This window comes from Heteronotia binoei, chromosome 18, assembly GCF_032191835.1.
Source record: "Heteronotia binoei isolate CCM8104 ecotype False Entrance Well chromosome 18, APGP_CSIRO_Hbin_v1, whole genome shotgun sequence".
NCBI lineage: Eukaryota > Metazoa > Chordata > Lepidosauria > Squamata > Gekkonidae > Heteronotia > Heteronotia binoei.
Window position 1 is genome coordinate 34,878,833 of NC_083240.1, and position 60,948 is coordinate 34,939,780.

General features: G+C 48.3%; 3 protein-coding genes and 2 non-coding genes across 6 annotated transcripts in view; 3 read left to right on the forward strand and 2 right to left on the reverse strand.

Annotated features, from left to right (window-relative positions):
* The window catches only part of RAB34 (RAB34, member RAS oncogene family), a 20,111-nt gene extending 9,476 nt beyond the window's left edge, over positions 1 to 10,635 (reverse strand). Inside the window, exons 1-5 of one of the 2 annotated variants that reach the window (XM_060259546.1) lie at positions 10,558 to 10,635; positions 6,987 to 7,073; positions 5,369 to 5,460; positions 980 to 1,045; positions 1 to 17 (exon numbers count right to left, since the gene is read on the reverse strand). The exon at positions 1 to 17 is cut by the window's left edge and continues 85 nt beyond it. In XM_060259546.1, coding sequence (XP_060115529.1) covers positions 1 to 17; positions 980 to 1,045; positions 5,369 to 5,460; positions 6,987 to 7,067 — 256 coding nt within the window. In that variant the 5' untranslated portion in view covers positions 7,068 to 7,073; positions 10,558 to 10,635. Of the gene's footprint in view, positions 18 to 979; positions 1,046 to 5,368; positions 5,461 to 6,986; positions 7,074 to 10,435 lie in introns of both variants that reach the window. The other variant, XM_060259547.1, reaches the window with a different exon arrangement.
* An 8,576-nt stretch (positions 10,636 to 19,211) lies between these two features.
* Positions 19,212 to 23,607, forward strand: RPL23A (ribosomal protein L23a). The gene is made up of 5 exons (XM_060259549.1): positions 19,212 to 19,338; positions 20,431 to 20,611; positions 21,565 to 21,741; positions 22,411 to 22,480; positions 23,536 to 23,607. Exons 1-5 carry the CDS (start codon positions 19,314 to 19,316, stop codon positions 23,548 to 23,550), a joined length of 468 nt encoding a protein of 155 aa, XP_060115532.1. The 5' UTR covers positions 19,212 to 19,313; the 3' UTR covers positions 23,551 to 23,607.
* On the forward strand, positions 21,394 to 21,466 carry LOC132587426 (small nucleolar RNA Z17). Its single transcript, XR_009556434.1, has one exon. It is a non-coding gene; the product is annotated as a small nucleolar RNA Z17 (small nucleolar RNA).
* LOC132587424 (small nucleolar RNA SNORD42) lies at positions 21,781 to 21,845 on the forward strand. Its single transcript, XR_009556432.1, has one exon. It is a non-coding gene; the product is annotated as a small nucleolar RNA SNORD42 (small nucleolar RNA).
* A 21,012-nt stretch (positions 23,608 to 44,619) lies between the features above and the next one.
* On the reverse strand, positions 44,620 to 59,340 carry TLCD1 (TLC domain containing 1). Its single transcript, XM_060258988.1, has 4 exons — positions 59,140 to 59,340; positions 56,790 to 56,872; positions 48,099 to 48,181; positions 44,620 to 45,352 (listed from the first exon to the last, which is right to left on the reverse strand). The coding sequence occupies exons 1-4, from the start codon at positions 59,331 to 59,333 to the stop codon at positions 44,966 to 44,968; spliced, it is 747 nt and encodes a 248-aa protein (XP_060114971.1). The 5' UTR covers positions 59,334 to 59,340; the 3' UTR covers positions 44,620 to 44,965.
* Positions 59,341 to 60,948: the final 1,608 nt, after the last annotated feature.

Below are 60,948 nucleotides of genomic sequence, written 5' to 3' on the forward strand. Positions count from 1 at the left end.
AGGTGTCTTTGCAAAATCTGGGGAGGCCGAGAGAGAAAATGAGACCCTGGACTCTGGCTTCTGCTCACCCAATGCTTCAGGACTCCCTAAAGGAGCCATGCACCTGCTTCCCTGCCCCAGCCAAGTTTCTAGCTCATACGGCTATGAGGATGGGCAAGAAGTTAACATTGTAGTTTGGTGTAGTGGTTAAGCGTGTGGACTCTTATCTGGGAGAATCGGGTTTGATTCCCCACTTCTCCACTCGCAGCTGCTGGAATGGCTTTGGGTCAGCCATAGCTCTGGCAGAGGTTGTCCTTGAAAGGGACAACCCCACCCACCCACCTCACAGGGTGTCTGTTGTGGGGGAGAAGATATAGGAGATTGTAAGCCGCTCTGAGACTCTGATTCAGGGAGAAGGGCGGGGTATAAACCTGCAATTCTTCTTCTTCAATTTTTGGATTTCTCAAAAACTGGCTTCTTATTCATGAGCTGTAGTTAGTCTCTTTTTTTTACACAGTGGTTTGTGTACGTTGTGTAGCAACAGATTGTTGTTGCCTTTAAAGGTCAGCCTGATGCATTTCAAAAAGCAATTGTTTAAGGGGCATAGGAAGCCAGGCCAAAGAAAGTGAATGCTTCAGCCCTGCAAGCAAGGAAATTCAGGTCCGGTCTCGCCTCTCTGTTCTCTCGCAGTCCGAAGCAATGCTTCCTCTACGCAATGGAGTCTTGGGAGCAAAACTTCTACATCATGAGCTACTGGCATCCAAGCTGTGAGCGAGCAATTTGGCTGCTGCATAAATTAGTTTGCCCTGGGGCCATCCTTCCTGAGCTAAGACAAAAATGTGTGAGCCGGAGGCTAAAAAACTGTGAGCTAGCTCACACTAACTCAGCTTGGAGAGAACACTGATCAGGAGCAATCTTCCAGCTCCCTACACCTCCCCAGCCCACTGGCATTCACAGGTGTCCCTCTGAGTTTCCCGTCCCAAACAGCCCAGGGGGTTACCTGTTGATCAGACAGGTTTTGCCCACCGAGAGGTCGCCCACCACGATGATCTTGGATATTTTAAACCTGCCGAGTGAAAAGCAACAACCCGATTAGCTTCTCTTGGGTGGAAGGAGGAGCCATTCCCAGGAGCAGGAGGTGAAAAGCTGCCATCTGGACTCTGGCTCAGGGGAAGAGACCCTGTTCAGTCTGCAGAAGGTCCCAAGTTCAATCCCTGGCATCTCCAGCTCTCAAAGGATCAGGTCATAGGTGATGTGGAAGACATCCACCTGTGAGCCCGAGGTTGAGTAGACAATGCAGACTCTGAAGGGTGGCCGAACTGTGGCTCGGGAGCCACATATGGTGTTTTCACATATATTGTCTGGCTCTCAAAACCCCCACTGCCTTGTCGGTCAACTTGGAGAAAGCGTTTCTCTTTTTAAATCACTTCTCCAAGCCAAGATAGCTGGCAGCTTGGAGAATGCATTTAAAGTCCAACCTCGTTTAATAATTTTAAAAGGAAGTACTTCTTCACCCAAAGAGTGATTAACACATGAAATGAACTGCCACAGACACAGCCAGCTTCAAGAGGGGACTGGATAAACATATAGAGCAGAGGTCCGTCAGTTGGTATTCGCCACAGCGTATTGTTGGAACTCTCTGTCTGGGGCACAGATGCTCTGTATTCTTGGTACTTGGGAGGGGCCACAGGGGGAGGGCTTGTAGAGTTCTGGCCCCACTGATGGACCTCCTGATGGCACCTGGTTTTTTGGCCACTGGGTGTACAGAGTATTGGACTGGATGGGCCACTGGCCTGATCCAACATGGCTTCTCTTGTGTTCCTAAGTTAAAGTTGCTTTCTTTCCACCTCTTCCTCCCTCCCCCATCTTCTTGCCTTATTTCCCTTCTTCCCACATGCCCTCCCTTCACTCCCTGTCTTGCATCTTTCAAACATCTGACCTTTATGTGACTATGTGGCTCTTATATTAAGTAAGTTTGGCCACCCCGAAGGATCTAATTCCGTATAAGGCCGCTTCAAGTGTGAACAGACTCTGGGGTTTTCCCAGCCAAAAGGACTCTTGCCAATGAAGCTCCTGCAGCTGGTCTTGGACATCGAGTCAAGCAGCCCCTCCCTGAGCAGACTTTAGGGCCTCCCAGAGACAGTGACGGGCAACTGGTTTGGGACCAGGCTCCGTCACTGCCTTAGAGCACTGAGGGCACGGTGGTATATCTTCGCTGGACCCAAGACTACTGAGCATAAGGCGGAAGCTCCAGAGGCAGTCTACTTATCAACACCAAGTGCTCGGGAGGAGTGGCTAAACTTGCTTAACATAAGAGCCACATAAAATAAACATCAGATGGTTGAGAGCTGCAGGGAGGGAGGAAGGAAATACATGGAGGAGAGGTGGAAAGAAAGCAATTTTAACTTTAAATGCATTCTCCGAGCTGCTGTCCAACAAGGCAACGGGGACTTCAAGATCCACGCAATATGTGGGAAAGAGCCACCCCTGATCTAGAGAGCCAGTTTGGTGTGGAGAGCCAGTTTGGTGTAGTGGTTAAGTGCGGGCTCTTATCTGGGAGAACCGGGTTTGATTCCCCACTCCTCCACTTGCACCTGCTGGAATGGCCCTGGGTCAGCCATAGCTCTGGCAGAGGTTGTCCTTGAAAGGGCAGCTGCTGTGAGAGCCCTCTCAGCCCCACCCACCTCACAGGGTGTCTGTTGTGGGGGAGGAAGGGAAAGGAGATTGTGAGCCGCTCTGAGACTCTTCAGAGTGGAGGGCGGGATATAAATCCAATATCTTCTTCTAGAGACTGTGCAGTTGCTTTCATGTTCTGCCAGCGCTTTTCCAGAGGCCCTTCTCAATGGAACATGGCTGGGCTTGTGCCACCTCACCCCTAAAACCCAGCTAGTTGCCAGCCTCAGGATGAGGCTAGAGATCGCCAGGGATCACAAATTTATTTATTTATTTGATTTACGTATATCCTGCCCTCCCCACCAAAGCAGGCTCAGGGCAGCTCAAACATAAAATCATAATAACAATTAAAACAATTATATTATAAAATCACAAATTCTACAGTTTAAAACAATTCAAATAGTTTTGGTGCTGATCTCATCAGATGTTGTGTATTTCTGGTGGCGACGGCATTTCTCCAGATTCCTACGATGTAGGCTGCGCGTCAATTAAAAGCCAGCCAGAAGACAGCAGTCTTGCAGGCCTTGCGGAAATGAGCAAGGTCCCGCAAGGCCTTCACCTCCTCTGGTAATTGGTTCCACCAGTGGGGGGCTGCAACCAAGAAGGCCCTCTCTCTGGTGGTCTTTAGTTTGGACTCTTTCAGCCCAGGGATTACTAATAGATTTTGTGATCCAGATCGAAGTACGGTCTGGGGAACATGTGGGGAGAGATATCCCAAAGGTAGGCAGGTCCTAGGCCATGTAGGGCTTTAAAGGTAATAACCAGCACCTTGTAACGAATCCAGTACACTATTGGCAGCCAGTGCAGTTCCCACAGCCCCGGCTGTATGTGCTCCCACCTGGGAAGCCCCAATAGCAGCCTGGCCGCCACGTTCTGCACTAGCTGTGGTTTCCGGGTTCGGCACAGGGGCAGCCCCAAGTGGAGGGCATTAGAGTAATCCAAACTCGAGGTGACCGTAGCATGGATCACTGTTGCCAGGTCGTCGCACTCCAGGAAGGGGACCAACTGCCCCACCCGCCTTAGATGAAAAAAGGCGGATTTGGCAGTGGCTGCTATCTGGGCCTCCATTGTCAGGGCAGGCTCCAGCAACACCCCCAAGCTCTTGACCTTGTGCGCCATTGTCAGTGGCGCACCGTCAAATGCTGGTAAGGGAATTTCCCTGCTCAGACCACCGCGACTCAGGCAAAGGACCTCTGCCTTCGCTGGGTTCAACTTCAATCGACTCCGCCTGAGCCAACCTGCCACAGCTTGCAGTGCCAGATCTTCTGGGGCACAGTCAGGCCGTCCGTCCATCAGTAGATAGAGCTGAGCTCCAGACGACATGTATTTATTGATGAGTTATTTGTTTAAAACATTCATTCCACTTCTGCTGGAAAAAACGGCTGCACTGGAAGGTGGACTGCATGGCGTGATCTCCTGGCGTGAGAGCCAGTTTGGTATAGTGGTTAAGTGTGCGGACTCTTATCTGGGAGAACCGGGTTTGATTCCCCACTCCTCCACTTGCACCTGCTGAGATGGCCTTGGGTCAGCCATAGCTCTGGCAGAGGTTGTCCTTGAAAGGGCAGCTGCTGTGAGAGCCCTCCCAGCCCCACCCACATCACAGGGTGTCTGTTGTGGGGGAGGAAGGTAAAGGAGATTGTGAGCCGCTCTGAGACTCTTCGGAGTGGAGGGCGGGATATAAATCCAATATCTTCTTCTTCTTCTACCAAGATCCCTCCCCTCCCTAAACACCGCTCTTCCAGGCTCCACCCTCGGATCTCCAAGTATTTCTAAACCTGGAGTTGGAAAACGATAAATCCAACGCTTGGGGGAGGGAGGCTCCTGCCACCATCTCCCTGTCCTCAGGGCCGTAGCCAGGATTTCATGTTTGGTGGGGCCCACGGAAGGATTTGTTGGGGGGGGCACCTGGTTTGTCTGCCCAAGACTCTCGGCATTGTAAGCTGCCTTGAGTTCCGCAAGCTAACCCCACACCCCCTTCGCCTGGGCAGTTACAGCAGCTCTGCTCCCCCTGCCCCTTTCTTATGCACCCGTCTCTCAGAGAGACAGAGACCTCTTGAGTCTCTCCCCCCTCCCTTTGCTCAGCAAGGTGTGTTAGGGAAGGGGAGAGAAAAAAGCGAAAAGACCTGCCGCGATGCTACTACTTGTTCAGAGTGGCGGTGAGCAAAGGGGACAGATTGGGGGGCCCTCCAATGGAGGGGCCATACAGTTGGAAGGGGGGGTTGAAAGGATGGGCCTGACCCCTCCCAGGCCCCACTGTAGCTATAGGCCTGCCTGTCCACTCCCTGGAAATGGGGACTGGATTGGATGTGGGAAGTGCTTTCTGTTAACAGGAGAAGTCCTGAGCCCGCCCTCCAGCTGCATTCTTGCTCTATGACAAGTCCTCAACGTGCTCTGGCACAGCCGGGGAGCCAGGAGGGGGACTCCCACCTTCCCTGAGCGGCTGCAGAAGCAAGCGGGACAGGCAAGGCAGCTGGAGGAAGAGAATCCAGCAAGGCTGGGCGTGCCCAGGAGTTACGCTCTTCTCTTCTTGCTCTCTCTGTGTGTGCATGCATGAGGCCCGCATGACTCCCTCCCTTCCCTCCTCATCCATCTTCCTTCCTTCCTTCCTTCCCTCCCTCCTCATCCATCTTCCTTCCTTCCTTGTCTTGCAGCTCTCCATGCATTGTTTTGTGTCTCTCCCCCACTTTTTCCTCTCTGGTGGGCAAGCGCTACGTACCCCACAGTGCCAGTGCGCTGGGCCTGACACATTCCAACTACTTTGGAGTGGAAGGAGGTCCTGGTATTCAGTGCTGCCTCTTTGGTGAAACACTGAAAAAGAGATCGGGGGGGGGGGGGGAATTAGGACATCCTGAGATCATGCGTTGCAGGCCCCCCGCCAAGCCTTCTCAGAGGTCAGGGGAGGGGGCTAGAGGTACACAGAGAAAAAGATGTCAACCCAAACCAGAAACCCCTGCTGGCCTGTGGAGGAAGAAGCTGCACAACCTTCCTTCATATTGCCCTGCAGTTAAATTCACCCAGACCTGGATGGCCCAGGCTGGCCTGATCTCATCAGATCTCTTGAGGAGCGATGGTGGCTCAGTGGTAGAGCATTTGCTTGGGAAGCAGAAGGTCCCAGGTTCAATCCCCGGCATCTCCAAAAAAAGGGTCCAGGCAAATAGGTGTGAAAAACCTCAGCTGGAGACCCTGGAGAGCCGCTGCCAGTCTGAGAAGACAATACTGACTTTGATGGACCATTCAGTATAAGGCAGCTTCATATGTTCAAGCCACTGTGTGACACAGAGTGTTGGACTCGAGGGACCGTTAGCCTGATCCAACATGGCTTCTCTTATGCTCTTATGTCCCTGCTTCAGAAACCAAAAAAAAGTGCAGGGTCGCTATGCAGAAGCAGGCAATGGTCAACCGCCTCTGAACACCTCTTGCCTTGGAAACCCTACAGGGTCACTGTAAGTCAGCTGTGACTTGATGGCAAAGAATCCAACTGACTTGGTCAAGAAAGGCAAGCTATAATGATAGTGCGTAACAGGATTACAAAGCAGCCAGGAGATGGTTTGCCTTTTGCACACTGCAGTCTGCCAAGTCTGTTATCCCTTCCTCTGGACTGTGGATCTCTGGGCTTTGAAGGCCTACAAGCAAGCTTACAACTCTCCCCAAGACATTGAAACAGCTGAAATGGGAAGTCCCTGGGCAACTGTCTAGCTTGGTCCCAGCTCCAGACACCAAAAAGACATTCCCAAGCCTTCATGCCCCCTGCTAGGGCAACCAGGCTGTCCCTGTCCCATGCCAAAACCACCCTTTGCCTCTCATAAGGAAGATTCTAGCCCAGGGGTGGCCAAATTTGCTTAACATAAGAGCCACATGGAATAAATGTGAGATGTTTTAGAGCTGCAAGACATAAACGTCAGATGTTTCAGAGCTGCAAGGAAAGGAAAGGAAAGGAAAGGAAAGGAAAGGAAAGGAAAGGAAAGGAGAGGAGAGGAGAGGAGAGGAGAGGAGAGGAGAGGAGAGGAGAGGAGAGGAGAGGGGAGGGGAGGGGAGGGGAGGGGAGGGGGGAAAATAGGTGGGAGAGGTGGAAAGAAAGCAACTTCAACTTTAAATGTATTATCGAAGCTGCCAGCTGGTTTGGCTTGGAGAAGTGATTTCAAGAGACAAATGCCTCCTCCAAGCTGGCCAATGGGGCAGTGGGGACTTCAAGAGCCGCACAATATGTGTGAAAGAACCACAAGTGGCTTCCAAGCTGCAGTTTGGCCACCCCTGCTCTAGCCCCACAAGTGTGGCTCTTTTCCTGTTTCCATTCCCATCTTTCCACCCCCCCACAGGAACTGTGGCCTCCTTACCAGGGGCAGCTCAGCAATGACCCGATCCTTCCTGACAGGTGCAAGGAAACTCATGACTGGGACTGCAGACGCCTCAAGCATTCATACCTGGCCAGAAAAAAAGGTTGGCAGAGGTGGCAGGTATTTCAATGCGGGCATTTTATTTTCAAATTATACCCCATTTTTCAAAGAACATCCACATCAGCTGGTATCCATGCCCTGCCCTCCCACGTTCTCGGTTCTCCTATATCTGAAACTGAAAGTCCCTTGTGGCTGGGGACTTGGCGTATCAAAGAGCTGTCCCATATGCGATGTGACAATGTTTCTTGGCTCTTCTGCATCGCTGGTGGCAAAGTCATAGCACTGAAACAAACCAAAATGGGCAACTAGAATGATTCAAGGGTTGGAACACTTTCCCTATGAAGAAAGGTTAAAACGCTTGGGGCTCTTTAGCTTGGAAAGCCAGTTTGGTGTAGTGGTTAAGTGTGCGGACTCTTATCTGGGAGAACCGGGTTTGATTCCCCACTCCTCCACTTGCACCTGCTGGAATGGCCTCGGGTCAGCCATAGCTCTGGCAGAGGTTGTCCTTGAAAGGGCAGCTGCTGTGAGAGCCCTCTCCAGCCCCACCCACCTCACAGGGTGTCTGTTGTGGGGGAGGAAGGGAAAGGAGATTGTGAGCCGCTCTGAGACTCTTCGGAGTGGAGGGCGGGATATAAATCCAATATCATTATCATTATCATTGGAGAAACGTCGGCTGAGGGGTGACATGATCAAGGTTTACAAGATTATGCATGGGATGGAGAAAGTAGAGAAAGAAGTACTTTTCTCCCTTTCTCACAATACGAGAACTCGTGGGCATTCAATGAAATTGCTGAGCAGTCGGGTTAGAATGGATAAAAGGAAGCACTTCTTCACCCAGGGGGTGATTAACACATGGAATTCACTGCCACAGGAAGTGGCGGCTGCAAGCATAGGCAGCTTCAAGAGGGGATTGGATAAACATCTGGAGCAGAGGTCCATCAGTGGCTATTAGCCACAGCATATTGTTGGAACTCTCTGTCTGGGGCAGTGATGCTCTGTATTCTTGGTGCTTGGGAGGGGGCCACAGTGGGAGGGCTTCTAGTGTCCTGGCCCCACTGATAGAGCCGGGTGTGACACAGAGTGTTGGACTGGATGGGACACTGGCCTGATCCAACATGGCTTCTCTTATGTTCTTAATCATGAAGCTTTGCCAATGCAGCCTGAACCTGGCTGGAGTGAGTTTGGAAACCCACCCTAGGGCCCCGCCAACATTTCCAAGAAAATCCTGGTGCTTCTGCCTCAAAACCTTCCCCGAATCTGGAAGCTGGGCTTGGAGTCCAACAGTCTACTTGCCTGGACAAATGGAAGAGCGAGGGATTCAAACGTGAAATTTGCTGCCAGACGATGTAGTGATGGCCACAGGAATAAACAGCTTTAAAAGCAGATGAGGTAGATTCAGGGCGGAGAGGTTGGTCAGTGGTTACTGGCCAATGTGACAGGGGGGAAACTCCACATTCAGAGGCACGAAACCTCTGAATACAAGAGCCAGGCAGCAGCATCTAGGGAAGGCCTCGGCCTCCATGGCCTGTAGAAGGCCCTCCAGAGGAACTGGTTGGCCACTGTGTGAGGCAGGAGGCTGGATTAGATGGAGCCAAGATTTTGGGAGGTACATGCTGCCTGCTTCCCTTTGTCATCCATGTTCAGTCCAGCGAAAGGAAGTTTGTACCCCAAAAATATTGTTGGTCTCTTACCAACACAGCTGCCCTCCAAAGCAATCTAGATCAGGGGCTCCTATCAGGCCCTCGAGCAACTGGCTGTCATCTGCTTCCTTCTCCCTCTCTCTTGCTTCCTTCTGCATCACAGCTTGCTTTGCAAGGCTTGCTCAATCTCACAGGAGCTACAGAGCAAAGCCTCTATTTTTTTCCCATTGGCTGAGGGAGGAAGGTGGGGAGGCAGAGCATGTTTTTCCAGGCTCTCTCAATTGCACAGAGAGCTACTGAGCCAAGCCTCTCTTCCTTCTATTGGCTGAGGCTCTTCCCCTTCCTGGCCTCCAGGGGAAGGAAGGAAACAGCTAGAGCTTCCGTTGCCCAGTTTGCTAGATCCCATGGGAGAGATACAAAGAAAGCATCTTTAACGACAACGAGTGCTAATGTTTTAAGCATGTTTTATTTTAAGGGTTTTTTAAAAACAAAAAACCTTTAATTGTGTTTGTCTGTGTCCTTTATAAAGTTTATAACTCTGCTACCTAATCTTAAATAGATACACACAGCCCGGCCCAACTAGACATGGCCCAGCCCAGCAAGGTCTCATTTATGTCAGATCTGGCCCTCACAACAAATGAGTTTGACGCCCCTGGTCTAAATGATTTGTGCAGAAGGGAAAATATTATATTTTTACGAACTTTCTCTTCCAAAGCTGCCCCACGGTAAAGTCCAAGGGGTGTAACTGCATGAAAAAACTTCCTCCCTGCTCAATCTTTGGGGAGGGGGAGGGAGGGAATAGGGTCTGCTCCAAAAGCAACCGTATTGTACATGGAATTCACTGCCATGGGAGGAGGTGGCAGCGGCTGCAAGCATAGACAGCTTCAAGAGGGGACTGGATGAACAAATGGAGCAGAGGTCCATCACTGGCTATTAGCAACAGTGTATTGATGGAACTCTCTGTCTGGGGCAGTGATGCTCTGTATTTTTGGTGCTTGGGAGGGACAACAGTGGGAGGGCTTCTAGTGTCCTGGCCCCACTGATGGACCTCCTGATGGTGCCTTGGTTTTTGGCCACTGTGTGACACAGAGCGTTGGACTGGATGGCCCACTGACCTGATCCAACAAGGCACATTTGTCATTTTTTTCTCCAAAGCGTTCAAGGCGGCCAACACTGCTTCCCCCCCCCTCTCCCACTTTATCCTCACGACAATCCTGCGAGGTAGGTTATGCTCAGAAAAAACGACTAACCGAAAGCCACCGAGTCATTTTCTTGTCTCCCAGCCGCTACTCTGGTTCCCCCACTCACTCCACCCCTACACCAGAAAGGGCATTTTAGAAGCAGCAGACGGGCCTCAGCCGCTCTCCTGGCTTGCTTGTGGGGGAGCGGCGCGCCTTTCATTCACCGCTAGGAGTGAAAAGAGGGGGCCCCGATCCAGGGGAGCCATCGAGGGGCCTGACGCTGAACGCCGAAAGCCCCCAGATCTCTCCCTCCTTCTCCTCCTCCTCCTCCTCCGGCGGCGCCATCCCGCCCGTCCCGTCTCGCAGGAAGCTCGGAGGAGGGAGGGCGCAGTCGGTAACTCGATCCCCGGAAATTCCAGAGGACTCTCCGACCGGGTGGAAGGCGCAGGGGGCTGCGGGATGCCCGCCTAGCTAAGGCGGGAGAGACGAAGGGGCCTAATCCGTCGCAAGGAAAAGGTGCCGGGGCCCCTTCCCGCTAACCCTACGGGGGGGGGGAGGAGGAGGAGACTTGCAGGCGCTCTGCATGCGCCCAGAGACACTCTCGCCTTCCTGGGCGCAAAGAGGGTTGCGCTCGTCAAGGCGTCGCACTAGTTTCTGCGCACGGGGTCCCCGTCGAGGCTCCCTCCCTACCTTCTCCGGCGGCCAAGCGAGCAGGCAGACGAAGCGGCGGGCCGCGCCGACGACCCACCCGGCGGCATCTGCTCCCAATTAGTGACTCAGAGGCAGGCGGGGGCGGGCAGAGCCCCCCGCTGCGAGGGGAGGGCGGGAGGAGGAGGAGGGGCCCGGGGCCGGCCTGGGAGAGCGCGCCTGCTGCTGAGCCCGGCCACGCCATTCCTGCAGGGCCCGCACTTCGGCACGCGGGAGGGAGCGCGGCCAGTCTGCCGCCCATAAGGGAGCCTCGCCCCCGGGCCCCTCGGAGGTGCTCGGCTGGGTCAGAACAAAGCGGGCCTGCATCTTTCCAACATCTTGTTCCTACCAACAGGGCAGAATCCCTCCCGGCTCCAAGCCACTGGCATTCGGAGGTGCAAAACCTTTGGGTTTTGTTTAGCCAGAGGCGCTGACTTTTCTGCAAGACCCAGGAGATCCGAGTTCAAATTCCTTCTCAGCTACAAAATTTTCCTCATACATTTAAGAAGTTTAAAGACAGGATTTTACTGAGTACAATGTTCCCAAGGTAGGGTTGCCAATCCCCAGGCGGGGGCAGGAGATACCCGGTTTGGAGGCCCCCCCTCGCTTCAGGGTCATCAAAAAAGGGGGGTGGAATGTCTGCTGGGCACTCCATTATTCCCTATGGAGACCGATTCCCATAGGGTATAATGGAGAATTGCTCGGCTGGTATCTGGGGCTCTGTGGGGGATGTCTAGATGTAGAAGCACCAAATTTTCAGCATAGCATCCAGTGCCACTTCCCAGAATACCCTCCAAGTTTCAGAATGATTGGACCAGGGGTTCCAATTCTTTGAGCCCTAAAGTAGGTGTCCCATATCCTCCATTATTTCCAGTGGAGAGAAGGCATTTAAAAGGAGTGCAGTCCCTATAAATGTGATGGCCAGAATTCCCTCTGGAGTTCAATTATGCTTGTCATAACCTTGCTCCTGGCTCCACCCCTGAAGTCCCCTGGCTCCACCCCCAAAGTCCCCAGATATTTCTTGAGTTGGACTTGGCAACCCTACCCCAAGGAAAACCTTACTTGGAATTAGATTCTTAAAAGCTGAGCAAACCAAGGATACTCAGACATTTGAAGAACAAAAAACCCTGCTGAAAGCTTATCTATTTAAGAAGCTTCCTAACTGGGAAAGCCAAAGCCTATCTGTCTTGGTTCTCATTTTCCCCTTAATTTGGCCATGCTGGATCAGGCCCATCCAGTCCAACAGTCTGTGTTACACAGTGACCAAAAAACCCAGATGCCATCAGGAGGTCCACCAGTGGGGCCAGAACTCCAGAAGCGCTCCCACTGTTGCCCCCCCCAAGCACCAAGAATACAGAGCATCACTGCCCCAGACGGAACAATTCCACACTAGACCTTTAATCTTGGTTCAGCCCTGTCCCCAAACTGACATTCTACACTGGAATCATAGAAACCAACTCTGTGAGTCCATGATTCTTTTATTCTAGTATAGAAAATCAGTTTGGCGACAAGGCTGAACCAGGATTAAAGGTCTAGTGCAGAACTGGCCTGAGAGTTCCATCGGTAGGCTTCGCTCCATACGTTTCCCCGGTCTCCTCTTGAATTTGTCTATGCTTGTAGTCACCACCACTTCCTGTGGCCTGAGAGTTCCATCGGTAGGCTTCGCTCCATACGTTTCCCCGGGCTCCTCTTGAATTTGTCTATGCTTGTAGTCACCACCACTTCCTGTGGCAGTGAATTCTACAGGTTAATAATTACTCTTTGGGTGAAGAAGTCCTTCCTTTTATCTGTTCTAAGCCTACTACTGCTCACTAATTTCATTGAGCGGCCATGAGTTCTGGTATGGAGAGAAGGGGAGAAACAGACTTCTTTCTCTACCTTCTCAGTCCCATGCATAATCTTGTAAACTTCTATTATGCCAGTCATCGGTTTCCAAGCTAAAAATCCCTAAGCTCTTTAGCCTTTCTTCATACAGAAAGTGTTCCATCCCTTTAATCAATTTAGTTGCCCCTTTTTCCAGTGCTGTATCTTTCTTGAGGTGCAGTGACAAAGTACTCTAAAGGAGGCTGCACCATAGATTTGTACAGGGGCATTACTATACTGACTGATTTGTTTTAAATCCCCTTCGTAATAATCCCCAGTTTACTGAGGGATTGTCATGGCTCTCCCCAAGCAGCCATCAGGACCGCAGGGTGGGGGCACATGCATCCCTGCTCAGGGAGACAGGTGTAGAGAGGGAGGGGTAGTCTGCAGGCAGGACAGGGCTTCAGTGGGAATAGAAGCCAGTCTGATGTGCTTAGAGTGTCAGATTAAAATCTGGGAGAACCAGATTGAAATCCCCACTCTGCCATGGAAGCTTGCTGGGTAACTTTGGGCCAGTCACAAACCATGAATTATCATATGGCATAGTGTGTATGTAGTATGGCCAGGAGATCCTAAGGCTGTCTGGCAGCCAGCAGTTCTAGCTCTTTAGCGTTATGCACCACTAGGTAGTGAGCTAGACTTGTTTTTTAAGGCAAGAGACGTTTCAGGGGTGGTTTGCTGTTGCCTGCCTCTGTGTCATCATGACCCTGGTATTCCTTAGAAGCTGCCCATGCATTTTTTAGCTGTAGCTGACCCTGCGTAGCTTCCAAGATCTGATGGGATTGGGTTAGCCTGGGCTATCCAGGTCAGGGGTCACACATGCTAAATAATGCTGTCTCAATACACATCAGCAACTATTTGCAAGTGGATTTTGCCGTTTTGCGCTGCACAACCCAGTTTTAAAGGATTGAAAATAGATCGAAAGTGTGTTGTTTAGTGTGTGTGTGTGTGTCGCGTGCAAGCACCATCCTTTCACACAGGATTGTTGTGAGGATAAAATGGAGCAGAGCTTTTTGGAGCAAGAACACACAGGAACGCAGTTCCGGCTGGCTTGGTGTCAGGGGGTGTGGCCTAATATGCAAATGAGTTCCTGCTGGGCTTCCCCCTCATAACACTGGTGATATCAGAGGGTGTGACCTAATATGCAAATGAATTCCTGCTGGGCTTTTCCTGCCAAAAAAGCCCTGCTTGTGAGCAAATATTCTACTTTGTGAGCTACTGACATTTAAGTTGTGAGCTAAATTAGTTTGATCTGGGGCTATTTTTCCTGAGCTAAGACAAAAATCAGTGAGCCGGAGGCCAAAAATCTGTGAGCTGGCTCACACTAACTCAGCTTAAAGGGAACACGGCTCACAGTCAGTGTTCCCTCTAAGCTGAGTTAGCGTGAGCTAGCTCACAGATTTTTAGCCTCCAGTTCACATCTTTTTGTCTTAGCTCAGGAAGGATGACCCCAGAGCACACTAATTTATAATAGCTCACCACTTTAATACCGGCAGCTCACAAAGTAGAATTTTTGCTCACAAAGACACTGCAGCTTAGAGGGAACATTGCTCACAACTCTCCTTGCCTGTCTGTTTGCAGGCAGCCATCTCGAGGTGAGGGCAGGAAGGACCAAATGGCCAGTGAATGCCAACCTTCTGCCATGCCTGCAACAAGCCTGCTAGCTGCCAAGGACCAGTGTAGATCTAGCAGCTCTGCTTTCTGGGACAAAAAGTGCTCAGCTGCAAGTGGGAACTTGAGCCCTCAAACCCGGCTCAGCAGAGCTCCCTGGACTGCAGCCATCTTCACTGCCGGGGCCTGCAGGGGCCTTCCTTCCTGTGGAGGGTGCAGTGGTCCCTTTGTTCCCTCCCTGGGTGTATTCTGCATAGAGACAGGGGGATCCTGTCAAGGACCTGAGCATGTGTACCTCGGCTGCTCTGTCTGTTTTCTGTGGACATGACAGTGCCACTCCACCTGGGGACTGGTAGATGTTATCGAGCAGGGCCTTTTTTTGTAGAAAAAGGCCAGCAGGGGTTCATTTGCATATTAGACCACACCCCCCGACATCACCATTGGTTCACACAGAACTTTCGTAGGAAAAGCCCAGCAGGAACTCATTTGCTTATTTGGCAACACCCCCTGAAATCACCATTGTTCTGCACGGGACTTTATTTTTGTAGAAAAAGCCCAGCAGGAACTCATTTGCATATTAGGCTGCATACCCCGACACCAAGTCAGCCAGAACTGTGTTCCTGTGCGTTCCTGCTCAAAAAAGACTTCATGGCTTAGAGGGAACATTGGTTGTGAGCCACAGTAACAGGTACAGAGCAAGTGGGCTCCACAGGTCAGCACACAGTGTTCTTGCAAGGTCTGCGGACTTCCCCTCTGCGCTGGGGGTTCCCACTCAGTGGGCTGCCCCTGCTGAAGGTATAGTGTGTTCAGTGAGCTAACACTTGCCTGCCGCTTGTAGGTAGATGTGCTGGGATTGGGGGGGGGGACACTTGAGTTTTCCCCTTGTCACTGAGCCAGCTTTGGAGGCTTATGTGGGGTTGGAGAGGCTGAGGACACTCACTAGGTCTCACTCTACTCACACCGTGCCCCTGATGGTGCCCTATTCTACACTGGCAGAAAGGTTACGCTAATACGATATGGTCAAGGCCTGCCACCTGCAGATCCCCGAGAGATGCCGTTGCGGGTATCCATTTCCATTTCCAGACATCAAGATGAAAAGAGCAAGAGCAAGTCTAGGAGCACCTGAGAGACTAGCAAGATCCAGGTGGGCGGCCGTGTTGGTCTGAAGCAGCAGGACGAAGTTTGAGCCCGGTGGCACCTTTAGGGCCAACGAAGTTTTATTCATGGGATAAGCTTTTGCAGGGCTTTTTTGCCCAAAAAGTCCAGCAGGAACTTGTTTGCATATTAGGCCACATCCCCTGACGTCACCACCATTTCACACAAAAGCCCAGCAAGAACTCATTCGCATACTAGTAGGGTTGCCAAGTCCAATTCAAGAAATATCTGGGGACTTTGGGGGTGGAGCCAGGAGACTTTGGGGGTGGAGCCAAGATCAAGGCTGTGACAAGCATAATTGAACTCCAGGGGAGTTCGGGCCATCACATTTAAAGGGACGGCACACCTTTTCAATGTCTTCCTTCCATAGGAAATTATGAAGGATAGGGGCACCTTCTTTTGGGGCTCATAGAATTGGACCCCCTGGTCCAATCTTTTTGAAACTTGGGGGGTATTTTGGGGAGAATCACTAGATGCTATACTGAAAATTTGGTGCCTCTACCCCAAAAGACAGCCCCCCCCAGAGCCCCAGATACCCGCGGATCAATTCTCCGTTATTTTCTATGGGAATAAATCTCCATAGGGAATAACAGAGTTCCCAGCAGACATTTCCCTCCCCTCCCCCCGCTTTCTGATGACCCTGAAGCGGGGGGAGGGCCTCCAAACCGGGGAATCCCCTGCCCCCACCTGCCCCCACCTGGGGATTGGCAACCCTGCATACTAGGCCACGCTCCCTGACATCAAGCCAGCTGGAACTGCATTCCTGTGCCTTCCTGCTCAAAAAAAGCTTGTGAGTTTTTGTGTGCATGCACACTTTGTCCGGGTAGGAGGTTTCACGAGCCATGGCTCACTTCTGCAGGCTCTTGCTCCTTCCAAGACAGGATTTAGGATTGTGCTGCAAATCGAGTGAGCGGGCAACAAAATGGCGGATGACGCTCAGTGCAGGTAAATGCAAAGCGATGCATGTCATGATGAAAATCTTCATTTATAGGGTATTAGCTGGCGATGACAGGCTAAGAGAAAGACCTTTGGGTTGTTATGGAGAGCTCACTGGAAATGTCAGTTCTGTCTGCAGTGGCGATTTTAGAAAGGCCAACTTGACACTAGCGAATATCTGGAAAGGGAGGAACTGAGGGGGAAAAAACCTGCCAATAGAGTCTTGGCTTTATTAAGTCCCTGGTGTGGTCTCATTTGGAATACTGTGTACATTTCTGGTCACCACATCTCAAAGAGGATATTGCAGAACTGGGGAAAGTGAAGAAAGGGGCAACCAAAGTAAGCACAGGGTTGGTCTAAAAGACGGTTAAAGCAACTACTGTTTTTTTCTTTTACCAAAAACATGACTAAGGGTGATGGGGCAGAAGTCGACAGAATGGTGCAAAGGAAGTGGGTAACCAGAAATCTTTCTGCCTTCCTTAATACTATAACTCAGGAGACTGGTGATCCTTTCAGGGCAGGCATAAAGACGCACTTCACATAATGGCTAGTGACTTGTGAAATTCATTGCCACAAGATATAGTGAAGACAGTGGCTTAGAGGGATTTTAAAAGAGTGGATGGATTTGAGGACCACCATGCTGGGAGGAAGAGACAGAATGCCTCATGGTAAGAGTGGAGAGGATGAGCCCCTTATTTCCATCAGTGGCACAAGGCCGTGAGTTTAGTAAGACTCTAAGCTGCAGAGTCTTGTGACCAAAGATTCTACTTTGTGAGCTACTGACATTAAAGTTGTGAGCTGCTGCATAAATTATTGTCCTCGGGGGTCATTCTTCCTGAACTAAGACAAAAATGTGTGAGCTGGAGGCTAAAAATCTGTGAGCTAGTTCATGCTACCTCAGCTTAAAGGGGACACTGCTCACAGCTCACCCATCCTACAGTCCCCCCAGCAGTGGCTATTCCAAGGCATGGAATACCACTTGCTGACCAGAAGCCCGACTAGGTATTGGCTTTGCTCACTTTTGTGGCACATTAAGCAAATGTCACATTGGGGTTCAGCGCTATCGAGCCCCTAAGTGATTATCAAAGCTGTATGCAGGGGGGGGGGTTGTAGAAAAAGCCCAGCGGGGACTTATTTGCATATTAGGCCACACCCTCTGACATCACCATTGTTTTGCACAGGGATTTTTTGTAGAAAAAGCTCAACAGGAACTCATTTGCATATTAGGTCACAACTCCTGTTGCCAAGCCAGCTGGAACTGCATTCCTGTGTGTTCTTGCTAAAAAAAAAAAAGCCCTGGCTGTAAGAAATCTGAACAAAGCAAGGTTAGTAATAAGGCTCGGTGATGTTTGTTGACGTCTTTGCCTGCTTGTGCAAAATACGCTTTCTGCGGGGGTTTTCATCACCAAATTCCCCTGTGCATTTTCTAACCACATGCAACCCCTCATCTGAGCTGTGTTCAGTATTCTCGAGTGCTTAAAAGGGCTGTGATTGGCTGAAGACTTAACAGTTAGTGTCTTAAGTTGCATGAGGGCTTCAAGGCCCACTAGAAGGTGGGCAGTGGGGGGATGACTGTATCAGTATGTATTCCATGGGGACATTCAAAACGATGCTATTTCTGGCATGACCAAGGTCAGACTAAGCCACAGTCCCTCCCCAATATTTCTCTAACACCCCCCCTTTTTTTGTGCAGTTATGTTCTGCATGACAACATTTTAGCTATGCCTGGCTTATCGTATGAGCCTATGGCCCAAGAAAGATATATGATCACCTTTGCGCAGTGAACTGCCAGGGTGTTGCCATGACTGTCTTTTGCGCTTGTACAGTTGTGAGTTTCCTTGTTGCTATTGTTTGCATTCTTCCTTGCTTGAGCCCTACTTTGGCCATTCCATCAGGTTGTCTCCCCTGAAGGAACCGCAGAAACATGTGACTGATGTGGCTGGAGTACTAGCAGTATTTCCTTCCCTATGTGTCTGCCTGGCAACAGAAAACATGGTTACGTTAGTCTTTAAGTTGCCACTGGGCTCGTGTTTGCTTTTGGTTGTAAGGGGAACTCAAACCCATATCTTCAGACCTTCCTGGAGGATAGATCCAAGCGGGCAGCTGTGTTGGTCTGAAGCAATAGAACAAAGCAGTAGACAAGTACACCGTTAAGACCAACTAAGTTTTATTCATTACTGGAGGATGTTCATTCTTCCAGGTCTGGTGATTTTTACCAGCAGAGGGCACTGTGTTCCCTTTCTTCTCTCCCTTGATGTAGTCTGCACGAATCAAGGGTTGCTAACAGGCCTGCAGAAAAATGTCACTTTAACAGTGGTTTAATGGAGTGTTATTTATCAAGTGCTGTATTTGCCTTCATATTAAACACGGCTATTTCAGCCTCACACGTGAATTTGCCTTCTACTGAACCAGACCATTTTGATCCTTCAAGGTTAGTTTCATTGCTGGGGATTGAAACTGGGAGCTTCTGCATGGCAAGCAGACGCTCTGCCACTAAACCATGGCGGCTCCCCTCATCAGCCGCATGCTTCTGCAGCTCAGTCAATGGAACCAACCCTGGGGGGCGGGGGGGCAGGGCTGCACATCCCATGTGGGGCCTGGACTGGAGATCTCCCAGAATGACAGCTGATCTCCAGACAAGAGAGATCTGTTCCTCTAAATGCTTTGGACTGCGGACTCTATGGCAGTATATATACCCTGCTGAGGTCTCTCACTTCCCCAGACCTTGCCACCCCCAGGATCCACCCATAAATCTGGAATTTCCCAACCTGGAGTTGGCAACCTCATCTCCAAACCAGAAAGCGCAGTTCCTTGGAGAAAATGGCTGCTTTAGCGGGATAGCGCTTACCCTGCTGAGGTTTCCTTCCCAAGCCCCAACCGCCCCAGGGTCTACCTCAAATCCCCAGCAGTTTTCCCACCCAGAGCTGGTGATACAAGCGAGTGCCTGATAAGAAAAAGAACAGCTGGGAACTACAACTCCCATGAAGCACTATACACGCCGTGACGCGTCCGAGTGAGCTAGTGCGCATGTTCACGCTCTCGCATTTGAGGACTCAAAAACCAGCCTTCTTTTCCTCCCGGCATGCCTTGGTGTTTTCTACACCGCGGAGTTAAGGTATGTAATCTCGCGAGACTTGGGAGCTATAAGCTCGTGAGAGGCACACGCGGTCTCTCTTTTTTTTTGCCTCCCCAAGATGGCGCCGAAAGCCAAGAAGGAGGGTGAGGCAGGCGACTGCGGGCGGGGGCTCTAAAAGGGTCGTGTTGAAGTACTAAGGGGGAGCTTTTGACGGGGGTGTATGTGTGTCTCTCGCGGTGGAGTGGGCTTCTTCGTCTGACCAGACCGTCCTGGCGGGTAAAGGCGGCTTAACGTGGCTCGTGTTCTGTGGCCTCTTCATAATGGGAGGCGGCTTGTTGGTTTCTTTCTGGGGAAGAGGCCTGCAGATGGCTTTAAAACCCGAGCGGGGGAATCTTGAGGTGGTTGCTAGGGGGGTGGGGCGGGTTAGAAGCGCTTGGATTGCTTTAGGAAGCGGCGGTTTTATTGCAGCTAACCAGAAGCGAACTGGTTGCAGTTTAAGACTCTTAGAAATATAGGTTATGCTGCAGATTTAATTGGTTTCGGTGACACTGAGTGCAAAACATTTTTCAAGAGGCACGTGGGGTTATTGGGGCGGAGAAAATAGAAACAGCTTTGGTCTCATTGAGAGCATAAATGTCAGCCATTAACCAGATGACTCCCGAGCTCCGTCCAAATTAATTTTAGGGGGTGTCTTCCCTTGATTATCTTTTATCTAATTATTGTTTTCATCATGAGTTAATATTCGGGGTGGCCAAATTTGCTTAATATAAGAGCCACATAGAATAAAACATCAGATGTTTGAGAGCCACATGGCTTAAATTTCAGATGTTTGAGAGCTGAAAGGCAGGCAGGCAAATAGATTGGGGGGGAAAGGTGGAAAGAAAGTAACTTTAAATGTATTCTCCATCCCGCTGAATGTCTTGGCTTGGAGACGTGATTTAAAGAGAGAAATACCTTCTCCAAGTTGGTTGATGGGGCAGTGGGGGGCTTCGAGAGCCACACAAATATGTGTGAAAGAGCCACATGTGGCTCCCGAGCCACAGTTAATATGTTGTTGAGGCCTATGTTGTAAGCCTCTCGGTATCACTCCCTCTGTTTTCTGTGGTGCCTAGATCACGTCAGGCATGAAAGCACATGTTGCTTCATTTAAAAGATGTGTGTGTGTATGGGGAGGGGGGAGAGAATAGACTTCATAAGCAGAGGATTCATGCTCAGAGCTGTACCTGTTGTTGTAGCTGTCCCAGCTAAGACTGAGGCAAAATCCAAAGCCCTGAAGGCTAAAAAGGCGGTCTTGAAAGGTGTCCATAGTCACACCAAGAAGAAAATTCGGACGTCACCCACCTTCCGGAGGCCCAAAACTCTGCGGTTACGGAGGCAGCCCAAGTATCCGCGGAAGAGTGCACCAAGAAGGAACAAGTATGTTGGGGATGAAAGCTGGGCATGATCCATCTAGTAGTGGCTACTGAGGCTAGTCATCATCTGGTACTCATAACTGTACTGCTTCTGAACATGAGGGGCTTAGACCCGTTTAATATGACTGGTGGCCAGTGACAGGCCTCCATCTGTAGAATCTTTTAAATTGAGTCCCTGAATTGGTAGCTGCTGAGAAGCTTTCCTCCACTGATCTTCTGTAATCATGCTTTAAAGTAGTTGTCAATATAATATCTTGTGGCAGTGAGTCCCATAGAAAGATTTTTTTTAATCAAGTCACATGTAACTCATTGTGATCCCATAAAGCTTTCATTTGGAGGTGGTTTGCCATTGTCTATCTCTGTGTCATGAACCTGGTATTCCTTGGAGGTCTCCCATCCAGCTGCTCATTAGGGTTGACTCAGCTTAGCTTCTGAGAGCTGACAAAATTGGGCTATCCGGGCCAGATCATATACAAATGTATTGAGATGGTGGAACAGTTAATGAAGTGAGATTAAGAATTAAAAGAGCATTTTGATAATCAGGAATTATTTTCATAAAAGAATCAGCTGAAAGGGTTTATGGTGAGCGTGCATAGAATTGAGTGGCTGCCTTTGTGGTAACTTTTTATACATAACAAGCAGCTCATTTTTTTAAAAGGAAGTATATTGTTACAGGATATCTCCATGTGGTCCTTTTTAATCCTTAATGAATATATGGGGCTTCTCCCCCCCCCTCCCCCCAGCAGTTCTACACAGTGAATATTCTGGTCCAAAAACAGGACCAGAGGTGCACATGATGATTCTTTAGCGACCAAAGCCTGATTTCTTGTGATTATAGCTTATTAGATACTGATGCACCTTGATCTGTGGGCAGAGATGGACAAGAGACTACCCAGCCAGCAATATCCATAACTGTTGTGAATAAACACAGCTCTTTTTTCATGTACTGCTTTGCAGGTTGGACCACTATGCCATCATTAAGTTCCCACTGACTACAGAATCGGCCATGAAGAAGATAGAGGACAACAACACGCTGGTCTTCATTGTGGACGTGAAGGCAAACAAGCACCAGATCAAGCAGGCTGTCAAGAAGTTATATGACATTGACGTGGCCAAGGTCAACACGCTGATTCGGTGAGTAATGGTGGGATGTCCATGGGAAGCGGGTGCTTTGTGCAGATGATGGAAACACTTTTGAGCTGAACCATGTGATGTTTTCAAAGGAACCACTGATGCACAGAGATCCCTCCAGAGATGGTGGTGGGCGGATAAATGATTTCCAGAAGTATTAAATACTAAAATACTGCCTTGTTAGGTTAAACACTATTGGCTGTGTTTTGAACCTGGAAATGTGTTATGTATAATTTAGTGCACGTAATAGTTTGTGATACTTTTGGAAGTCCCCCCCCCCCCCCCAAATTTAAATAAGAATGTCTTGAAGTGAAGCCTCTTAAATGTTAAAGGCACCACAAAATGTATTTTATTGGTTTTAAATTGTTTTATATAATTGATTGTTAGCCGCCCTGAGTCTGCTTGCGGAGAGGGCAGGATACAAATTTAAAGTAGTCCGCTTGCGGAAAGGGCAGGATACAAATTTAATAAATATTTTCTTGCCACTCAGTAGATGAAAAAGAGTATAAGAATGTTAGAAACTGAATATTGTGGGTTTCTCCAAATTACTCTCTTGCATATTTGGCAAGAGGGAACTTTCTGGGTCTTTTTCTGTATCTTCACACTTCTCAAAAGTGGGAATGATGGAGTTATCAGCAACTGCAAAAGCTAACACCAATTGTCCCGTTATAGGCCTGACGGTGAGAAAAAGGCTTATGTCCGTCTTGCTCCAGATTATGATGCGCTAGATGTTGCCAACAAGGTAAGGAGGGTGACTGTCAACATTTTTCTTCTTCAATGTGGCCTCTACCATTGCCTATCCCTCTGTGAGAGTAGAAATGACACCTGACAGTTGTGTCTGAAATTGTATGGCTGGTTCTGCAGGCCAGCCTCTCTGGTCCTACGCTTAGATCCCCTACTGCAGTGTAGAACCCACCTCTGCTTTTATACCATGTACGCCTTTTCTCTTTAGGATGACCAAAAGGGCCACACTCCTTTATGGAAAGGTGGATTGGGGCAGGTGCAGTTTGTCATGCATCTTTCAAAATATTTCCTTTCACAGCTGTTGCCTTGGTTGTCTTTTATACCTGTCTTTTTCAATTTTTCTGTCCTTTTTAAAAAAGATACACTCCCCAACCCAAACTGGCAGTTGTGCCTCTTGGTATGAGCCACTGGTGAATCCTAATCCATCAGTGCCTAAAGAGTGCATGTAACAACAAGGTCAGGTTTTACAATCTTCATGAGATGCAAGATTCAGATTGTCACACTGTGTGAGTTGCGATCCTTGGAGCTTCTTGCTCACCATGGAGGCTGAGAATTAGTGGGTTCATGCCTTTCAGGGCTTTGCTTTCTTAGATGTCTAAGGATACAGCCTTTTCTACTAGAACAGGGGTGGCCAGACTGTGGCTTGGGAGCCACATGTGGCTCTTCCACACATATTGTGTGGCTCTTTAAGCCCTCACCACACTGTTGGCTGGCTTGGAGAAGGCTTTTGTCTCTTTAAATCACTTATTCAAGCCAGCCAGTGGCTTGGATAATGTATTTAAAGTTGCTTTCTTTCCATCTCTCCTCCCTCCCCCCATCTATTTGCCTGCCTTCCTGCTTTCTTGTCTTACTGCTTTCAAACATCTGATGTTTTTTCTATGTGGCTCTTATGTTTAGCAAGTTTGGCCACCCCTGTGCTAGAACATGGGGAGATATTTCTAAAGAGATACCTGAATGTTTGTGGGGGGCTTGAGTGTTTGAGGGTGGTGGGTCAGACAGTTCCATATTTTGCTGTTGCCAGACAACTCACAATTATTTTTTCTTTCTTTTCAGATTGGGATCATCTAAGCAGAATATTGCCAGAACTGTACAATAGAATTGCACAATAAACACATATTACTACCACAGTGACTCCAGATGTGTTTTCAACCCAAAGGAATTGCACTGGAGGGGGGTTGGGGTTTGGGGAAGCAGAGATGGGAGACTTGAATGACACCTGGAAGTATATTTTGCCCCATGGGTTGCCTTTGTCCCTCAAATTCTCATACAGGTGATACCCTCTAGCAACAAAAGTGTCACAGTTAGAACATGTGAGTATAGCTGAGCATGCAACACTCAAGCTAACGCTTTCTGTTGTCAGTAGGGCTCACATAAAATTAAGATTGAGTTAAAAGGGCTGGGAAAGGACAGTTTATAAAACTGTTTATAAAAGTGTGTACGCACCCATCTGTGCTACTGCAGGAGCATGCTGGCTCAGAATGAGGGTGATCTTAGTGACTGGCATCATGGATATGATCAATGTAGGAAGGGTTTGCCTTCTCTGGCTTTGCAGAATCTCATAAAACAATTGGCCGTGTATCACCATGATAATGCATTCCCTGTGATCCTTGATTACCTGGATTCACATAATGAAGGCATGAAAAAAAGTCTTACTTGGCAATAGCAGAAGTGGGAGCAGCAGCTGCGGATCCCTAGGGATGAGTGCAAATGGTGCTGGTGTGTTTTGTGCTGGAAGTTGAAGCTAGAGATGTAAAATCTCTGGAAGCCATTATTGGCCATAAGCCTTTTCTTTGATCGAAAGTGAAACATAGGCAATGGTTACTTGTAAATTGTCATTTTATTATTTTTTGCAACAAAGATGCACCATTTATAACTTAGCACATAAAATTATACTACTTCATATGCTTATGAAATTTAAAAGCCACCCTGAGCCCAATGGGGGAGGGCAGGATATAAATATAATAAAGAAAATAATAAAGTACCTTTGTTCAAGTGAAATTTAATAAAGTCAGTGAGCCCAGGCTGCCCTGATTTCAGCACGGTTGACCTTTCCTAATATTTGGATGGGAGACTTCCAGCGAATACTAGGGCCATGACACAGAACCAGGTAGTGGCAAACCACCTCCAAATGTCTTGCCTTGAAAACCCCACTAGAGGTCGCCATAAGTCAGCTGTAGATTGACAGTGGGGAAAGAATATTGCTGGTATATAGTGGCTAGAACGTTGGACAGGAGTCTGGGATAGGCTCCTTAGGTGACCTTGGGATAGTTACCTCTCACCTTTAGGCTATTTTGCAAGGTTGTTAAGACAAAATGGAGGATGGGCAAAATTAGTTGCTTTGTCCGTTTGAGAGAGAAGCGGGGAACATTTAACTAAATATGGAATTACACCCTGTTCTGCTTTAGCCACTTATATTTTAATTTCTTTGGGAGGTAGGACGAATTAAAAACAGGAAAACCAGGGCTTTTTTTGAGCAGGAATGCACAAGAACGCTGTTCCGGCTGGCTTGGCCTCAGGGGGTGTGGGCTAGTATGCACATGAGTTCCTGCTAGACTTTTTCTACAGAAAACCCCCATCCCCTTCACGTATCTTAACGAAACAGGTTTTGATTCAAATGCTTTGGATGCCAGATCACTAGAGGAGGAAGCTCACACTTCTTGCCATGGAACCTCCCACAGGTATTGCGTTTCAATATACATTTCAGTTTTGTGTCTTTGCATAGCCAATAAAACAACTGATCACTTGAAGAGATAACTGTGCTGGCCCATTGCAAAATCCAAAAATAAAAGGCCAAAGTAGCACAGCATAGTGTATACTACAGATGTTTAGGCAATAGTCTTAAGGCCTCTTTGTGGTTTGGGTAGACTCCAGTCGGTGCTGGGTGCGGCTTCCATGGCTAAGGGGAGATTTACACTCGTGTTTCCTAGATTCCAGTCCAGGGGTCCTCAACCTTTTTGTCCCAGCAGGCATCTTTGGAAATCTGACAGGGTGGTGGGTGCAGCCACAAAACAGCTGTTGCATGAATGAGAACTGACCATAAAATGTCAGGAAATGAGGTCATACATCACTCCAATTGCAGCTTTTTAGCATTTCAGGCCCAATCTCTGTTTGGCAGGATGCCTTTAAAAATGAACCTATTGTTTAAAAAAATGTTCTTTCATACATGCAAGTGTACATATTGAGGTAGTTAAGGAACATCCATCTGGCCGTATCTCCAACAGCCAGTCAGAAGCTCTGGTGATCTGCAGGCACCATGATGCCCACGAGCATCATGTTGAGGTCCCCAGTTCTCTTCCAGTGGTCTATCCGCTTTCATGTGCTTATCAGCAGGTGGTTGCTGTCACAGAAGTTAATGTTTATTTGCTATTGGACAAGTTAGGGACCTTTGAAAAATTCTAGGTCAGATGAATAATTAGGAAATCCCACCCCACCTCTAAATTTTCCAGGAAAAGCAGTTTGAAATGTAAGGAGGATAATGTTCTGAATCTACAGTAGGAGAATGAGGACTGGGCATGCTTAACCAGGTAAGGTTTTCTAACTGGCAAATGCAGGTTTTTTGGCATGGCTGATTGTGTAGAAACCTCTGCCTTGCCTGTGGGGTGTATCCCATTTTGCTGCCTTCCTAATAGGCATTATGGCTGATGTTGGAGGGAGCAATTGGGGAAAACCCAGAGGGAATTGTAGGGGTTAAACAAGAATGGCCTCCACCATGCAATAAGGAATTGTCAAATTCTAGGGAGAGGTAAGCTGCTCTTGACTCACCATGCTCAAAAGTTGTCATTCCTTGTTCAGGACTTCGGTGATTTGGTGCCGACTTGGATAACCCAGGCTAGCCCAGTCTCATCAGATCTTGGATGCTAAGCAAGGTTGACCTTGGCTGGTATTTGAAAGGGCAACCACCAAGGAATACCAGGGGTGTGATGCAGAGGCAGGCAGTGGCAAACCACCTCTGAAACATCTCTTGCCTTAAAAATTTAGCTTGCCACCAAGTGGTAAAAAGGGCAAGGTAGTCCCTGTGCAAGCACCAGTTGTTTCCAACTCCGGGGTGACCAGTCGCTTCATGTTGTTTTCACGGCAGACTTTTTTGCGTGGTGGTTTGCCATTGCCTTCCCCAGTCATCTACACTTTCCCCCCAGCAAGCTGGGTACTTGTTTGACTGACCTCGGTAAAACCTTTACCAACCTTGAGCTAGCTACCTGAACCCAGCTTCTGCTGGGATCAAACTCGGATCGTGAGCAGAGCTTGGACTGCTAGAACTTCTGGCTGCGAGACAATCGTAGGATCTCCTGGCTGTACTACACACAACAACAATACTTAACTCGGCCTCACCAATCCCCATAATGTTGTCTCTTAGGCTGGGCTACTGTAACACAGCTGATGTGGGACTGCCCTTCCAGAGCTCTCCACACATGCTGCTTAATATAGGTGTTCATTTCATGACTGAGAAGCCGCCCTAAATCTGCATTTCCTGCTGTACGCAGATGCAGAGGGTGTTAGTTTCTGTGTTTGATGGCAGGAGCACAGCGCTGCCTTCCAGATCCACTGTGCTCTGTGTACCTCTCCTGAGAAGAACCCATGTGTCAGTTACGCTTCTCCTATCTGCTGTCACTCTCCGTTCCCATCTTTTTGAGAAGTGTCCTCATCCCGTGCCTGGTTTCTGTTGGTCTCCATTGGTACTCTGATTTGGTGGAATGGACTACCGCAGAACATATGAACATATGAAGCTGCCTTATACTGAATCAGACCTTTGGTCCATCAAAGTCAGTATTGTCTTCTCAGACTGGCAGCGGCTCTCCAGGGTCTCAAGCTGAGGTTTTTCACACCTATTTGCTTGGACCCTTTTTTGGAGATGCCAGAGATTGAACCTGGGACCTTCTGCTTCCCAAGCAGATGCTCTACCACTGAGCCACCGTCCCTCCCTTAGAACAGTTAGGAAGATGCCACCTTGACCCTCACTAACGTTAAGGGGAAGCCGGTAAAGTTTATTAAGGGGGTTGATTTGTTTCTGCTTTCACTGAGCTTGCCAACTCTGGATTGGGAAATTCCTGGAGATGTGGTGGGGCCTGGGGAGGGACGTCAGTGGCCATTTTGACCACAGTAACTCTGCAGTCTGGAGATGGGTTGTAACCAGCGTTCCCCCTAAGCTGAGTTAGTGTGGGCTAGCTCACTGTTTTTTAGCCTCCAGCTCTCACATTTTTGTCTTAACTCAGGAAGAATCCTCCTAAACCAAACTAATTTACGCAGGAGCTCACAACTTTAATGCTGGTAGCTCACAAAATAGAATTTTTGCTCACAAGACTCCACAGTTTAGAGCAGGGATGTCAAACTCATTTGTTATGAGGGCCAGATCTAACATAAATGAGACCTTGTCAGGCCAGGCTGGGCTATTTTGGGCCAGGCAATGTGTGTACCTATTTAAGATAAGAACATAAGAGAAGCCCTGTTGGATCAGGCCAATGGCCCATCCAGTCCGACACTCTGTGTCACATAAGAACATAAGAGAAGCCCTGTTGGATCAGGCCAATGGCCCATCCAGTCCGACACTATGTCACACAGTGGCCAAATATATATATATATATATATATGAACATATGAAGCTGCCTTATACTGAATCAGACCTTTGATCCATCAAAGTCTGTATTGTCTTCTCAGACTGGCAGCGGCTCTCCAGGGTCTCCAGCTGAGGTTTTTCACACCTATTTGCCTGGACCCCTTTTTGGAGATGCCGGGGATTGAACCTGGGACCTTCTGCTTCCCAAACAGATGCTCTACCACTGAGCCACCGTCCCTCATACACACACATATATACACACTGTGACTAACAGCCACTGATGGACCTCTGCTCCAATTTTTTATCTAACCCCGTCTTGAAGCTGGCTATGCTTGCAGCCGCCACCACCTCCTGTGGCAGTATAAGATCAGGTAGCAGAGATACAGTATAAACTTTTTAAAGAACATAGACAAACACAACTAAAGACTTTAAAAATAATAATAAAACATGCTTTTAAACATTAGCACTTCTTGGTCTTAAAGGTGCTTCCTTTGTATTTCTCCCCTGGGATCCAGGAAACTGGCCAAAGGAAGCTCTGGCTCTTTCCCCATCCCCAGGGGACCAGGAGGGAGAGGAGCCTCAACCAATGGAGAAAGTAGAGGCTTTGCTCTGTAGCTCCTGTGCAATTGAGTAAACCTTGCAAAGCAAGGAAGCAAGAGAGAGGGAGAAGGAAGCAGACAGGCCTGACAGGAGCCCTCCAGTAGCCTGATTCGGCCCTCGGGCTGCATGTTTGACACCCCTGGTTTAGAGGGATCATCGGTTGTAATTCCCGGAGATCTCCAGGCCCTGCCTAGAGACTGGCAACTCATTACCTCCATGTTTCTGCTGGTGTTGCTTTTTGGATAGTGTGTTAATGGTCAGCAGGCAAAACTATTTGCTTTTGAGGGTTTGTGGCTTATTTGCACATCCTGCTCTTTTATTCCTTTTAACTTTGTACACGTCACTAGTTGCAAGCAGCCTTGTGCTTCGCTTGGGAAAGGTGGGTTGGAAACAAATTCTTTTAATTTGTTCTGAATATGAGCCGCCTAGCTTGCCTGTAGGGCAGATATCCCTTAGCACTGACTGCTGAAGTTCAGAACTAGTTGAGCAGGAAGCGGCGGTGGGGGGGGGGGGAGAGAAGTATTTATCGCCCTCTTCCTAAATGGCTTCCCTTATTATGCTCCTCTGACCAAAGGTCTTGAGCAAAGTCAAAAACAAATGCAAGATAAAATGCAAAACGGTAAACATGAAAATACAACATGGTGAATTAAAATCAATCTCTGCGATAGCACTGAGGAACCACAAGTGCTGGAGATCTGGCAACAGAATGTGCTCTTTCTGGAGCAGCATCTGCCAGCAAAAGAAAGATCATGCTAGAGTTAACAGGCAGCCAATATTCACTGAGGATAGGTGAGATTGTGGTGGCCATCTATCACAGAATATACAGCAGGAGAATATGGAGTACCAGCGGGAATATGGAGTTTAGGTGGAGTGACCCCAACCCTCCAAGCTCTGCAGCTGGCAGTACATCCTGTCTCCCTAACATGAAGGTGAACTTACAGCTAGGAGTTGTAAGGAGGCTCAGCTATCATGGGAGGGTCAAAGGGGGACAAATCTTGCTGCAAAAGTAAAGGATTCGCACAGTGTCTGTGCATCACCATGGTCAAAATCTGGGGTGGCCAAATGTGCTTAACGTAAGAGCCACGTAGAATAGATGTCAGAGGTTTGAGAGCCGGAAGGAAGGAAAATAGATGGGGAGGGAGGGAGAGGTGGAAAGAAAGCAATTTTAACTTGAAATATATTGTCCAAGCTGCCAGCTGAGCTGGCTTGGAGAAGTGATTTAAGAGAGAAAAGCCTTCTCAAAGCTGGCCGACGAGAGCCACACAATACAGGTGAAAGAGCCACATGTGGCTCCCAAGCCACAGTTTGGCCACCCCTGATAAAACTCATTAACCCTTTTCCAGGGCTGGCCCTAGACTGCCTGGCACCTTAGGCAAGGCTAACCTCTGGCACGCCTCCCCCCCACCCCCGCAACGGTTAATGTCACTGAGTCACATAGGGGGGCACCCAGTTTGGTGCTCTAGGCAATCACCTAGTTTGCCTAGAAGAAGAAGATGATGATATTGGATTTATATCCCGCCCTCCACTCCGAAGAGTCTCAGAGCGGCTCACAATCTCCTTTCCCTTCCTCCCCCACAACAGACACCCTGTGAGGTGGGTGGGGCTGAGAGGGCTCTCACAGCAGCTGCCCTTTCAAGGACAACCTCTGCCAGAGCTCTGGCTGACCCAAGGCCATTCCAGCAGCTGCAAGTGGAGGAGTGGGGAATCAAACCTGGTTCTCCCAGATAATTTATTTTATTACTTTATTATTTATTTATTACTTTACATTTATATCCCGCCCTCTCCGCAAGCGGACTCAGGGCGGCTTACAATATCATAAAAACAATCAATTCCATAAAACATATAAAAACATAGTTCACTTATCAATTTAAAACTATTTGCGCTGTCTCAATCCAGTCTGGCGGTATTGGGTTCTGCTATGATCGCCAGCTTCTGTAGGATGTCCGGTGGCAGCCCATTTTCAGTCAACCAGAAAAGCTTGTCTAAACAGTTCGGTCTTACAGGCCCTGCGGAACGCCGACAAATCCCGCAGGGCCCTTATAGCTTCTGGGAGGGTGTTCCAAAGTTCTGGTGCTGCCACCGAGAAAGCCCTGGATCTTGTTACGCATAGCCTGGCTTCTTTTGGGCCAGGGGCAGACAGCAGATTTTTTGTCCCTGATCGCAGTGCTCTCTGGGGGATATATGGGGAAAGGCGGTCCCGTAGATAGGCAGGTCCCTGACCATAAAGGGCTTTAAAGGTTAGTACCAACACCTTGAAGCGAACTCGGAACACAACAGGCAACCAGTGCAGCTCTCTCAGCACTGGCCGAATGTGCTCCCGTCGTGGTAGCCCCATTAACAGCCGTGCCGCAGCGTTCTGCACTAGTTGTAGTCTCCGGGTTAGCGTCAGGGGTAGCCCCATGTAGAGAGCATTACAGTGATCTATTCTTGAGGTGACCGTAGCATGGATTACCGTCGCTAGGTCGCTGCGCTCCAGGTAAGGGGCCAGCTGCCGTGCTTGCCGAAGATGGAAAAAGGCAGATCTAACAGTGGCTGCTACCTGAGCCTCCATTGTAAGGGAGGACTCAAGAAGCACGCCTAAGCTCTTGACTTTGGGGACCGGTATCAGTGGCACCCCGTCAAGGGCCGGCAGCTGGATCTCTCTCCCTGGACCGCCCCGACCCAGGTAGAGAACCTCCGTCTTCGTCGGATTCAATTTCAGCCGACTCAGTCTGAGCCAAGAGGCCACGGCTTGTAATGCCAGGTCTAGGTTTTCCAGGGTACAGTCAGACTGGCCACCCATCAATAGGTAGAGCTGGGTGTCATCCGCATATTGATGGCAACCCAGTCCATACCTCCTGACAATCTGGGCAAGGGGGCGCATATAGATATTAAATAGCATCGGGGATAGGACCGCTCCCTGCGGCACCCCACAACTAAGGGAGTGCCTCTGGGATGCTTCCTCCCCTATCACCACCCTTTGTCCCCGATCTTGGAGAAAGGAAGTCAGCCACTGCAAGGCAGATCCCTGTATCCCCACATCGGTGAGGCGGTCAATCAGTAGCTGGTGGTCAACCGTGTCAAAAGCGGCTGACAGATCTAATAACAGCAGCACTGCAGAACCGCCCTGATCCAGATGTCGCATAAGATCATCCATGAGGGCGACCAGAACTGTCTCCGTCCCGTGACCTGGCCGGAAGCCGGACTGGAATGGATCCAGTGCGGAAGTGTCCTCCAGGAATCCCTGCAGCTGAGTCGCCACCGCCCGCTCTATGACCTTACCCAAAAAGGGAAGGTTTGACACCGGCCGATAGTTCGCCAATGATAAATAAGAGTCTGCATACTTAACCACTACACCGAACTGGCTCTCCTAGTGGCAGGGTAGGCCCAGCCCTTTCCTAATCTACTTTACAACTTCAGAATAGGCCATATCCCTAATAACAGGAAAGAAACCAAGAAACTAATCAATGATCCATACATTCCCACCCCCCCATACACGTCTAAAGGAATCTTCCTTCAGTTAATGTGAAAGGACCAGGTATCGGACATTGAAAAGAGGGCCTCCAGTCTAAAGTCAAAGTCACTGACCCAGCCCTTTGACTTCAATGGCCACTGTGCCAACTCCAATCAGAGTATATGAAACCAGAGGGCTCACGGGTATGAGTAAGGTATATAGGAGAATTAATGTGGAAAATATTGTGATTTAAAATATCGTTTTCAACAGGGTGCCTGTTGTGGGGGAGGAAGACAAAGGAGATTGTGAGCCGCTCTCACAGAGTGTTCTCCTGTATACCTAACTCGGATCAGAGAGCAGGATCTGCTGCACAGCCTGCTATCTGGTGTAAAAATTAAAGCCCATAAACTCAGTGGCCCTGCTGACCCAAACGCCTGCCTCAAATAAAACATGACATTTGTTCAGGGGTCTGCATAGCACATAGGCTTTTAGACAAAGCAATAAGCACACAGGCTTTTAAACCAAACAATAGAGAACACTAATTGAGATACACGGGAGGAAAAAAAGAACATTCCACGCTTAAGGAGCAAGTCAAAGTTAAATAGGCAATTTAACATTTAAAGCTTTGTGAACGGCAGGGACATACCGTCCCCTTTGCTCCTTTTGATAAATTAGTCCCGACTATTCACCAGCTAACATGCAGGTAGTGCAGTTGTCCCATAGCACTGACTGCTGAAGTTTGGAACTAGTTGAGCAGGAAGCTGGGTGGAGAGGGAGGCTATTTACCTCCCTCTTCCTAAATAGTTGTGGCGGGGAGAGGAGAAAGCCTTTTGCCCTCAAGATACAGCTGAAGCACTTCAGCAGGCTCATTGCTCTGTGACCCTTGGTTTTCTCCTTCCTGCCCCTCTTTTTACATACGCTCATCTTCAGCCCTGGCACTTCCTATGCCTCCTGAAATGTGCTCAGTTCTGAGAGGCCGTTTGGTCTCGCTCATGGTTTGATTTATTATTTATTGATTCGACTTCTATCCCGCCCTCCCCACCGAAGCAGGCTCAGGGCGGCTCACTTGGAAAGGTCGTAAAAAAACCAGTATTAATAAGCCGTAACACACAAAGATAAAATACATCATAGATAAAACCGTATAAAACAAGATCATACAACTATGGTAGGTGCTATTTGATCTAACGGTAGATTGTATTGGTGATGATGGGCAACTAAGTTGAACGTAATAATAAATAATAATGACAATCAATCGATGTGAGTCCCCCCCCCCATTTAAATTTTTAATTGAATTCTTTTTTGTTAAACAACAAACAAACATCCATCTTTTCACACATTAGAATAGTGCAAAAAATTATAGCCATTTCCTCTTTACAAACATAAAAGAAATATAAACAACATGCAAACAACTAACTTAAGAAAGATCAGTGTCTTATAGGATACATATCGCAGTTATCCCACAGCAAGTGGAAAAAAGCTTTTACTATACAAAGAATTATCCCTTCCTTAGCTCCAAGGCTAAGTCTTACATGAAATCCCAGTGTAGAGTTAATAGATCATAATATTAAAATATTTAGAAGGTATTTTCCCAACAATCGTCTCATTATTATTTATATACTCAAAGAGGAACCACTTTTCAAGGAACCAATCCCCAGCTTTAGCATTTTCTTGCAACAATATATTAGTAGCTAATTTATCCTGAATTAATATATCCCAGACTTTGTTGAACCAACAATTTAACTTAGGCACATTCAGTTTTTTCCAGCAACTGGCAATAACTATTTTTCCTGTTAACAATAACAGGGATAGTAGCTCTTTCTTCAAAACAGACCAATCAGCATTTGTCCACAAGTTTAATAAAACCGAGTCAGGTGTAGATGGAATTGTAATCCCAGTTATTTCTGTTATTTTTTCCAGCACTTCTTTCCAGAAAACATTGATCTCTGGGCACTCCCACCAGCAATGAATGAACGTGCCCAATTGGCCACAACCCTTCCAGCAATTTGGATTTTCTTTTGCTTTTCCTTTAAAAAGCCTATAGGGAGTCAAATACCACCTTGCGAAGCCTTTGTGAAATAATTTTTCCAGAGGATTGAGAGCTCTATTAGCCATGACAATTGGTACAATTTGATGCAGAGCATAGTGTATTTGAGTATATTGGTACCAAGGGATAGAAATTTTGAATTTGTGTTCCAACTGACCGTGGGTACTCAGTTTCCCATTGGTTGTGACATCTATCAGTCTGAAAATATTATTATCCCTCCACACCTTGAAGTGATTTATGTTCTGACCTGGGGGAAACCAGGATTGGCCCCGAAATGCCATCAGTGGTGAGGATGCAGGGTATTTCTCCATTGATCCCATAGTTGTACTGTGTGTTTAAGAAACGGATTAGACAAAACATACTCCCTTCTGTCAGATTTAGAATTCCAAATAAATTCCTGTAATAGTACATTAGGTAGATTATTTTTTTCAATTTGTACCCAGGCTGGAGTTTCATAAGGGGAAGCGTATAATACAATATGTCTTAATTGTGCTGCTATATATTTGTCAGTCAAAGGGATGGCCAAACCTCCCATTTTCCGAGGTTTCGCTAGCAATGAAAAAGCAATTCTTGGTCTACGTTTATTCCATAAAAAGGAAGTCTAGAGTGATTGCCAATTTGTTAAGTCTTTTTTTGGGATAGGTATAGGGAGATTTTGAAACAAAAAAAGAAGACGAGGAAGTAAAAAGGATTTACTAAGATCTATTTTCTCTAGAATAGAGAAGTTCATCTTAGACCACTCCCCTAGTGTCTGAGTCATAGCTTTATATAACGGTCCGTAGTTAACCTTATATAAGTCTGATAGATTCCGTGGAAATAATATGCCTAGATGTCTCCATGTTTTTTCAACCCATTTAAAAGGTAATACAGACTTAATAGTCTCTTGCAACTTCTGCAGAATATTGATCGGGAATATTTCTGATTTATTAAAGTTGATGGAAAAGCCTGAGTATTTACTGAATTCATCTATTTTGTCTGTAAGAGACATTAATGAATTTAAAGGGTTACTAAGATAAAACACCATATCATCGGCAAATAAACTGGCTTTGTAAACAACGCTATTGATTGAGATACCCGACGCATTCCTGATTGCATAGGCAAAGGGTTCAATTGTTAGGGCAAATAATAGAGGGGATAAAGGACAGCCCTGATGGATACCTCTACCAAGATGTAATTCATCTGATCTATAAAAATTAGTATTCTTTTGTGTAGAAGGGGAGCTATAAATGGCAGATAGACTTAAAAAAACGTGGTCCAAATTTCATAAACCTGAGTAGAGTTTTTAAGTAATTTACTTCCACCTTGTCAAACGCTTTTTCCGCGTCCAGAGATAAGATTAAAGATGGTACTTTTGAAGATTTTGCTAGGTGGATCAAATTAAGTGATTTTCAGATATTGTCTGTAATAGTACAACCTGGCATGAAGCCGGCCTGGTCTGGATGTATATAATGTGTAATAATCTGTTTCAGTCGCTCTGCAAGTAAAGAAGAAAATTTTTTAAAATCATGATTCAAAAGCGAAATAGGGCGGTAGGAGGCGGGATTAAGTTTGTCTTTTCCTTGTTTATGAATTACTATCATTCATGATTCCAACCAGCTTGGGGGGAGGCACCCGTCTTCCATGACCGAATTACAGGTGTCTAATAATGGTGTTAACAAAGAGGATTTAAAATTTAAACAAAAATTTAAAACAAAGAGGATTTAAAGAGGATTTAAAATTAAAAGAGGATTTTAATGGTATTAACAAAGAGGATATAAAATTCGATTGGGAATCCATCCCTTCCCATAGCCTTATTGTTCTTGATTTTTGAAATCACTGATGTTAACTCAGTCAAGTTAAAAGGTCTGTCCAAAAAAGATGCATGCTGTTCCGAAAGGAATGCTTTGAAATCAATGGAATTTAAATAGTTTTCAATTTGGTGTGGGTCTGGATTATTAGATTCATAAAGTTTTTTATAGAAATTAAAAAAGGTTACGATGTGAGTTTTATTATTTCGCTATTCCTGCGTGTTAAAAGTCCCAGGTCACAGTGGAGCATTCGAGGTGGACCAGATGGTGTAATATCTGGGGTTTTTTTTCTGTTATAGATTTTAATTCAAAAAATGCCTGGCCGAAGAGCACCGTTTTGCAGGCCCTGCGGAACTGCAAGAGCTCTCGTAGGGCCATAACCTCCTCCAGAAGGTTGTTCCACCAGGCAGCAACCACATAACTAGGACACACACACCTCAAGGCTAAAGAAACCCCTCCCTGGACAGCGGGTGGCCTCACTCCACAGCTCTGCTTGACCCTCAAGGTTGCTAGTAGAAGGAACAGCACTTGGTACGGAGGTGCCTGACCCATAGAGCAAAGCTAGGGGGTGTTGTCCTCTGAAAAGGTATCCCTTGACCCATTATTATTTATGTACATATGTGCCATCAATTCACAGCTGACTTACAGCGACCTCAGCAAGGGGCTTTCAAGGCAAGGGAGAAGCAGAGGTGATTGGCCATCTCCTTTCGCTGCAGAGCCTTCCTTGGTGGTCTCACTTTCAAGTACTGACCCTGCTTAGCTTCTAACTTATGGCAACCCCAGCAAGGGGCTTTCAGGGTGAGGGAGAAAGCAGATGTGGTTGGCCATGGCCTTCCTCTGCAAAGCCTTCCTTGGTGGTCTCCCTTTCTAGGACTGACCATGCTTAGCTTCTAACTTATGGTGAACCCAGCAAGGAAGTATCCAAGATGTGGTGAGATTTGGCTAGCCTGGGCCATCCGGGTCATCACCATTCCTTGGACTGGTTCTGGCCACCAAACTGGTTTTTCCCCTTTGTTCGGGTTACCAATCCCCAGGTGGGTAAATAAAAAAACCACTAAGAGACACCATAAATTTTAAACAAGGCAATGTAATGTAGAGGTCAGTAGTGTTCTGACAAAGCTTGAACATAGAACTTCAAATAGAAAAGAGCATGTAGCAAAAAGACATTCACAGAAGACAGTTCAAAACAGTCTTTCCAATCACAAAGGAGTAACAATTCCAGTATTTAGTTCAGAGAACTAAAAGAAGCCCTTCCAAATATGTCTTTTCTTTCTTTCTTTCTTTCTTTCTTTCTTTCTTTCTTTCTTTCTTTCTTTCTTTCTTTCTTTCTTTCTTTCTTTCTTTCTTTCTTTCTCTTTCTTTCTTTCTTTCTTTCTTTCTTTCTTTCTTTCTTTCTTTCTTTCTTTCTTTCTTTCTTTCTTTCTTTCTTTCTTTCTTTCTTTCGCTTATTTATCACTGGAACCCAATCTTTACAGTACATTCACAGGAGACCTTTGTGATTGGAAAGACTGTTTTTGAACTGTCTTCTGCGAATGTCTATTTGCTACATACTCTTTTCTATGTGCAAGTTTTGTCAGAACACCACTGACCTCTACATTACACTGTCTTGTTTAAAATTTATGGTGTCCTTTAGCAGTTTTTTTATTTACACAGCTGTATGCTAAGATCCTATAGTTTTGCTAATCCCCAGGTGGGGACAGGAGATCCCCCAGTTTGGAGGCCTTCCCCCAGCGTCGGGGTCATCAGAAAGCGGGGGGTGGGCAGATGGAGGGAAATGTCTGCTGTGCACTCCATTATTCCCTGTGGATTCCCATAGGGTATAATGGAGAATTGATCCGCAGGTATCTGGAGTTCGGGGAGGCTGTTTTTTGAGGTAGAGGCACCAAATTTGCAGCATAGCATCTGATGCTTCTCCTCAAAAGACCCTCCACGTTTTAAAAGAATTGGACCAGGGGGTCCAATTCTATGAGCCCCAAAAGAAGGGGAAATCACTTAGAGCGTGGTGCCTTTAAATGTGGTGGCCAGAACTTTGCTTGGAGTTCAGTTATGAATATATGAAGCTGCCTTATACTGAATCAGACCCTGGGTCCATCAAAGTCATTATTGTCTACTCAGACTGGCAGCGGCTCTCCAGGGTCTCAAGCTGAGGTTTTTCACGCCTGTTTGCCTGGACCCTTTTTAGTTGGAGATGCCGGGGATTGAACCTGGGACCTTCTGCTTACCAAGCAGATGCTCTACCGCTGAGCCACCATCCCTCCCTCATGTTCCACTGGCATCCCCAGCCACCACCCTTGCACATGTTCAGAGCAACTCGTCACAGAAATGCAGCTCTGCAGCAGCAGCATGCCCCCACCCCCCAATCCGAAGAAGACAAAAGGAAGCCACGTGAAAGTGGGGTGACAAGCAATTGTGCTTGTCGCAATCTTGCTCTTGGCTCCACCCCCAAAGTCTCCTGGCTCCACTCCCAAAGTCCCCAGATCTTCTTGAATTAGACCTGGCAACCCTAGTTAGCACATTCTCGGCCCTGGGAGGCAGATTTCAAGGGCCAGGCGAGGTGGGGCCTCTGTTCTCTTTGCAGGACAAGGGCTCTCATTCTGGCTGCTCTGGAGAAGAGCCAATCGCCTCCGGTCTCTTGACTGCCCAGGCGAGACTGCCCTAGCAAGCCCAGCAGGCTTTTTTTTTGCCGAGCAGCTGGGTAACAACTGCAGGAAACCGCCTTGGAGCCTCCAAAATCTGCAGCACCTGAGGGGGGTGGAGAGAGAGACTCGTGCTTCATTTCCAGCGGAAACAGCTTTGTCACAAAGCACTTTGCTGCTGCTCTGTCTGTGCAACAGTTAGATCGGCTTTGGCAACGGTTAGATCCCCGTTCCTCTTCTGCTCAAGCAAGCTCCCTTCCAAGAGTACGGCTGCTGGCCCGTCTACTTTTAACCAGAGCTGCCGGGGAGGGGGCTTGCGCCACGGACCTCCTGCAGGTGCATCAGGTGCTCAGCTCCTGTGCTACAGCCCCCCCCCCATCTGCAAATAGCTGCTCAACCACTTAAGCCTGGGAGGGATCTTTGATATGCCTTTGTGACTTCTCCCAGGGCTGATGGGGCCGTCCTAGCACCCAAAGCAACTTCACAAGGGGCCCTTTGGGGGAGCTGTTGCTGCCGCCTGCCCATGGGAACTTGCAAGGTTCTTCTGCCCCCTCCCTCCACTGACCAGCTGCCCGACTGGGGGAAGGGATTCTTCTGCCCCGCCAAAGGGGGTGGCGTGGGAGGCTGCCTTCCTTTCCTTCACACACACACACACACACACACACCTCAGCACTGGAGGAGCTGAAAACAGGGGCTGGTTTTCCTTGGAGGGGGGTGAAGCTGTAGGAAGAGGGAGTGGTAGGTTTAACTGGAGAACTGGGGGCAGAGTGGACCCTCTCCAAAGCTGGCACATCAGGGGGTGGTTAACTGAAATGTTCCCCATATCAGGGGACCTTTGTTTCAGACAGTTAAGGCAGTTTCTCCCCCTGCCCAAATGGTGTGGACTGAACTGGCATCTACCACATGTGTCCTGTCTTTTCTCCAAGCATGTCCTGTTGGCACACAAAGGGTTTATCCCAGGGGTAACCAAACTGTGGCTGGAGAGCCACATGTGGCTCTTTCGCACATATTGTGTGGCTCTCGAAGCCCCTACCACCCATCGGCCAGCTCGGAGAAGGCATTTGTTTCTTTTAATCGCTTTGCCAAGCCAGCCAGCAGTTTAGAGAACGCATTTAAAGTTGCTTTCTTTCGATCTCTCCCTCCCCACATCTATTTGCCTGCCTGCCTTCCTTCCAGCTCTCAAACACCTGATCACACCGGGAGCTGCAGCCGGGCCAGGCCACTCCATTCAAACCCCCCTCCCATCTGTATGCCCCCCGCTCCAATCTGTCCCCTTTGCTCACTGCCACCACTCTGAACAAGTCCGGCATTGCTATTCTAGGGACTTCAGATTGGCACGAGGTGGGGGAGAGAAGTCTACTTGCAGCTGGATGCGCCTGGAAGGTTTACTGAGTTAGACGAATTTGTGGGGGGGGGCAGGTTGTTGCTTTACTTGAGAAGCAGAGAAAGTGTTTAGCCCCCTAGTCCCCTCCCCAAACAAAGAATGCTGCTGCAGGCCTTACCAAATATGAAATCCTGACTACGGCCCTGCACCTGATGTTCATGTCTAGCAGCTCTCAAACATCTGACATTTATTCTATATGGCTCCTACAATTAAGCAAGTTTGGCCACCCCTAGTTTATTCCATTCTTTGCTTGCCACGATTCCGGCTGGTGGCTTTGGGCCAGGAGCTGCACTTTCACCAAAGCTCCTTGGTGAGCAGGAAGAACCCTCAGGAGGAGGAGGAGAAGCCTGCAGATTTATACCCCGCCCTTCTCTCTGAATCAGAGACAGAGCGGCTTACAATCTCCTATATCTTCTCCCCCCACAAGAGACACCCTGTGAGGTGGGTGAGGCTGAAAGGACTCTCACAGCAGCTGCCCTTTCAAGGACAACTCCTGCGATAGCTGTGGCTGACCCAAGGCCATTCCAACAGCTGTAAGTGGAGGAGAGGGGAAGAAGAAGCCTGCAGATTTATACCCTGCCCTTCTCTCTGAAGTGGGGAATCAAACCCGGTTCTCTCAGATAAGAGTCCACACACTTAACCACTACACCAAACTGGCTCGGAACTTGCTCCTTTGTTTTCAAGGGAAAGTAAGGAAAAGAACATGAATATGGACAGACAGATTCTGGATCAGAAGCTGGATTCTGCAGTCGGCAGGCAGCTAAACAAAGCAGCGCTCCAAAGAAGCTGGAGGGGGTGTAAAGAAAGGGCAAATACCTTTTTTTTTTTAAACCAATACTGCAGAGACTGAGAACACCCCTTCCCCCTCTGGTCTTGACTATTGCCATTCATTCTAATGGGGAGAGACCAGTTGTCTGGACACCAGGTCTACCGCTGTTGATTCGATCTATGAAGGGCAGAGCGTATCAGCTTGCTTGGCAAACCAGCGTGGGGTGGGTGGGAGAGAGGCTGTTTTCTGACACCGTTTCTCACCTGTTCTCATGCATTTCTGGCATGACAAAGAGTCTCTGTTCAAGCCACCCGATGATTTACAGGCTTCAGTCTGTAGGGGAAATACCAAGCATGACTCAAAAAGCTATTGTGCCTCTGCCCTCTCCTTTTTCTTGTTCCCCTCCCAGGTTCAGGCATGCCCGGAGAGACCTCCTTTTCTGGGGTCTGAATGGCTGATAGGACAGCGCCCATACATCTGCGGCTAAGGCAGAGAAAGGTCTCCAACCCAGGCCTTTTGGAGCCAACTGCTATCATTCGGCCACTGATTCCAGGGAGAAAACACGGTTTCCTTTAAAGAAAACCAGCTCTCACACGCTGGGTGGGCACCGATGCTTCCTTTAAGCTGTGGAGTCTTGTGAGCAAAAATCCTACTTTGTGAGCTACTGGCATTAAAGTTGGGAGCTACTGCAGAAATTATTTTGCCCTGGGGCCATTTTTCCTGAGCAGAGACAAAAATGTGTGAGCTGGAGGCTAAAAAACTGTGAGCCAGATCATGCTAACTCAGCTTTAGAGGGAACATCGGTGAGCACCCCAGCTGAACTTTTGCAAAAAAGTATTCTGGGATTCCTGCAAGAATGCACCCCAGTTGGCTCTCCCTTCTAGGTCAATGACCGACTTTTGACTTTTCCTCCCACACCCACGCCAGAAATATGTCTAAGAAAAGTCCCAAAACTTTGGTGGTGGGGGAAGCTGACAATGTCACCCTCAGCTGAGTTACACCATTCTAAGCTCCTTAACATCCATGGACAGAGAAGAAAAAGAGGTGATTGGATTTACACTCTGCCCTTCGCTCGTCTCAAAGCGGCTTACAATCTTCTTCTCTTCCTCTTCCCACAACAGACACCCTTGTGAGGTAGGCAGGGCTGAGAGAGCTCTGAGAACTGCTCTTGAGAGAACAGCTCTGAGAGAACTGGAAGGGACCCAAGGTCACTCAGTTGGCTGCATGCGAAGAAGTTGGGAAATCAAACCCAGTTCTCTCAGATTAGAGTCCATCTCTCCTAACTCTTAAACCAAACTGGCTCTCAGGGGTGTAACTGCTTAGCATGCCACAGTGGGCCTCCTTCCAAAACACAGTATCCTATGCCTCTTGTCTCACTCATTGCCGTATCTAATCCAGCTGGCTGAAACAGGACGGCTAACAAAAACCTGGCTGCTATACAGGGAGTACACTCCTTGCTCCCTTCCCCCCAAACATCACTTCTAACTAGAGTCCCAAAATTCACACAAGGCTGGTCCCACCACATAGCCACATAATTTAGTTTTCTGAGAATCCCAGCTTTCATTTTGGAGGTGGGGGAAGCAAGTGTCTATTCCCCATGGACACAAGCGAGGCATGAAATGGTGGCACAGTCAATATAAGAACATAAGAGAAGCCATGTTGGATCAGACCAGTGGCCCATCCAGTCCAACACTCTGTGTCACACAGTGGCCAAAAAAACAGGCACCATCAGGTCCACTAGTGGGCCCAGGACGCTAGAAGCCCTCCCACTGTCCCCACACACCCCCAAGCAACAAGAATACAGAGCGTCACTGCCCCTGACAGAAAGTTCCAACAATACACTGTGGCTAATAGCCACTGATGGACCTCTGCTCCAGATGTTTATGCAATTCCCTCTTAAAGCTGTATTCTTGCAGCTGCCACCACCTCCTGTGGCAGTGAATTCATCCTTTGGGTGAAGTAGTAGTTCCTTTTATCCGTTCTAACCTGAGTGCTCAGCAATTTCATTGAATGCCCACGAGTTCTTGTATTGTGACAAAGGGAGAAAAGTACTTCTTTCTCTACCTTCTTTATCCCATGCACAATCTTGTTAACCTCTATCATGTCACCCCCTGTCGACGTTTCTCCAAGCTATAATATGGGGGGGAGGGGAAACTGTTCCGAAACCTGACTACACCACAAATTTCACTGGGCGGCCTCAAGCCAGCCTCCATCACCGGATCGTTGTGAAAACACTGATGCTGGCCCTTTGTTCGCTGCCCTGAGTAGGTTACAAAGGAAGCAGTAGGATCCAACAGTCTCAAACTCAGAAGAGTCTGAGCTGTTCCTTCCCAGCCTCAGGCCTCTGCTCGCCCTTCTATGCAATATGGGGGAAGCGTGGCTGGTCGACTTTGCAGGGCTGTTGTGCAGGAAGCACTCTGAACGCTGGAAGCAAGTCGCTATTGCGTGGACCCTTGTGTCAGGCTAAATGTTACATATTTGGGGGCAACGTGTGCTTCTCGTTTGTTACCGACACATGACAAAATGCATCATCATAAGCAGAATTAGTTGCAGTGCGATCAGTAAAGCTGGGTCCATTTCCTTCGCTGAAGTGGATGATTTCTTTGGTTTGGGAGCCAGGGTTTTGAGTGCTGCTCTAGCACCCAGCTTGCTGAGGGGGAAAAGACTGGGGAAGGCAATGGCAAACCACCCCGTAAAAAGTCTGCCGTGAAAACGTTGTGAAAGCAACGTCACCCCAGAGTCAGAAACGACTGGTGCTTGCACAGGGGACCTTTCCTTTCCTTTTCTAGGATCTGGGAGACCCAGTTTTGAATCTCCACTCTGCTCTGGGAGCTTTCTGGGTTACCTCATACCCCCTCAGCCTCCCCTACCTGACAGGGTTCTCATGAGAATAAAAGGGAGGAAAATGCTATAAGCCCTTTGGGAAGAAAGGCTGGGAATAAATGAAGTCAAATAAACAAAAGGTTAGAGAGGATTGACGGCTCTGCCAAAAAAGGCTCTTGGCCCAGAAAAAATGGCTTCCAGCCATCCTGACGGAGAGAGAGGCGCCCTTTCCACGCTACCCTGCCTCTTGTTTGGGCTGCTCAGGTGAAGCAACCCAGCCTGGATTCTGAGGCTCGGATTGGACAGGCAGCTCAGGTGAGGAGCTGCCTGGGGAGACGGCCAGCCAACCAGCTCCGAGTTCACTCTGGGCCACGTTGTCCCACTGGCACGGCAACAGCTCCGTCGCCTCTGCCGGCTTCGGCTCCAAGGGAGCAGAAATGTGAAACTTCCCCTTCTCTCTTCAAACCCAGGCTGCCTCCTCCCTTTTTCAGGGTTCCAGCACAAGCTCTTCAGCCCAGCCTCTTAAAGAACTGCTGTGCCGGATCGGCCTCCTGCCCCCAGGCTGTTTAACCGAGTCCAGATTCTGCACACCCCTCCCCCCCGGGAAGCCCACAATCAGGGAATCAAAATGGTCGCCTGTTTGTCAGTCTGTCTGTCCCCCATGTCTGAAACTGAGTGATACTGAGCCCCAAACGACAAAAAAAAAAAAGTAATAGCCCCATCCAGGGCTTTTTTTGTAGCAGGAACTTCTTTGCATATTAGGCCACATCCCCTGATGAAGCCTATCCTCCAAGAGCGTACAGTAGTCCCTGTACAAAGAGCCCTGTAAGCTCTTGGGGGATTGGCTACATCTGGGGTGTGTGGCCTAATATGCAAAGGAGTTCCTGCTACAAGAACATAAGAATATAAAAGAAGACATGTTGGGTCAGGCCAATGGCCCATCCAGTCCAACACTGAGTGTCGCACAGTGGCCAAAAAAACCAGGCGCCATCAGGGGGTCCATCAGCGGAGCCAGGACACTAGAAGCCCTCCCACTGTGGCCCCCACAGCACAAAAGAAAGCCCTGGCCCCATCTATCACCGCACTGGAAAGACAGTTCTGGTCTGCAGATTCAGGGTGCAAACAGGCTTTAATGAGCAAAAATAACTCCCTACAACACCAAACACAGAAGACCGATTCCCCCTTCTTTCTTTGATCCCTTCCGAGCTCACACCAGCCTCTGGGGTCCAGTTCTTTCCAGAAGGCAAAAAAGGTTCCATCTGAGACTCAGACCTTCCCTGCTGGATCTTCCTGTCCACCCCCCCCCCCACTTGGCCGACAAGGAAAGAAAGCGACTTAAGGAGCAGCGCGGCGAATGCAGAGTCTACGGTAGTTAAGGCACGTGGGTGGTGACAAAGTTCCAGTTCGAGGCCCGATGCGCTCTACCCCTTCCCTGCCAAGGGTTGGGGGGACATGCTCAGTCTATGAGGAACTTCTTCTCACTGTCGGGGCCCTGCGGCCGCGTATCCGGGCAGAAGTCAGAGCGCAGCAAGCGCGAGAAGTACACCAGGATCATGGCGTCGAGGAGCACCAAGTTGAACATGAGGAAGGCCCCCTGTCCGTGCGCCTCCACGAACCAGGCGAAGTACCAGCTCAGGTAGGCCTGGGGCGCCAGGCGGAAGAGGAAGTAGGCCACCAGGTTGGCGTACTTGTTGACCTGGTAGAGGGTGGGGAAGGGCAGGTTGCCCAGCCGCATCATCATCCGGATGGTCAGGAAGATGTTGCTCACCTCCACGAAGAGGGAGATCAGCCCGGCCCCGACGAAGCGGTTCAGTAAAATCCCTGAGAACAAGCCGGTCACGGCCTGAGAGAGATGAGAAGGCGGGGGGGGGGGGAGGTTAGCCAGAAAGGTGTTTTTTCCTGCCGCACCTTAATTATCACCCTTTAGAAACAGCAGAAGATGGCAAAAAGTTGGCCTGATCAAAACTGCGGTTGATTCATGCATACAAAGAAGCACATTTTAACACTGCTGGTAACAGATGAGCACAAAGCAAACGACGTTTGTCTTGGCTTCGCAGCGAGGGAATCCGGTTTATCTATACGGCTGACTCAAACCCTCATCGGTGCCTCTGGCTGACTTAATATCCCTTAATCTTGGGTGGAGTCAGATTTTGCACAGTCAGGATGTGTACCCTGAATTGCAGTAGTTTTTCTAATTGTTTTTGGAGGACATCCTCCCCGACAACCTTTTGGGGGGGTTCTATGGAAGCTTTGCAGAGACTACTTCCAGAGATTACTCAGAGAAAAACAAGGAGTCTGTAGGGCAAGGGAGGAATCTAAGAGCGAGATCCTTCACCTACAGCCCCCATCTCAACATCCTCAACATTATCATGTGCAAACCAGAAAGAGAAGGAAGAGGAGGAGATTGGATATATACCCCACCCTTCACTTGGAGTCTCAGAGTAGTTTACAATCTCCTTTCCCTTCCTCTCCCCACAACAGACACCCTGTGAGGTGGGTGGGGCTGAGAGAGCTCCAAGAGAACTGCTCTTGAGAGAACAGCTCTGACAGAGTTATGACTGACCCAAAGTCACACCAGCAGGTGCATGTAGAGGAATGTAGAGGAATCAACCCCGGTTCTCCCAGAGAAGAGTCTGCGCACTTAACCAGTACACCAAAATGGTTCTCTTGCTGGAGCCCAAGATAAATATACCCATGCAGTCTATGATGAATATAGCCAGGGCTTTTTTTGTAGCAGGAACTCCTTTGCATATTAGGCCACATACCCCTCGTGTAGCCAATCCTCCAAGAATTTATAGGGCTGGTTCATATATGGTACACACACACACACACGAAGCTGCCTTATGTTGAATTGCCTTGGTCCATCAAAGTCAGTATTGTCTATGCAGACTGCCAGGAGCTCTCCAGGGTCTCAAGCTGAGGTTTTCCACGCCTATTTGCCTAGACCCTTTTTAGTTGGAGGTGCTGGGGATTGAACCCGGGACCTTCTGCTTACCAAGCAGATGCTCTACCGCTGAGCCGCCGTCCCTCCCTAAGGGCTCTTCATACAGGACCTATTGTAAGTTCCAGGAGGACTGGCTACATCAGGGGTGTGTGGCTTAATATGCAAAGGAGCTCCTGCTACAAAGAAAGGCCCTGCCTACGAGGAAAGGCTCACGGGAATATTCAATCTGGAGAGGATGAGGTGGAGGGGGGACACGACTGCTCTCTTGAAGTCTCTGAAGGGCTTCCAGGAGGGCAGAGGAGAGGACTTGGAACCATGGGTTTAAATTAAGGGTGGGAAAGTACCATCTGGAAATTAAGAAAAACCTTTTTACGGTAATTTATTTATTTATTGCATTAAGCTTATATCCCGCTCTCTCTGCAAGCGGACTCAGGGCGGCTCACAAGGTAAGAGTCGTTCAGCAAAGGAATCAGTTACCTAGGGAGGCAGTGAGCTCCCCCTCTCTGGCAGTCTTTAAGCAGTGGCTGGACAAACCCTTGTCAGGGATGCTCTAGGCCAGAGGTGCTGACCTGGTAGCAGCCCGGGAGCCAGGTCAGATCCCCGGAGGGCTCCTATCAGGCCCCCGAGCAACTGGCTAACATCTGCTTCCTTCTCCTTCTCTCTCGCTTTCTTCTGAATAACAACTTGAACTGCAAGGCTTGCTTAGTCGCAAAGGAGCTACAGAGCAAATCCTCTATTTTCTCCATTGGCTGAGGCTCCTCCCTTGGGGAGGAAGGGGAAAGGGATAGCTTGCTTTGCCAGGCTCTCTCAATTGCACATCAGAACTACTAAGCCAAGCCTCTCTTCCTTCTGTTGACCGAGGCTCCTCCCCCTCCTGGTCCCCTGGGGAAGGAAGGAAAGAGCCAGAGCTTCCTTTGCGCAGTTCCCTGGATCCCATGGGAGAGATACAAAGAAAGCACCTTTAAGACCCATGACTTTTAATGTTTTGAGCATGTTTTATTTTAAGGTTTTTTTGTTTTGTTTTTTTAAATCTTTTGTTGTGTTTGTCTGTGACCTTTATAAAGTTTATCTATCTGCTACCTAATCTTAAATAGGTACACAAATGGCCCGGCCCAACACGGCCTGACAAGGTCTCATTTATGTCAGATCTGGCCCTCATGATTTCGACACCCCTGCTCTAGGTTGATCCTGCCTTGAGCAGGGGGTTGGACTAGATGGCCCAGCTCTGTGATTCTCTGATTCTATTCTATAATGCATAAAGACGACAAGAAGTCTGTGCATTCAGTACACTGACGATCATGCTTCACTGACTGCGCTTTCCAAGAATTCTGAATTCCGTTAAAACACACTCAGCATTAAAAGAAATGCAAGCTGGTAGCCCCGGTGCTTCAGAGATGAGCCTGGAGACATGGAAGTGACAGCCAACGGGAATTCAGAAGTGGGCGGAACGCCTGCCGACTCCCACAGGCACTTAAATAAATCTATTTGCATAATGCGTTCTGAATTCCATGACCAGTGGGTCTGGGGATCATGCGTCAATTCCACTGGTGAGCGAGGGTTCGGCCACACTCCAGGAGGATCCTTACCAACCCTGTCCTACTCACCCCAACTTCACCAATACTTCACCAACTTCACCAATACTTGCCATTGCATGATGAACCAAGTACTCCCAAGAGGCACGGGACTGCCGGCAGATGATGATGTCAAGGGAATCATGGACGAAATAACCTGGCGGAGGAGAGAAAGCCTATAAGAACATCAGAGAAGCCATGTAGGATCAGGCCAGCGGCCCATCCAGTCCAACACTCTGTGTCACACAGTGGCCAAAAAACCCAGGCACCATCAGGAGGTCCATCAGTGGAGCCAGGACACTAAAAGCCCTCACACTGTTGCCCCACCAAGAATACAGAGCACCACTGCCCCACACATAAGACCGTAAGTGAAGCCATGTTGGATCAGGCCAGTGGCCCATCCAGTCCAACACTCTGTGTCACCCAGGTGCCATCAGGAGGTCCACCAGTGGGGCCAGGACACTAGAAGCCCTCACACTGTTGCTCCTCCCAAACACCAAGAATATAGAGCATCACTTGCCCCAGACAGAGAGTTCCAACAATACGCTGTGGCTAATAGCCACTGATGGACCTCTGCTCCATAGGCTTATCCAATCCCCTCTTGAAGCTGTCTATAAGCCAGTCCATTTGTGTCATGGCCACCCTTGTCAAACTTCTACCAGTGCTGCAAACATGCTAGCCAGATATGTGGGGCAAAAAAAAAAAAAGTATTCTGGGGAATATTTTCAACAATGGGAAATTTCCCAATTTTATTTTTCTATGGGGGGGTGGGGAACGTCCACTTCCAAGGCCTATTTTGTAAAGTTAACATTGAATAGCTGCTGTTGCCAACAGAATATCAGAGTAACAAAAAAGATCAACAGAGCAGGGTAATTAGAGAAGCAATGAAAAAACCAAAGAGCTTCCCAAACAATTGGCAAGCAAATACTATTGGGATAATAAAGGAAAAGAACATAACAAATTGCCAGTTATGGAATCAGGTAGTGGTCACTATCCATTAATACCAGGGGTGGCCAAACCTGCTTAACATAAGAACCACACAGAATAAACATCAGATGTTTGAAAGCCACAAGACAGGAAGGGAAGGGGAAGGGGGAAAGGGGGGAAGGGGAAGGGGGGAAGGGAAAGGGGAAAGGGAAGGGAAAGATGGATGATAGATTGACAGACAGATGGAAGTGGAAAGAAAGCAACTTTAAATTTAAATGCCTTTTCCAAGCCAGGAAACAGGGCAGCATGGGCTTCAAGAGCCACACAATATGTGTGAAAGAGCCACAGTTTGGCCACCCCTGACTAATACAGTCAAGTTACAGCTGGAGCACAGTCACCTTCTCAATGTTTCACAGCCCAATGATAAATTTGAATTAGATATAGTGCTCTGTGCCTGATTTGAATTTACCACTGACCAGTTACTGACTACTTAAAAGGTAAAGGTAAAACTAGTCCCCTGTGCACACACCAAGCCATTACTGTCCCATGGGGTGATGTCACATTAGGACATTTTCTTGGCAGACTTTTTATGGGGTGGTTTGCCATTGCCTTCCCCAGTCATCTACGCTTACCTTATTCCATCACTAGATGTTATTCTCACCTGTTGACAAAGGATCCAACACGGTTGTTACTGAAGCACCGTAGAGATTTTAAAGAGATTCTCATATTGAATATGGAATTTTTGGCTTAGATGCATTTTGGAATCAGCCTTTGACATTGTTATATGCATTGTGTCCTACTGTGGAAGAAGACCTACTTATAGGACTCCAAGCTTTGGGAATCCCTTGTACATTGTTTGCAGTCATCTTTATGTGGATTCTGCTCCCTGTTATCTTGTTTGAGGTGGATTGTAATGTGATTTATCGAATTTATTGAAGTTACTGATTTTCTATTGGATATCTGTGTGACCTCTTACAGGATTTTGTGGTTATGATCTTTTCCTTTATTATGACAATAGCATTTGTTTACTGAATGTTTGGGTAGCTCTTTGGGGGTTTTTCACCAACGGACTATCAGGCAAGCTGGGCCGTTCCAAAGTTGTAATTAATGTTTTCCATACGAATTGTGTGAAAAAAGTATGTGTTTTATTTCTTTGTGAATGGAACGGGAGAACAAAATCACACACACACACACACACGTATGGCTTTTTTGGTAGAAAAAGCCCAGCTGGAACTCATTTGCATATTAGGCCACACCCCTGACACAAAACCAGCGGGAACTGCGTTCCTGTGCACTCTTGCTAAAAAAAAGCCCTGTCTATCTAAAATCAAATTTAAAAATCTTTATGGATTTACCAGATTGGTAGTTTGAGTCTAAAGTACAGCTAAAATGCTTATTTGCATCTTTCCTCTCACATGGTAGAAGGGATACTGCAATACCCTAATCTGATATGGAATTAACAAATAATGCGGGTGATGCCATAGAGAGTGACAGTGAACCTGAGATAACCCAGTGACTCCCATGGACAACTTACATGCTGTTCAAACATGAGTAAACAAGTGCATACATGGAATATTATGCATGGTTCACTGAGTGAACACCACAATTAATGGGTGTCAAGAGTTTTAGTGTCTTTGGAATTTTTTTCTTAAATTAAACAATGTGAATCATCCTAGGTTGTGTTTAAAGGTTTGCAAGTATTATCTCAGTAAAAATGAACTCCACATAAAATTGTGACATTAACATTTCAAGGACACTTGATTTACTTTTTATCAGATACCTAGATTTGAGTATCTGTTGCTATTAGGAGGTAACATTAGCAGGGTGCTTTTAAAAGTTGTTTACTGTATATAGCTTAGTTTGATGTTTAGGGTTTTTTTCATTTTTAAATTAATAATCCCTGTAGTTTTCCATCTATGAATTCACTAGATACGCAAAAACAGTAACGAACCATCATTAGTAAATACTTTTTTTACAAGTTTGATTTTTAGCCCTCCCTTCCCTATGAGCAGGCTCCAAGCAGGTAACGGCAATAACAATAAAACACGTAAAAGAATATCGAGTAACAATTAAAGCACTATCAGATTGCAGCCGAGACAGTAAGATAATTAACGCGGCCCAAAGGGGTTTTGTATCAGGTGCAACAGTGGATGTTAAGATACTATAAAAACAAAAGGAGTGGAATAGAGAGGGAGAAGACAGGGGGAGGCCAGAGTAGATGGTTACCTCTGCCTCAACTGCAGATACGAACTTAAACCATGTTCTATGTCAGGTATCTAACTTTCTCAATTCACATTTTTCTAGAAAACCCATATCCAGGGCTTTTTTTGTAGCAGGAACTTCTTCTTTGCATATTAGGCCACACATCCCTGATGTAGCCAATCCTGCAAGAGCTTACAGTAGGCCCTGTAAGCTCTTGGAAGATTGGCTACATCAGGAATATGTGGCCTAATATGCAAAGGAGGTCCTGCTATAAAAAAAAGCCCTGCCCATATCCATGGTGCAGGGGAACATCTCTTTTAACTTTCAAACTCATTTGAAACAGCAGCAACTGGCCTGTTGGATCAGACCATGTAAGCCAGTGAGGCCATGTAAGAAGACGACGAAGACCGCAGATTTATACCCCGCCCTTCTCTCTGAATCAGAGTCTCAGAGCGGCTTACAATCTCCTTTATCTCCTTCCCCCACAACAGACACCCTGTGAGGTAGATGGGACTGCCTTTTCAAAGACAACTCCTGCGAGAGCTACAACTGACCCAAGGCCATTCCAGCAGCTGTAAGTGGAGGAGTGGGGAATCAAACCCGGTTCTCCCAGATAAGAGTCCGCACACTTAACCACTACACCAAACTGGCTCTGGATCAGACCATGTAAGCCAGTGTTCTGCCTCCAGGGAATGCTTCTACAGACCTCCAACAGGGCCTGAGGGCACCGATCCATTGCAGCACATGCCACTGCAGTTGGAGGTCCTGTCAAGTTAACATGGCTCATAGTTGATAGTTAGGAATTCATCATCTTTCTTTAAAAAAAAATCTAAACTAGTACCAATTGCCACATCTTGTGGCGCTGAGTTCCATGAGTCAGGTCCACAGCATGTGAAGCAACTGTCCTGAACGTGCCTGTCAATCCATCTCGATATCATAAGAACATAAGAGAAGCCATGTTGGATCAGGCCAATGGCCCATCCAGTCCAACACTCTGTATAACACAATGGCCAAAAATTTATGTGTATATATGTATATATATATGTGTGTGTGTATACACACATACACACTGTGGCTAATAGCCACTGATGGACCTCTGCTCCATATTTTTATCTAACCCCCTCTTGAAGCTGGCTATGCCTGTAGCCTCCACCACCTCCTGTGGCAGTGAATTCCACATGTTAATCACCCTTTGGGTCAAGAAGTACCTCCTTTCATCCGTTCTAACCCGACTGCTCAGCAATTTCATTGAATGCCCACGAGTTCTTGTACTGTGAGAAAGGGAGAAAAGTACTTCTTTCTCTACTTTCTCCATCCCATGCATAATCCTGTAAACCTCTATCATGTCACCCCGCAGTCGACCTTTCTCCAAGCTAAAGAGCCCCAAGCGTTTTAACCTTTCTTCATAGGGAAAGTGTTCCAAACCTACCCCACATTCGGATATTTTAAGAGAGAGAAAGAAAAGCTCTCTTTCATTTGTAGTTTTCCAAACCACACGCATATTTTTATATATGCTCAAAAAACTCTCAACTGCTGTAATCTCTTCCTGCTAGGGAAGGTTCACCTCAACCATTTCAACGCTTTGACCTGCAAGTGTTTTGACTATGTCGTCCACACACATAGCTCCAAAACACCAGCTCTCACGGCTGCCCATATCCAGGGCTTTCCCCCGCTTCCTGCTCGTTCATAAACATCTTTGCGGGCTCAGGAAAACCCTCACTTTGGGAGGAAGTCCCTCGATCGATGCAGTGAGGGACCCCACCCCGCTTGCAAAGCTGAGGCTGCATCTACCGGTACCGGGGGCGGCGTCTGAGGAAATCATTGCCACAGAACACAGCGTGGTGTGAAAAGCACAGATGCCGCAACAGAAATACTAAACCCAGATATCATCTCTTTGTGCAACAGTTTCTACAGGCAACCGGAGACCGGTGGGAACCGAACGCAGCTTATCGGGACCAGCAAGGAGCAGCGACTTCACAGCTGTTCCAGGCACAAACTTTGTTAAGTTTGCTCACAGGCGTATCTTCCACATCAGAACAGATGCTTTGGAGAAATCCTGATCCTCGCGTGAGAGGATTCAATTCTCTTAATCAAAAGGCCACCTTTTGCCTGTCCTCCTTTTAGGGCAGCTCCTCCCCCCCCCTTTGTTCTGTGCTGCACATTTGGCTGGTAAAGATCTCTGACAGACAGACAGACAGACAGACAGACAACCTTTACTGACAGGTCAAAAGATATAAAATACTATAAAAACTGTACCAAAAAATGGACAGAATACATAAAATAATAGCTTCCCTGGTTTGAATTGCAAACTGGAGAAAGCAGGCAACATTAGCAGTTAGTGAAGAATTAGGACGAGGGAGTAACCACTGAACCCTGGCACCATCAGACAAACCGCCTCTTGTACAGAGAAGGGGATTCAAAACGCTTCCTTGTAATTTAGTGTAAAATGGACAATCTAATAAAACACAAGAGACAGATTCAACGGCTTCCAGATTACAAAGGATAAAGACCTCTGGAGATCTTGGAAAAATCTGGTTGTGGCTTTGCGACATTTTGATCGGCCCTGATAAACCAGTTTTCACGCAATCACCGTCTTTGGAAACGTTCTACGGACTGATGTATCTTCCTTGCAACCTGTGTTTGTTTCATGAACGGAACCTCTGCCTGACTCAGAGCAGCTTTGGAGGCTTAACTGGAACCCACAGGGCCTTGCAGTGCCTGAAGTTAAAGTCTGTGAAGCATTTAAAACTTTGCAACCTTGCGTATTTCTCTCCCTGCTATTTTCGAGCCCTTTGTTCTTACTAAGAAACACCCCCGTGGGGAATTTTTGACAGGGGACATCTGCCTGCTACTGAAGCATCCTGGGTAGAAAATTGTCTTTGTGTATTGAGAAAATGAAGATCCTGCCTGCAAGGTGGGAGACCAAGACTGGAACCCAAGTCTCCCTGCCCAGCTCTCTCTACTCAGCTAATTCCATGACCTGCTGCTGCCCAGGCTAAAGCACTCAGACTGGGCTGAGAAAAAAGGGCCCTGCTGTATAAGAACATGAGAAGCCATGTTGGATCAGGCCAGTGACCCATTCAGTCCAACACTGTGTCACACAGTAGCCAAAAAAAACCCAGGCGCCATCGGGAGGCCTATCAGTGAGGCTAGGACACTAGAAGCCCCCCCACTGTGGCCCCCCCCACAAGCACCAAGAATACAGAGCATCACTGCCCCAGACAGAGAGTTCCAACAATACGCTGTGGCTAAGAGCCACTGATGGACCTCTGCTCTATACGTTTATCCAGTCCCCTCCTGAAGCTGGCTATGCTTGTAGCCGCCACCTGTGGCAGTGAATTCCATGTGTTAATCACCCTTTGGGTGAAGAAGTAGTTCCTTTTATTCGTTCTAACCTGACTGCTCAGCAATTTAACTGAGTGCCCACAAGTTCTTGTATTGTGAGAAAGGGAGAAAAGTACTCTTTCTCTATCTTCTCTATCCCATGCATAATCTTGTAAACCTCTATCATGTCACCCCTCAGTCAACATTTCTCCAAGCTAAAGAGCCCCAAGTGTTTTAACCTTTCTTCATAGGGAAAGTGTTCCAACCCTTTAATCATTCTAGTTGCCCTTTTCTGGACTTTTTCCAAAGCTATAATATCTTTTATGAGGTGTGCTATCAGACCAGTGGTCTAGCCAGCCCAGCATCCTCTTTCACACTCTGGCTAACCAGTTGCCTTGGAGGGTGCAGAGGCCAAGGCCCTCAAGTTGCCTCCTAGCACTGGGATTCAGGGGTTGACTGCCTCTGACCAGGGAGTTTCCCTTTAGTCACCATGGCCAGTAGCTGTTCACGGACCTCTCATAAGAACATAAGAGAAGCCATGTTAGATCAGGCCAATGGCCCATCCAGTCCAACATTCTGTGTCACACAGCGGCCAAATATATATATATATACACATACATACACACACACACACACATACACACTGTAGCCACTGATGGACCTCTGCTCCATATTTTTATCTAACCCCCTCTTGAAGGTGGCCATGCTTGTGGCCGCCACCACCTCCTGTGGCAGTGAATTCCACATGTTAATCACCCTTTGGGTGAAGAAGTACTTCCTTTTATCCGTTTTAACCTGTCTGCTCAGCAATTTCATCGAATGCCCACGAGTTCTCGTATTGTGAGAAAGGGAGAAAAGTACTTCTTTCTCTACTTTCTCAATCCCATGCATTATCTTGTAAACCTCTATCATGTCACCCCGCAGTCGACGTTTCTCCAAGCTAAAGAGCCCTAAGCGTTTCAACCTTTCTTCATAGGGAAGGTGTTCCAGCCCTTTAATCATTCTAGTTGCCCTTTTCTGAACTTTCTCCAATGCTATAATATCCTTTTTGAGGTGCGGCGACCAGAACTGCACACAGTACTCCAAATGAGACCGCACCATCGATTTATACAGGGGCATTATGATACTGGCTGATTTGTTTTCAATTCCCTTCCTAATAATTCCTAGCATGGCGTTGGCCTTTTTTATTGCAAACGCACACTGCCTTGACATTTTCAGTGAATTATCTACCACGACCCCAAGATCTCTCTCTTGGTCAGTCTCTGCCAGTTCACACCCCATCAACTTGTATTTGTAGCTGGGATTCTTGGCCCCAATGTGCATTACTTTGCACTTGGCCACATTGAACCGCATCTGCCACGTTGACGCCCACTCACCCAGCCTCAACAGATCCCTTTGGAGTTCCTCACAATCCTCTCTGGTTCTCACCACCCTGAACAATTTAGTGTCATCCGCAAATTTGGCCACTTCACTGCTCACTCCCAACTCTAAATCATTTATGAACAAGTTAAAGAGCATGGGACCCAGTACCGAGCCCTGCGGCACTCCACTGCTTACCGTCCTCCACTGCGAAGACTGCCCATTTATACTCACTCTCTGCTTCCTATTACTCAGCCAGTTTTTGATCCACAAGAGGACCTGTCCTTTTACTCCATGACTCTCAAGCTTTCTAAGGAGCCTTTGATGAGGAACTTTATCAAAAGCTTTCTGGAAGTCAAGGTAAACAACATCGGGTCTCCTTTGTCCACAAGTTTGTTTACCCCCTCAAAGAAATGTAACAGGTTAGTGAGGCAAGATCTTCCCTTACAGAACCCATGCTGAGTCTTCCTCAATAACCTGTGTTCATCAATGTGCCTACTCATTCTGTCCTTGATAATGGTTTCTACCAACTTTCCCGGTATTGAAGTCAGACTGACTGGCCTGTAATTTCCTGGATCTCCTCTGGAACCCTTTTTAAAGATGGGGGTGACATTTGCTACCTTCCAGTCCTCAGGAACAGAGGCAGATTTCAATGAAAGATTACAGATTTTTGTTAGAAGATCCACAAGTTCAACTTTGAGTTCTTTCAGAACTCTCGGATGTATGCCATCCGGACCCGGTGACTTATTAGTTTTTAATTTGTCTATCAGTTGTAAGACCTCCTCTTTTGTCACCTCAATCTGACTCAGGTCTTTCAACACCCCTTCCAATATTAGTGGTTCTGGGGCGGGCAAACACTAATATAATACTAAAATAATAATAAACACTAAAATAATAATCTCCTTCCACAAACCCACCTCATCCAGTTAAAGGCTGTCCATGCTCGGTCTTACCTGAAGCAAAGCAAAGGAGAAGACGTCCCGAAGGTGGGGCTGTGTCTACAATATCGGAGAAGATCTCGGGCATCTGCCAAACCCTGTGGTGGAGAGGCAAAGACAATCAGCCTCAGGAACACAAGTTTCCCCATTTTTCCCGGCAAACACAGCTTTCAAGGAAGCCAGGAACTGCTAGCAGGGGTGTCGAACTCATTTGTTATGAGGGCCGGATCTGACATAAATGAGACCTTCTCAGACCGGGCTGGGCCATATCGGGCCAGGCCATTTGTACACCTATTTATGATAAGGTAACAGAGATATAAACTTTTTAAAGGACACAAACATGACTAAAGATTTTTTAAAAAAACTTAAAACATGTTTAAAACATTAGCACTTTTTGGTCTTAAAGGTGCTTTCTTTGTATTTCTACCATGAGATCCAGGGAGCTGGGCAAAGGAAGCTCTGGCTCTTTCCTTCCTTCCCCAGGGGACCAGGAGGGGGAGGAGCCTCAACCAATGGGGAAAATAAAGGTTTTGCCCTGTAGCTCCTGTGCAATTGAGCAAACCTTGCAAAGCAAGCTGAGATGTAGAAGGAAGCAAGGGCAAGGGAGCAGGAAGCAGAGAAGAGCCAGTTGCTCATGCGCCTGATAGGAGCCCTCCGGGGACCTGATTCGGCCCTTGGGCTGCATGTTTGACACCACTGTGCTAGAGGATTCAGTTCCCTTTGCTATGCCCAAAACTGTCTCCAAATTTTGAATCAAGCAGGGCTTTTTTTGTAGCAGGAACTTCTTTGCATATTAGGCCACACCCCTCTTCTGTAGCCTATCCTCCACGAGCTTACAGAGCTCTTATTGCAGGACCCACTGTAAGCTCTTGGAGGGCTGCCTACATCAGGGGTGTGTGGCCTAATATGCAAAGGAGTTCCTGCCACAAAAAAAGTCCTGGAATCAAGTATTTGGAAGACACCCCCCCCCCCAAAAAAAATTCTAATCCTAATGTCTCCCTCACACACACACATTCTAGACTATGGTGCGTCCCACATGCAGAGGACAGGTAACAACATAAGAGCCCTGCTGCATCAGACCAAAGCTCCATATCTAGTCCAGCCCCGTCTCACACAGGGGCCAAGCAGTTCCTCTGGAGAGCCAAGAAATAGGGTATAGAAGCCGAGGTCTTCCCCTGATGTTGCCCCCTGGCTCTGGGATTCAGCGGTTTTGTGCCTCTGAATGTGGTTGTGGCCAGTAGCCACTGATAGACCTCTGCTCCCTGAATCTAAATAGTCTTTTAAAGCTCTTTTAAAGAATCTAAATCCTCTTTTACATTCCTGATAAGAAGAAGAGGCATCTACTGAGCAAAGGGATGATTCCCCTTTGCAAACCCAGCCAGGAGAAGAGAAAAAAACTCCCAGGTCTCCCTCCCCCCCACCCCACACACATCATACTTGTGGGAAAGGGAAACTTTTCCACTAGCACTTGCCCATCCACCAGACCTCAGCACAAGGTCAAATCCTCCAGTGCTCTGACGACCAGCATCTCTTGGGGAGGGAGCCTCTCAGATGCACCCGGAATTTGATTCTGCTTTTCCAAAAGGGGAGTGGGCTCTCCCTCTCCAAACCCCCAAAGATGGAAAGAACAAACAAAACCAGAAAGGAGGGGAGGCGGAAATACTGCAGCCCCCCCTGAACAGAAAAGTTGTATTATGGAACAGGGGTCCCTCTCTCCTCCTCTTCTGGGACGGGGGGCCGCTCCCCATCCCGCCCTCTCTGGAGCCCAGGGGGACCCCGCTTTGTCCGGCTCTGCCCCACACTTGTTTGGGTGCGAAGGCTGGCCACCCAGAACTCAGGCTCCCCCGGCCGCGGGGGTCATCTGTCTCGCTTCAGGGGCACACCTTGGGACCGTAGCTGCAGTGGGTCGCCGGGGGTCCAGGCCCCACCGATCCAACTCCAGTTTAACCTTTGCGGCCCCACCAACCCGTCCCCCTTAGAGAGACAGATCTGAATAAGAAGCAGGAAGAACTGAACTACGTAGTTAGAACCTCCATTTCTGCTTCTAAACAAGCCTGATCCCATGCTTCTATCAGGGAGTAGATCATCCCCACGGCTGTTTTGGGGAGGGGGTTCTTGGCGGCCCCTGCCTCCTCTCCCCCCCCCCCCCAGCCAAAACTGTGTCTCCGGGCCCCACCAAACTTTAAATCCTGGCTCCAGTACAGCCCTGGGCACAAGGCGCAGGAGGGCGAGCCCGCCAGGCGGCCAAACAGAGAAGGCTCGGGCGACGCCGGGGGGGAGGGGATCGGGGCCGGCGATCCGCCCTCTTGGTACGCTCAGAGGCGCTGTGGCCGAGGCCGGGGGGCGGGCGGGGGGCTGGGCTTACCCGGCGACGGCCCAGAGGCCGGCCACGATGGAGTGGACGAAGGAGACGAGGAGGTTCCTCCAGCGCCAGGTGCGGGTGGCGTCGCGGCGCACGTGAGCCGGCAAGGGGCAGCAGCGGCTGAGCGCCCAGCGGAGCGCGGCGAAGAGGAGCGTGCAGCCCGCCACCAGCCCGGCCGAGCGCAGCCACGGGCCCATGGCCGGCCGGAGGAGAAGGGGCGCCTTGCCTCCTCCCGCCCCTCTCCTCTCCTGGCGCGCCTCGGCCGGCCACGTGCGCTCCGGCGAGGCCGCCCCGGGATCCCCACCCACGGGGAGGAGCCCCGACACGCCCGCCCCACGCGCGACCGCGCCCGGCCCCCGGAGGAAGGAGGAGGAGGCGCGCCATGTCGCCAACCCGCTCGCCGCCGCCAGCAGCTCCGCGGGAAGGTTGCGTTCTGCGAGCCCGCTCGGCGTCGCTCGCGCGCCCCCGCGCGGGGAGACTCGCGGAACTCCCCGCCACGACGGGAGGCGGCTCGCTGTGCCACGGGGGCTTGCTTTCTCTGCGCGGAGCAACGCCCGTTCCCCGACCCTGAAGACGAGGGTCGAGGGGAGCAGGCTCGCCTAGTTGCTCTTTGGGGCGGAAGCCTCAGGCGATTCTGGGGAGAGCAGAATAGAATCTCTAGAGCAGGAGTGTCAAACATGGAATTCGGGGGCCGAATCAGGCCCTCCGATGGCTCCTATCAGGCCCCTGAGCAACTGGCTGTCATCCGCTTCCTTCTCTCTCTCTCTCTCTCTCTTGCTTTCTTTTGCATAACAGCTTGCTTTGCAAGGCTTGCTGGACTGCACAGGAGCTACAGAGCAAAACCTCTGTTTTTTTCCACTGGCTGAGGCTCCTCCCTTGGGGAGGAAGCGAGGGGGAGGCAGGGCTTGTTTTTTTCAGGCTCTCTCAATCCCACAGTAGATCTACTGAGCCAAGTCTCTCTCCCTTCTATTGGCTGAGGCTCCACCCCCTGTCCCCTGGGGAAGGAAGGAAAGAGCCAGAGCTTCCTTTGCCCAGTTCCCTGGATCCCATAGGAGAAATACAAAGAAAGCACATTTAAGACCAATGAGTCCTAATGCTTTAAGCATGTTTTAAGTTTTAATTGTGTTTGTCTGCGTCCTTTATAAAGTTTATATCACTGCTACCAAATCTTAAATAAGGACACACATGGCTTGGCCTGACATGGCCTGGCCCAACCTAACATAGTTCGGCCCAACAAGGTCTCATTTATGTCAATTCCGGTCCTCATAACAAATGAATTTGACACCACTGAGGCTGGACAGAGGGACACCTCTCTTTGGAGAGTCCAAGTCTTAATAGGATTTCCAGCTCTGGGTTGGGAAATACCTTGAGATTTTGGAACTGGGATGGGGGAGGGGAGCAATTCTGGGAGATCTCCAGCCACTGTCTGGTGACGAACATCAAACAGAATAGGGCTCCAGAGGTATCAAACCCAGTACAATACATAATATCCCCTGGCACAACTACAATTCAATAAACAGTGTTTTCATATATTCCATAACATTAAAAATGATTTATATAAGGCTCACACATGCACAAAAGATTCATAAACAGATTCATACACATAGTACAATACAAGATTTCATAACTACAATAACACAATACATGCATTATTGTTCAGTTGCACAGTCGAGTCCGACTCTTTGTGACCCCATGGACCAAGTCACGCCAGGCCCTCCTGTCTTCCACCATCCTCCGAAGTCTGCTCAAATTCATGTTAGTTACATCAGTAACACTGTCCAGCCATCTCATCTTTTGCCGTCCCCTTCTTCT

Coding starts and splice junctions, on each gene's coding strand:
- RPL23A (XM_060259549.1), top strand. CDS start 19,314: ATGGCGCCGAAAGCCAAGAAGGAGG. Junction 20,612..21,564: donor AGTGCACCAAGAAGGAACAA/GTATGTTGGGGA, acceptor ACTGCTTTGCAG/GTTGGACCACTATGCCATCA. Junction 21,742..22,410: donor AAGGTCAACACGCTGATTCG/GTGAGTAATGGT, acceptor GTCCCGTTATAG/GCCTGACGGTGAGAAAAAGG.
- TLCD1 (XM_060258988.1), bottom strand. CDS start 59,333: ATGGGCCCGTGGCTGCGCTCGGCCGGGCTGGTGGCGGGCTGCACGCTC. Junction 56,873..59,139: donor GGCCTCTGGGCCGTCGCCGG/GTAAGCCCAGCC, acceptor TCTCCACCACAG/GGTTTGGCAGATGCCCGAGA. Junction 45,353..48,098: donor ACTTGGTTCATCATGCAATG/GCAAGTATTGGT, acceptor CATCTCTCTCAG/GCCGTGACCGGCTTGTTCTC.